Source organism: Trachinotus anak, unplaced genomic scaffold (genome assembly GCF_046630095.1).
Source record: "Trachinotus anak isolate AG129_WGS33_773 ecotype Australia unplaced genomic scaffold, CSIRO_AGI_Tana_v1 ptg000011l, whole genome shotgun sequence".
In the NCBI taxonomy this organism is placed as follows: domain Eukaryota; kingdom Metazoa; phylum Chordata; class Actinopteri; order Carangiformes; family Carangidae; genus Trachinotus; species Trachinotus anak.
This window is the reverse complement of record NW_027273862.1, coordinates 9,990,948-10,062,411: the sequence shown is the minus strand read 5'-3', so window position 1 is coordinate 10,062,411 and position 71,464 is coordinate 9,990,948. Positions and strand designations below refer to the sequence as shown.

The 71,464-nt window shown below is 40.7% G+C and overlaps 4 protein-coding genes across 5 annotated transcripts; 2 read left to right on the top strand and 2 right to left on the bottom strand.

Annotated features, from left to right (window-relative positions):
• Positions 1 to 18,804: 18,804 nt before the first annotated feature.
• Positions 18,805 to 23,069, bottom strand: LOC139628449 (retinol dehydrogenase 13). Its single transcript, XM_071490122.1, has 7 exons — positions 22,781 to 23,069; positions 21,926 to 22,066; positions 21,536 to 21,727; positions 21,020 to 21,181; positions 20,767 to 20,883; positions 20,376 to 20,580; positions 18,805 to 19,955 (listed from the first exon to the last, which is right to left on the bottom strand). Exons 1-7 carry the CDS (start codon positions 22,854 to 22,856, stop codon positions 19,859 to 19,861), a joined length of 990 nt encoding a protein of 329 aa, XP_071346223.1. The 5' UTR covers positions 22,857 to 23,069; the 3' UTR covers positions 18,805 to 19,858.
• Positions 23,070 to 24,037: 968 nt separating this feature from the next.
• tmed3 (transmembrane p24 trafficking protein 3) lies at positions 24,038 to 27,040 on the top strand. Its single transcript, XM_071490123.1, has 3 exons — positions 24,038 to 24,453; positions 24,864 to 25,109; positions 26,032 to 27,040. Exons 1-3 carry the CDS (start codon positions 24,310 to 24,312, stop codon positions 26,263 to 26,265), a joined length of 624 nt encoding a protein of 207 aa, XP_071346224.1. The 5' UTR covers positions 24,038 to 24,309; the 3' UTR covers positions 26,266 to 27,040.
• Positions 27,041 to 28,696: 1,656 nt separating this feature from the next.
• Positions 28,697 to 34,672, top strand: LOC139628448 (isocitrate dehydrogenase [NADP], mitochondrial). The gene is made up of 11 exons (XM_071490121.1): positions 28,697 to 28,900; positions 29,877 to 29,968; positions 30,668 to 30,833; positions 31,055 to 31,215; positions 31,764 to 31,907; positions 32,096 to 32,232; positions 32,458 to 32,609; positions 32,747 to 32,859; positions 33,769 to 33,866; positions 33,965 to 34,057; positions 34,200 to 34,672. Exons 1-11 carry the CDS (start codon positions 28,780 to 28,782, stop codon positions 34,282 to 34,284), a joined length of 1,362 nt encoding a protein of 453 aa, XP_071346222.1. The 5' UTR covers positions 28,697 to 28,779; the 3' UTR covers positions 34,285 to 34,672.
• Positions 34,673 to 39,510: 4,838 nt separating this feature from the next.
• On the bottom strand, positions 39,511 to 65,432 carry znf710b (zinc finger protein 710b). Of its 2 annotated transcripts, none has more exons than XM_071490119.1 (5): positions 65,224 to 65,432; positions 44,884 to 46,455; positions 42,204 to 42,395; positions 41,704 to 41,875; positions 39,511 to 40,626 (listed from the first exon to the last, which is right to left on the bottom strand). In XM_071490119.1, the coding sequence occupies exons 2-5, from the start codon at positions 46,411 to 46,413 to the stop codon at positions 40,445 to 40,447; spliced, it is 2,076 nt and encodes a 691-aa protein (XP_071346220.1). In that variant the 5' UTR covers positions 46,414 to 46,455; positions 65,224 to 65,432; the 3' UTR covers positions 39,511 to 40,444. The 2 variants fall into 2 exon arrangements, with proteins under 2 accessions (XP_071346220.1, XP_071346219.1); XM_071490118.1 differs by lacking the exon at positions 65,224 to 65,432 and adding an exon at positions 48,000 to 48,097.
• Between the last annotated feature and the right edge of the window lie 6,032 nt (positions 65,433 to 71,464).

The following is a 71,464-nucleotide window of genomic DNA, read 5'->3' as shown; positions in this document are numbered from 1 at the left end:
GCCAGGTACTGCATGCAGGGTCACCACCTGGCTGCAGCATCCTCAGGCCGAGAAGCATCAGAACTGCCAGAAGCTCGAGCCTCAGACAGGAACAAACACAAGCACAGATATCACTCAAGTATTACAAACAAACACAAGCCAAACAGGAGGAGTGAAGTGGTAAAATCGTGACCCAGCCCCTAAAAATGCGACATTATGGTAATTTTTGACAGAAATTATGCCATCTTTATTCTTATATGTGATCACTGATGCTTGTGCTGTTTTTGAGTTAAGCAATTTGCTAGATTTTGCAAGAGACAGAAGGGGTTTCTGTTTTTTTGAGCAGTGAGGTTCAAAACTTCTTAAACAGGAGAGAGTTTGATAAGCACTAGATGCTCTTTCTTTATTGCTGCTGTGTTTCTACAATGAGTCGTTACTTCAGATGTCACACCATATGACAATACAGAGAGAAGGCCTCACACCAACTGGACATGAATGTGCAACAAAACAAGACAAAAACTTTTGTAATTTTTAATAGACCATCAGATTGTTCTGGTGCTTTTGTCAGCCATTCCCCATTTTAGTGGAGTTTGGGGAAAACCATGCTTTCTCATCAGCAGGGAGACACCTGAAAGTGCTTTGTAGCACTGCAGCACATGACATAAATGCTATCGGCACAACGCGAAGCTACAGTTAGCTGTCAGTGTGGCGACCTTCTGCAGAATTATGAATCTCTTAGTTTGATTTGGTTGCATTTGCTTGTAAGGTTTCATTTTTTAAATTTAGCTTCAATAATACTATTTACTGACTGAAATATTTAGCAGCTATTGGATGTATAGATGAAATTTTATACAGATATGGTTTCCGGAGGATGAAACCTAATGACTTTTAGATTTTATCCACTGTGCCATTATGTAAGAAAAGTGCACCTAGTTCCTTCATTTGGAAATGTTTTTGGTTATGACTCAAATGTTACAGAAAATAGAGCAAATTACAAAAAAATCAGAGCAAAAATAAAAGTGAAGGTACAGCAAATCATTTTTTATTTGGATGTGAACTCCATGGTAACAAACAGATTTTACTCGTTAACGAGTATCTCCATTTAAGAGAACTGTCTCCACTCCCCATCTCCAACCCTCAACCACCCAAACCTCCACTGTGTGGCTCTGCCAGAGTGGCATCTGCCTCTCTGTCTAACAGGTGTCATTCCCACCAGCTCAACTGCAGCGTCACACGGCTGCTCCGAAGATGAATGCTAATGTCATGCAAATGCCATATAGCAGATCTGGAGGTGACACATATTAATGAAAGGCAAAGCATCATAATCAGCCACAGAAGTGCACTGTCCTTGACAAACAGGACATCTTTAAATGTTACTGAAGGTCAGTGGACAGCACATCAGTGAAGATGCTGCTGAGGCTTTAGGCAACATCTGCTGTGACACGTGGCTGCACAGAGGCATGCATGGGGTCGCGCGTGCTGATCAACATGCACATATTCACACAGTTGCACTTACAGACACTGTCCTTTATCACACATACTCACACACACACACAAAAAAACACACAGTCCTGGCTGTGGTATGGAGGAGGCTGACTCATGAGGGCATGTGTTCATTATTATAATATAGTCAGTGTGGAAGCGTCTTCAGCTGATCATATTTTGGTTCAGACAAAATATGTGACTGAGTGGTAAATCTTTATAGACACTCATTGCTTCTTAATGTAAAGTTTTGCTTGCAAGGTTAATGATTCACCAGTTGACAAAAGACTGGAGTGGAATTTGTGCTTGTTCTATGTAAATGCTCATTGCCCACAGTGTCTGAAACACAAAGTCAGCTCACAGGGTCAACTGCAGGGCAGTATGGCGCATTGCAGCACTACAGCATACGAGGAACCAACGGGAAGAGGGTCTTCACCCAGTTCAACACGTGTCTATCCCAGATGAAATGTCATTATGGCACTAAGCTGCCTTCTGCTGAAGAGGTCATGTAGGGTGATGTATGTATGGAAAAGAAATGTGTATAGCCTACACCAGTGTGAGAGTGTGGCTGAATGGAGAGCTTTAAAGTGTCTATAATCACTATTCTTATAGTAAGATTGCTTTATGTGAAAGGGGTCGCTCATCTTGATGAAGTCACGGTGCATAATCATCTGACGCTGCGATTCTTCTCAGTTCTACAGAGCTTTTTAGTGTCTTTCATCTTATTGTTTTGGTGTTTGATTGTAACTTTACAGTGTTGGTTCACGCGCACTGCTTTCCTAGCATTGTTTTCAGCTGCAGGAAGCAGCTATTCTCAGCTAAGAGGAGCTGTAAAACCTCACTGTAAAGTATCTGTGCCAGACAGACAAAGTTAGCAACTAGCTAGCAAACATGGTGAAGCATTTAGTAGAGCTTTAAGAGTCAGAAATTTCCCTCAGTGGTTGGTGGAAATTTTGCCCAGTTAGATCTGAGTTGGGTCAGACTTTATCATTGATTATGATTTTTCCCATCAAGTTTTTCTCCACGACTTAAAAAAAAACTTTGCACATAACAACAAAATACTGACCTCAGAATCAATATAAAATAGACGAACATTTGCAACATGCATAGGGTGATTCATCTGTTGCAGGAACACAATTTGTATGACAATCAATTAGTAATGGGACTTTCCCAATTAACATTTGTTTTATATTTAAAGATGCAAAGGCCCCCTGTAATGCATTGTTAGTAGATATGAAAATATGAAAATCTACTCCATCTGTCCGCGAGAAATTTTTTTAACTTAACTTTCCATTCACAGAAAAGCTGAGCTGCACCCTTTTTGTGATCCACAACTTCTGGCTCTTGGTGCCTTTTCTCAGGCACAATCCTTTCTATTTTACAAGCAATTTCTTAGACCACTCACACTATTGGTTTGCAAATGCTCTTCAACACTCGTATGTCAAAATGTGAGCAATGCTTTTATCTTATATTAAGTCGGAGCCAGCAAGTCATTTGTTGTCATACTGATACAACAGAGCATCAAAGTTCAACATGTGGGCAAACAACAACATATATCAGAGGCAAACTTGCAAAGGCAGCCTCACAAGCACAGGTGATTGCACTTTTACTGTAGATGCACACACAGGTGCAAGCAGGCACATACCCACACTAACAGACAGCTACAAATACTGAAAACAGGCATATTCCATTAGATAGCGTCATCAAGCGTTCAGCCTCGCCTCTGTCTTGTTCCTTTTTTAGAAGCTGTTTGGTGGAGAGGCCCAAAATTCGATCATGGCTCCTCTCTTGACTGAAGCCCTCCATATTTAGAGAGTCTATTTGTGGCAGTGTCTCTCCACAGTTGCCTTTGCCATGCCCTGAGGATGGAGAGAGAGAGAGAGAGAGAGAGGGAGAGAGAGAGAGAGAATGGGGGGGGGCGGGGGGGACTAATAAACCTCCCAGAGTATGCCTCGCTTAGTTTCAAAACTGCGGCAGAACTGGCACTCACCGCCCGCAGTGCACAACAGAGCATGAACACACTGATAAACTGGAATAGGCACAGTACTGAGGGTCGACATAACCAGAGGAATAGACAGTCTGACCTGTGCAGCTTGATTTAAATCCCTCTGTCTTTCTTTCCTTGTCGTGGCTGGAGGCTGAACTTCATCAGCTCTGTGTTTGTTACCTGAAGAGTTTTAACCTTCAAGAGATATTCAGAGTGTAATGAAGAAATTTACTTCTTGTCAGCCATAGAATTTTATTTGCCATCTTGAGCCCAAGGAAGAGAAATGATCAAATTCTTTATATGGCTTTATTTTTGGTAATCATATCTGTCACTGCCAAATACATTGCAGTAAAGAAAGATAATCTCCTGTTTCCTCTGTATAATTAATAAAATGCTTCAATAGTTGATGGTTTTTTTTTTAACAATGCACGAGGTAACTAATTTAGAGCTGTAATTAGATTACTTCTGAGGACATGCTGAAATTAATCTTTTACCTCACTTTCCTCCTTCAGGCTACTTTTTCCCTCTTGTGAGACTGTATTTAAAATGCTATGTGAAGCACCGGATGTATAATAATCAATTTTTTAAACATTTCAGTATCCACTTGCAGAGAGAATAACCTTTAAACTTCAGCTCCATTCGACAGGACATATTGTCTTAACTGAGATACATCCATGTCAAACTAGTCACAACTTAAATAAAGACAGCTCGCTGCAGACGGTCCACATTTTTACTGAACTTCTACATATGAAGAATCAGCGTCTAGTCTCAGCAGATCAACAGGCAGACATCAAGAAAACTGACCGGTTGTGACACAACACTGTGCATCTGGAAAATATTTCAAAACTTGTGGTGACTGTTGCTCTGTCATCGCCTCTGCAGTTGTGTGGAATAAGTCACAGCCTTTGCTGCTGTGTCCTCAAGCTGTAGTTTAACATGCAGCTGCTTTATCTGTAACTGAGCTGTTGTGTGTTGTAGAGGTCACCTTTCTGCCACTAGAGGTCACTGTCCCTGCGTCCGCTGGACTCACTCTGCACTCTGATGTGCATCAAAGATGTCAGTCTTTGGTTTTAGCAGCATTTACACAAAATATTAAATATTTTTATTTTATTTTATGTTTATCAGTCCAGTTACATTATTCTGATCTCTGGGCATGATGTATTAAAAAGGGCTAAACCTATGAATCTGCTGAGGAGGAGCAACAGAGGAGGGCCGACACACAGCAGATGTCATGTGTACAGAGTGGACAGGATGAGCAGTAGTAGAATTAAAGAACTGAGTAAATGAAAAAATGTAAAGGGTTTCAGGTGAAGAGTGTGGTTGAAAGAGAAGAAGTCAAGCAAGAGCTGGTAGGATGTCAGCCACAAAACCCCCTCTGTACCACAGAGACCTGGAGAGAGCACAGACCACACATACGCACAAGGGGCAGAACTCAAGGACACAATTCACATGAAGACGAGAAGAAACACGAGTTGCTGAGAGAAATACGTGACTCAAGGACAGTTATGAAAAAAAATAGAAGTGAATGAAAATAAATGAATGATCTTTCTAGATACAGTTTCCCTGTTACTCCCTGAATTAACCACAGGACACACTCAGTGGTTTTCATAGGGACTATTTCTTAGGTAGACTGTAGTTGGTGTCAGCTTTTAGAAGAGGTCTGTATTATTATTATTATTATTATTATTATTATTATTATTATTATTATTATTATTATTATTATTGGAGGAATTAATGCTTTGTTTCTGGGATGACACATTCACATTGAAATTTTCCAGTGCTGCAAGCACCATAAACAAAATTCTGTCAACTCATACTGTATCAGGGTGGAGGCAGAGATCTCAAAAATCCCAGTAAAATATCCGGACAAATATTTGCAGGATTTATAGAGACAGCCCCTCGACATGTGTCATCTAGTTTTAATCACATTTCATGAAAAAACATCCTGTGATTCACAGAAAAGCTCCATCATACACATTTAAAGACAGAGCAAGGGTGCGTGTGGGGATACAAACACTGACTGATCTGGGGAAGTCCTGCCCCCTGTGTCGAACAGCCATGTTAGAGCCAGGACGTAGGCTCTGCCTCCAGATGACTGGTCTACATTGTTGTACGGCAGACACAACCACACACAGAATGAGTGATTAGTTGCAGAGATGTCACCTTTCCGGCTGGTCTCAGAAAATTATTTTTTGTTTAGTTTAATAATTACTTGATTGACAATCAGTTACATGCATGGAGAATCTCTGACACACATAGCTTGGAAAATTATAAAGCGCAGTATACATGCAGTTCCAGCCCAACACCAACTGTGATCTGTCTCCTGGGTCTGGTCTAACATTATACACGTCTTTCACTCGCAGGATGTTTTGGTCCTGATTCACTACACCCTGAGTGCTCTTTAATTACCGCTTTAGATTGATGATGATGATGATGATGATGAGTTACCAGTTCCTGCATAATGGTCAACAAAGCAATGGCGTACATGCTACTTTACATACAGCATCACAGTAGTATGAAGTAACTAAGTGACCTCACTGTTTTCCCTTTCCTACATTTTTGGTGCAAAGCTTCCATATTTTGTAAGTATTGGTAAGTTGCATCTGTATTGATACAACATAAAATCCTAATAATATATTTCCCTATTCTCAAGTTATAACCTGGCTGTGGACACGCGCAGCTGATCTGGCTGCACAAAGTTCTGATAATTAGGAGCCATTGAATAATGACTGAAGCCGTCCTAACGCACCCGCAGCTATGGCACTGTTAGAGTGGTTGGGACAGCTGGATTCGAGGTTGGGTTCATCATACAACATCTCCAGGACTGTCGAAAGTTGAGACCAATTCATCCTGGCACAAATTATCCAGGATGTTTTCAGAGTCAGCACTTGGCTGCACAGTCTCTGCAGAGATGTTCTCTTTTGTACTGTATGACATGACTTTGTGGAAGACAATGTGCTGGCCTTGGATCAAGAGAAACTGGGTTAACTTTCTGATATAGTGCAAATGACACAGATTGATGGGAAGCAAGTTAAAAGAAAAAAAGGGATAAAAGCATCAGGTGCAGACGGGCTGGGAGATGCTTTATAGTGAGAGCCAGGTGAAGAGCAGTAGTTGTGCAACTGTGATTGATCAAAACCTTGCTTAACAGGTGAATGGTAACTGAGCCCAGCGAGCCCAGTGAAGAGTGGTGTTCTCAGTTTCCCAGAGAGGAACTAAATAACCAACATTTTGATGGGATTTACATTTTCCCCTCACACAACTCTGTCTTGTGAGCCTGTTACTGGGAAGTATGACATTAAACAAAACTATTGAGACAGCAGTTTCTTGAGCCATGCATAAATAGGTATAACTGTATTTGAGGGTGCAATGGCAGGTGTACAAAAACTGAATTGCAAAAAGGGCACTGTAAAGTATTTGTTTTAGGTACTGCCCCAATAATTTGATAAAAGTTTATTCTGCCTCTACTTTTTTCTGTGACACATCAACCTATGATAAATGTGTTTGATACGTGTGCAACAAGTTTTTTTTGTGTGTATATTATGAGGTGGTATTGTGTTTTCAGAGGGCAGACAGTGTCCACGCCGTCACTGAGACACTGACAGTATCTGAGGGTAGTGCTCGCCCTCTAGTGTTCAGATGCAGACAGTGACAGCACAGACTCGTCAGATCTCAGTTCGCTGGGCTTGCCATTTCAACTGCCAGGTCCTGATGTGTGCTGGCAGCCCTCCATGATCACATTTCACCCTTCAGTGAACAGCAGGGGTGTAACGCAGCACAACAACAGCAGCAGCTCTGGAAGCACCACAGTGTTGCTTCTCATCTGTTCAGGTCCCACCGAGGTTGACAAGCTCGTTCTCAAAGTCTATCAGTTACAGATTATATTCCCCATGATTAAAACTGGAGCTTGTATTGTGCTGTTTCTCTACATTATATAATGCTAATGATTTTATTTATCTGGGCGTTACTTTCTTATATAGATATTAAGGTTATTATTATAGACTCAGAGTTTTTTTTTTTATAGTGCACATACAGTATTTCTCTATGTGTCGCACTGGCTCTGTGCACATATACACATGTGTACACAGCAGCAAACCACTGGTAAACACATACACACACACACACACACATACACACAAACAGAAAGTTGTAGGTTGTCGTCAAGGACACATCTTTCAAACCTCACATGATGTGTGTCCATGGCAACTGAGAGCTGTTTGGCCTGTCGACTAGGCTGAGGACATGATCAAAGAAAAAAAAACAAACTCAAGGATCATATACAGTGAAAACACGTGTGATCAGAGACAGCGTTACATTTTTCAGCTGAGAACATAAATCAAGTGCAACTGGTTCAAGTGCTTGAAAAGTGGCATTGTTTATTTAATGATCTTGCATACACAGAGCTGAGTCACTTGCCAAATTGATGTGACTGTGTTACATCCAAATATGGACTAAGATACCACACTCCCTGTTTCAGGTGATGAAGCGTTAGCTTGTGCACTTTGATCTGTGGGTCTAAGTTTGGATGTTTCTGTGTGTTTTTGTACAAACATAAATAAACATAAATCCTAAACAAATATGCAGAAATCCCTCTCCAAAGTTTACACTTTGTTATGAGATCAAGTATGACAAAAGTTTGAGCAAGCTGATATTCCTTCAGAGCAGAGTTTAACAGTAGAATAACCGTGGCTATTTCAACTCTGATTTATCTGAAGTTAGAAATTGAACTCATCCAATCAAACTCTCATCAGGCAAAGGAATCAAATTAAAGATCAAGCTCTCTGAGAGATACAGTCCCCCATGTGTTTCATTGCACAGATGAAAAAAAAATAGAATTAAAAAAAAGGGTGGAGGAGTACATTTTTGTTTTTTGAGGTTAAGAGATGCCAGGGTCAAATAATAGTGTGTTGTTAATGTGTTCCAGGACTCTCCAAAGTCCAGAGACTGTCCGCAGTCACGTGCCGTTCTCAGCCTGAACAGAACAACCCATCAGCCAAATTACTTGCAGTGTGAAAGCCAGCTTTCAGGCACAGGCACAAAGACGGACCTAGAGAAATTTTCTAGGCTTAAACACTTCAGAGGCCATTATTGACCATTCAGACAGAGTTGGCAAAAAATGTGTTGTGTTTGATTGCTATGGTGATGATGACACACATTTGAAGGCAAAGGTTTTTTTTGCTTGTTTTGTTTTTTCACCATTTTAAAAATTTTTATTTAAAATCCATCTATTATGCTGTGAAGATGCATCAAGTGATGTGATGTCTAAATTTTCTCTCTTTATATCACCAACATTGGTTCAACAACAGCAGTTTGTCTTCCATCCAACACAGACTTATCAAAATATATGTCATGCATGTGATACAGCATATGTCATACTCTTTTTCAGAATATAAACATTGTATTTCATTACAAAACACAGTATAAATTAGCAAAAAGTTGGCCTAGTATGCCACATATCAAGATATATATATATATCAAGATTAATGGTTGACAGAAGTTTAAATTATAACGAAGAATATGATAATCATCCTAATTAAAAATTGGGTCTTACACTGTCGTAGAAATACACACACATTTGGCTCTCAAGACCATCTGAGTTTACTACTAATATATAGTTCAGTCAGACGTCTTTCCTACCTGTTAGTTTGTTGGAAAAGTCTCACAACAGAGGCCACAGTTGAACACTGGATATTTGCCTCCTCTCATAGTCGTTGCCATTGACAGACCAGAAATAATACTACCTGGTTTCATTTGAGAGCTATCTTCTGTACCTCTCTCCTTCCATATGTTTTTAAGAAGCCCAGTTTAGTTCAGAGAGACTGTGGTTGTGATAAGTGACTAGAATTTGAAAAAGAGACCTCTGTATTAAATTCTAAATTTGTATAAAAACTATAAGGTCACTGGTTATGGGAGATCAGCTACCAGATCAGCTGTCCTACCAAACAGCTCTGAATACTTGGGAATTTCTTCTGATGTTTGAGACATCATTTATATTTTGCTTAACTAGGATTTTTTAGTATTTCCTCATGGAGTTTATTTTAAAAACTCTGACTTACGGTGTGCATTCACAGTCGTGTTATGAAAGGATGGTTGGAGTCTGCTCAGTGACCTCAGCTGACCTGGGTGTGACTGATGTGCATTTATTCCTTTGAGTGACAAACTATTTAAACTGCATGAATATTTGAGAGTGTGCATGTTTTTGTATGATTTGTCGGTCTGTGTGTTTTTCCTCCATGTTGGTTCCCACTTTAAATGAGTGCAAAGGTATGGTGAAGTCCAGGATATGTTGAAGGAAAGCATCCTGCCATAACATAGCTGATGTAGACATGGAGCTGCAAAGAGCTAAAATTGGCAATAGATTCTTTTTATTCTTATCAGATTACTGGAATATTTTCTTACATGCAATGTTACATGAAGGATGAGATTGAAGGCCCATGACAATCTAAATTCAAATCTTCAAACAATGTGAAAATTCTGGATAAAGTGAAGTGCTCTCCTCCCCTTCAGCACTTGATGGGGGTAGGCACGACATTTAACCCCCAACAGCTTCAGAAAAGACTGTGATGACTGTCAACAAAAGATCTTAGTGGTAGTTTGAAGTTCAGCTGAATGTGTGCATGTTCTACTTCCCTTAGTTCTCTCTTGCCACAACCACACACCAAAGATTTATTTCATATCATACTGTATTATTTTGGATTGAGTCGTGTTGTATCAAACCGTGTCGTGTCATCTTGTGCTGTGTTATAGTTCATTGTACAATGCTGTATTATATCCAGTTATAATATGTTTGTTATCAAAGCACTGGATGTTAAAACATGAAAAAGGCCTTTTTTCAGGCATTTTGACGTTACAGAAGAAAGTGCATAATTCACTGATACCGTTAATGATGGCTGCAATCCATTTAGCTCGTCCAGTTCAGGGCTCTGCGATTGTTTGCATACTTGCATGGCTTAATTGAAAAGTATGAATTCTGATTCACATCCATTCGACAGGTACAAACACTAAAGAGCAACAACTACACGACAAACAGAATATCAGGATCAATAAGCAGGAGTTGTTCTCAGCCTGGTGGTGGAAGGTGTGTGACAGGAATCCTCCCGAGTGGGAAAACCTTTGGCGGCAGTCTAGGAGGCATGTGGGGACATTCCACTGGAGCCCATCCAGGGAAGGATTCAACACACCAGGGGGTACTTCCCCCCGCTGCCTGGCCAGGGCTAACATTGCGTGTGATGCGTGGATGACATTGTATGGCCTCGTGCAGCCAGAACATTTTTACACTGTTGTTATCAGTACTGCAGGTCTATGATTGAGATTAGTGTATTCTCTTATTTAGAGTATTTCATCACCCAGTATGAGTTTGGTGAACCACACGGTCATGAAATTTGAATGTTGGTCATTCTTGTGTCATTTGTATTGATTGCGGCTGAATATTGTTTCAAAGAACAGAAGCTTTTCTAAAGTATATTGATCTTTTATAGTGATGTATTTTGATATTTTAAACTGAACTTGTGAGTGCAACAAGTAGAACAAGTAATCAGTGTGTTTCATGTAGATGGAAGAATGTGTACTTGCAGAGTTTGACTGTTATGCAAGAGATTTGTAAAGCTTAGTGAGGGATTGTGTGTTTATAGTTTTGAGAAAGTAGTGCTTAAGAAATTTGTGAAGAGGTGCTACAGCTGTTTTGTTACCATATTATTGTTTCTATTTTGATTGGCTGTGACCTATGATAGCCATTCACAATAAATTAAATTGTACTTTAAAATCCCGAGTCATTATTGTGCGTCTGAATGCGCGTGAATGCACACACGTGGTTTTTCAGACACACATGTGAACAGTGCAGTGGTGGGAACCGCAGAGCAGAAGGGTCAGGAATGTGTCCGCTCAAATCCCAGTGAGGGACAGAAGATGCTTTAGCAGATCTCCTTTGGTCCACATGAGTGGCCCTGGTGTCTGATGTTCCCACAAAACCCCCGGAACTGGATAAAGAGAGGCCGAAGCCTGTTTGGTTAGCACCAGACTTTCACACTGACGAGAGGAACTCAACTAAATAATCGACAACAATGCCAGCAGAGATGGCTACAGCCCTTCCTCTCCCAATGATATGTTAAGAGATCACAAAATATCAAGAGCAGAATGTCAAACCATGCAGAAGAGGGCTGTGTGGTACCAAATGGAAGAGTACTATAGGAAAATAGTAAAGATTTAATATTTAAGCCAAACTAATAGATTCAATCAAAATTTCAATTGTACCCTTTTGAACAGCCAAAGCTCAGTCAGTAAATAAAGTGACATTTAATGTGAGATGTGTAATAACCTTACGAGACACACTATTCCTTCACTGCATCTCATTCATTTTAAAGCAAACAAAGCTTTTAAAAGTCACTTTTCAAATTGTGTCAATTTGAAAAGTGTTTCTCTATAGAGGTAAAATTCATTCAAACCAATAGTCCTTATCGAGCAGCCATTACTGAGCTGATGGGAACAGTGTGGTGAAGAGTCAGAGGCAGCGCAGCATGTGCTAATTGAGGTGGACAGCTGACTCAGCACCACCCTGTTGTCTGTGTGTGTTCACTTGACAATGTCTTTATCCCCAGTGACAGAATACAGCCTCAGGCGCTGAACACCCCTCACAACTATCTGAAAATCTTCCTCCCAGCCCAGGCCCAGGAATTCTTATTGACACCCCTGATCCTGATCCTGATCCTCTCTCTCTTTCTCTTCCCACAACAACAACAACAACCAGAATCATGAGAGGAGGACGGAGTTGTTTAATACCACATTATCAGCTCAGAGGGTTTTCACAGTGTTTTCCCGTGGTGTCCATGTTTTGGAATAGTGCCACATCTGTTACGTCCCAGCAGTAACTCTCACTGAAGTTCACTAGTCACTAATCACTCACTAATTACGCCTGTTTGTGGTTAAGTGGCTTTACATCCTCATTGTTTGGGATCCCACAGACCCCACAGCTATATGTGGAAAAAAAAATATTCACAATTTAGAAGACAACAGAAATCACCATAAAGCAACAAATAAGGAAATATTTAATGTTTTACATGTAATATGGGCTATGCATTAACAAATATATTCTCCCATTGTTTGCCAAAATGCTATTCACTGATGAAGAAATCCCACATATGAATGATTGATGTTAGCTACTTTTGTTTTGTTGTGTGTTGGGTCAGTCACACCCCAGAGAGGTCAAACTCCCTGTTAGACTTCTGTTATACACAACATTAACAATCATGGTCTAGCAGAAGTAATGTGACATTTTCTTTAACAGACGTCAGTTTAAAATCATGTTTTACCTACCTCCAGCTATAACAACATAGTTATTCATGGCGGCGCCAATGATGTAAAGATGAAGCAGTCAGAGGTCACAAAAGCTAGCCTTACCAGGACGTTTGAGTTTGCCAGAAAGATGAGTCGCCATTGAATAACTATCTCTGGTCCTTTACCCAGGCGGGGTAGTAATGATGAGGTTTACAGTAGGCTTGTGTCTCTGAACCGCTGGCTGGCCTGTCATTTTAGGGAACAGGGATATCAGCTTGTGAATAATTGGCCTTCTTTCTTGGGCCATCTGGACTCACTGAAAGCAAACGGCTCCCATCCTACTGGAGTTGTTGCGGCCCCCATCCTACATTTGTGGTCCTCTTACTGGACCTCAGTGCAGCTTTGATACCATAGATGACTGTATTGTCCTTGACCAATTGGAAAGCCCATTTGGTGTCTCTGGCCTGGCCCTCACCTGGTTAGGTCAAGCCTTTCTTATCTGACAGGACACACTGTGTCTCCTATAATAACACTATATACACCAGTTTGATCAAGTAATATTAACTCTTGACAACTGATCCTGCTCAACACCTGCTGCTGAATCACTGTCACTGTTATAAACTATAATTTATGTTTATATCAGTCACTGTATTATGGCTCACTTTAACACTATCGTTGCTGCTGTTAGTGCTTATTACTGTTACGACTATTAGTGCATATCTCTCTCTCTCTCTCTCTCTCAAACCCAACCGGTCGAGACAGATGGCCACCTATCCCAGTTCTGCCTGAGATTTCTGTCTCTTAAAGGAAGTTTTTCCTTGCCACTATCACCAAGTGCTTGCTCTCAGTGGGAATTGTTGGGTCTCTTTCGCTCCAATACTTTCTAGAGAAGGTCTTGACCTCCTCCAATTGGAAAGTGCCTTGAGATAACTTCTGTTATATAAATAAAACTTGATTTGATTTGATTTTGAACAGTGTGATTTCTCTGAGTCTCACAGCTAAAAATCTGGGTGTCACATTTCATTCTACCCTCTCCTTTGATCAGCATATTAAAGATATCACTAAGATTGCCTTTTTTCACATATACAACATAGCTAGGATTCTGTCGTTTCTGTCTATGACTGATGCTGAAATCCTAATTCATGCCTTCTTTTCTTAAAGACTTGAATACAGTACTAGTGTTCTGTTTTCTGGCCTGCCATGTGCTCATATTAAAAGTCTTCAAATGGTTAAGAGTGCTGTAGCTAGAATTTTACTAAATCAGGAAATTCGATCAGACAACACGAGTTTTAGCTTCCCTCCATTGACCTCCTGTCCATGTCAGATCAGACTTTAAGGTGTTGCAAGGACTTGCTCCTTATACCTGTCTGATCTTCTTCAACCATATACTACTTCTCACATTCTCCGTTCCCAGAATTTAGGGCTCTTGTCTGTGACTGTCTGTCTCTCTCTGTTCATGCTTCTAATCCAAACTTAAAACTTACTTTGCCTTAACTTTCAGTTAGCTTTATATTTTTTTCACAACCTCAGGTGTTGTACCTGTTATTATCCAACCTCCGATGGGTGGGCCTCAGTCTCAATAAATCAATCATACCCAGTATATACACAGTATAGTCTAGGCTGTCCTGCCGATAAAATTATTGTGAACTTTCTGAAATCACTGCATTATTCTAACTGTTTCTTTTTTCCCTCAAGAACATGAACGCCCAGGCTGTGTGCCCCTCTCCTTCTCCTTCTCCATCTCCTCGTGCCCCCTCCACCCACCCCCATCCACTCCTCTCTCTTTCTTTCCTTCTCTCCTCCTGTTACTCTGCAAGTCTTCCCGCCTCCAGAGCCATACAGTCTGGATCTGCAACTGCAAACCACCTACTTCCTGCATGATCCTGCTCAGCACCTGCTGCTAAATTTATAAAAGTTAATGTTGACATTTTGTACCTTTATTAGCTATAATTAATACTATACTTATATCAGTAGCAGCATTATAATTACCATTAACATTATTGCTGTTGCTGTTACTACTTAGTATTACTATTACTATTACTATTAGTGCATGGATGGTTGGTCTTTCTCTCCTGCAGTATCTTTTGCTCTCTCACTCGCTCCCTCTCTGTCTCTGTCTCTCACAGCTCAACCGGTCAAGGCAGATGGCCATCCACCCTGAGTCCAGTTCTTCCCAAGTTTCTGCCTCTCATAGGAAGTTTTTCCTTGCCACTGTCGCCAAGTGCTTGCTCTTGACGGGAATAGTTGGGTCTCTGTAAAAGGTCTAGACCTCCTCTATTTGGAAAGTGCCTTGAGATAGCTTCTGCTGTGAATTGGCGCTATAGAAATAAATTGACTTTACTTGACAGTCACAAAATTACCAGTCATTAAGTTGAAGCATCCTGTTGTGTTGTAAAAGAGGATCCAGGGTGTCCGACACCCCAAACAGAAATTTAGAGTTGAGAGAAATATAAGGGAAAAGGAAAATCTTACAGTACAATACAGTCCAACATATCTCCATCCTGAGCTAGGACCTTGAAAATTACATGGCTCTGATACAGTCTCAACTAAAACTGCATATTTTAAGTTAAATTAATTATTTATTGCAACGTCACTAAAGTGGGTTGCATTACATTACAGAGTAGGTCTATGTTACCTTGTCTAGTTAAAATATGTACCACAGGTTTGATAAAGATTAAAACACGAGTACATTTCTTCAGTTAATTCAAGCACATTTCACTGTGTGATCGCTTCTAATTTTCTCAGTACCAAAATCTCCTACTGAAAATGTGCAGTGTCATTTCACTATGCTGCACCTTTAATGGCTGCTGGTCATTTCTTTTCACTGCACTGCAAACAAAGTCAGAGCACTGATCTCAGATACAGAGATAGTGCCACACGACTACCACAGACAATGATTTACGTGCAGCAGCATCTTTTACAAGATTATGATGCTACCCTGTCTACCCTAAAGCACCGTTTTCTGACACGAAGAAGTTTAGAAGTGCATCATTTACACTAGTGAAACAGCCAGCGAGGTTTGATGAGAGCGTCAGCTGCGGTACGTGAGTGACTGGTGACACAGAGAAGCTTAATCACTGTGGCTGCTCTGATTCAGCTCAGCACATGCACAGACTCGTCCGAAGGTAAGCACGGCATGGTCTATGCTCTGCTTAAGGCCCGTGAAAGCTGAAAACCTGCATTCCCACACCTGCCCGAGGCGCACACCGTTCACTTCTGTTCTCTGACGGAGAGAGAGAGAGAAACCAAGAGACAGGGACAGAGGAATCCACTGCAAGAGGAAGAGACACAAAGGAGGTGGGAGAGAGCGAGAGATAAAGACAGAGAAAGACCAACAGAAAATGGCTTGAATGGAGAGAGAGAGAGAGAGAGAGAGAGAGAGAGAGAGAGGGAGAGAGAGAGAGAGAGGCCTTCATTCCAGAGGGGCAGACAGCACAAATCTCCACTTCACACACATTCTCGTTGAGGCTTTATGATCTCCGCTGGGAGAAAACAGGCGCAGATGATCTGATGTATTTTGCTGGAGGGGGGAAGCACATGCCACTGCCTGCACCTGTACGTTAACCGACTCCCCATAACCGGCTGTATGATGAGATACAACACTGGCAGTCTGTGATTCCTGGAATACTCTGCAATTTGTAAAAACTTAATGCTGCCTTTAATCACTACATTGTGCTCACATAGTTTCACAATTTAAAAGCTGCTTGTGAAACGTTGCTTATAGTAACTCTACTGTGTTTATACCCCAAACAGCCTTTGAGGCACAAAGCAAGCCTTTTCTGTCCTATACACTGACTTTATCATAGGTGACATTCATGTTTTCTTGTGTCTGAATTCATGTTTCATTGTCCCTGACTGTTGTCATCCAAAGGTTTTGCTCATATCATAAAATTAAAGGAAGTGGTGTGCTTTGAGAAAGAATTGAAGATACACACAGCATGGGTAGAAAATTGCTTATTTGTGCACTGAAACAGGAGCTATTTCCTTCTCCCTCTGCATGGGCCCCCAGAGGAGGAAAGGGGAGAGTTAGTGGTCAACAGAGGTCTCACTTTCTAGGAGCAGCTGAATACCAGAGGAGCTGACAGGTATGTACATATTGGAATGTGCTTCTCAGCCACACCTGGTGGGAACACACCCGCAAAGCCTGGCCTCTCTCATCCCACTGGCTGATCTCCCTGTGACTGACAGCTGGAGGAACTATTTGGCTCCAGTCCACAGGAGCCAGGGGGCAGGTATGGTGAGTTCCGAATATGAACCAATGGCAGCTGTGAAATCCCTCAGAGCCAGGCGGGGCTGCAGTGAAATAAAACTCATCAATGGGGTGTGTCTCAAAAGTCTGTCAGCAGTCAAACAGTGAAGGGCTACTGCTGCAGGAACCCACTTTGACTAGTGAAAGCTTAACTAGTTCCTCGCTGTGTAAGGATCCGGACAGTTTCAGCCAGCAGAGATGGTAGAAAAAGGCAGAGAGGGACTTTTTTCCATGACAGATTCACCTCTTCTCTGACTGATTGATGGAAATGAAACAACAGATCTCATCTGCTTTGACCTCGGGAACTCCGCTCTCAGGGCCAGGACTTTGAGGAACAGGATGGTAGCTTCATGCAGCCCTTGGTTGGGGACCTTTTAACACTCCCACCATTCATTTTTGTCCCGAAACAGGTCCCGAAACAGGTCCTTCATCAGTGTAGGACAGAGATTAAAAAGATGCTGTAGTACTGTGGTCGCTCACATCTCCTTATCACTTTTCCAGCCCAGCTATAGATTCTGTATCCGTTGGACGGAGAACTGATAAGGGCATGTGCATGACATTACCTACAGACACTGGAGAGACAACATCTGAGTCAGACAGCCTTTGGGGTAATTCAGTCATTCATATGACCATGTTGAAGGCTGTTATTCATTTCTGTACTGTAAGCTGTTTTTGTTTATTTGTTTGTTTTTTAGCTAATAATTGTTTTTTTTTTAGAGGGGTGACAAGAACTGTTATTCATTGCTTTTTAAACATGCCAGAGTTGTTAGGAAAATAACAGCTTGTTGTCAAAAGTTTAAAATGTGAACTTTTTTTGTAGCGAATAGAAAGTTATGTACAAGGTTCATGCAAATTCATTTGCTCTAACATTTAGGTTGCATTGTAATCTAGCTCTGTTAAATTTTTTTAAAATGATTTATACATTGGTTTTTGTATTTCTGTCACGCAATATGATTGACAGCGGAATATTAATTAAAACACAAACTCCCTTCAGGCTGCTTAGAGCGCACCTGTTTTAAAAGTCATATATCTCAGAAAAAACTGTTTTTTTTTTGTCAGGTGTGACTTCAGGCAAGATGATACATCTCACCAAAAAGGGCACAATCTGGTTTGGCAATTTAGAAAAGCAGCGAGGTAAAAGTGAACCAAGACAGCCTGACATGATACAGCATGACTAACATAATCCATTAACTAAATACTGAGGATGATACAACTGGTGAACTGGAATACAAAAATTAGGTGAGTAATCTCAATATAATGCACACCAACACGCTGATGTGATTTTTCACACCTACAAACACGCAGTGTTGGTATTTCTACACTTTAATTATGGCTCAGAAATTGGATAGTTTCAAGGGGGAGAAAATATATCTCTTACTTAACATACTATTCATGAATACGCATGTTGATACAAAAAGAAAGATCAGAAACATCATAGGGAAAAACCTCATGGCATTATTTAAACAAGTGGTACATATAACAGCTGTGGGGCACTGTTCTTTCAAAAGCCTGAGCTAATTCAGCTAATTCCCATTTACATTTTCATCCGGCTTCATTTAAAAGAGCTCTAGGAAAACTCTTTTAAATGACAGAGCTTCCGATAAGGAGCCCTGGCACTGCTCACAAAGCAACCTTCAACCTTTTCAACACATCATTTTATATTGTGCTGATAGCCTGGTCACAAAAGCCTGGATCCTCTATTTGTTTCTGCAAGTAATGAAATTACTCTTAACAACAATTGACTGATATTTTTCCTCATGTGCAACCGTTCATCTTCCACAAACATACTGTGTATCTAAGAATAATAATAATAATAATGAAGAGAAAAGAAACAGAATCACTTTTAATCAGACATTTATTGCCAAAAGTGTTACATTGTTTTTGCCTCCTTTTCCCACACTTTGTCAACACAGGCACATAATTTAATTCTCACCCAAAAAGTAACAAAACACCAGAACTACCTCATCAAACTACAACAAGCAGCATCCACCGTGTATAAAAACACACGCACACACACGCACACAAAGGAGAGCACTCAGTAACATGACAAGTCTACTGGATCTACTGGGTGTTTCCTAACTGCTCTCTGGCCCCGAGGCATCCACTCCCTCTCTACTGCTGGCGGAGGATCTTCTCCTCTTAAGTGTAACAATCTTCTCACCACACTAAAGGTCACTTACTGGCCTTTACCTAACACCTCAGGACAACTTCAGCAAAGTCTTCTTCAACCTGGACGACACACATAGGCTCTCGTCCTCCTTGTAGATTTAAGGAAACTATAGTATTGCTTTACATGTTTTTATGACTGTGTTTCTGCAGTGAGGTTAATACAGAAACTGTACTGTTGGTAATAAATACAGCTGTTTGAAGCCTTTACAAGTCTCTTGGAATTTGCAGCACCAATCATATGATGGAAAAAGTGAGAACCTGTTTGGCCCACAAGCAGTTTAGCTATTCCAAATCAAAACATGTTAGAAGCTAAATGTGTAACAAAAATAGCTTATTAAAATAATAATAAAATAACAATCATCCAAGATGATAGATTATTTATAAGCAAGTATAACCTTGTTTTGCTTAGGATATATAGCATACTGTAGATACACAATAAAGCACAAATTAGTGTGTATGCATAATATACATACTGTAATATAAAGATAAATCAATGCACATACTTTTGTTACTCAATCAACTGACTATGATTAAATAATGCAAACTTTTGTACTCATCATCAAATCTTTCAGCTGTAAAAGATTTGAACAGGTACAAAAATAATATCTTGATTATTCTCTTATGAATATGAAATTAATTTCTGTAACTTATCCACCCATGTAAACATGGCCACTGACTCCAGCAGGATTAATAGCAGGTGAAAGTAGGGTGGGCTAATGTGTTTAAGCCAGACCAACCATGGAGGCACTGAGGTCCCACAGCTTCCTGGCTGCGGCATCATCCAGGGCCTGCGGTGCCGGTGTTTTGGGGGCACAGTCACTGTACGGTGGAAGAAATAAAAGAGGAGGACAAGATCACCAAAAGTGTGATACAGTGTGGTCATAATCTCATCTGTTGCAGAGTAATTACTAATAGATCAGCAAAGCTTGTGTAAAAAAAACATTACTTAGCCATAAAACATTTTTTCATTGTACACTGGAGACAAAAGAGTGGATACGTGACATTCATTAGATTCTTGTTTATCTCAGGCTTAATTATGTTTATTTGTTTAATAAATTGTTGTGGTGAGAGAATGGTGCAGTAATGTAAAATGATATCAAAGTTTAATTTAAAGGTTTTTTTTTTGAACGAGTAGAATGGAGTAGTTGTCATTAAAATGTAGATATACCTTTACATGGAAAGCCCAACTAATTCAATTTATCTGTACAGTAAGGGGAGTTTTATTGCAGAAGTACTTGCCTGTAGTAGAGGCCGCTGACATTTGCCAGGCTCTCATCCACAGCGCAGTAGATGGTGGTCTGGGCTCCTTCCCAGGGACTTTTGATCAGCATCATAAATGGCATGGCTATGATCCTTTTCCACAAAGATAAAGAAGGGAACAAGTGGCGGCCTAACTCTGTGCGGATGACCCCAGGGTGAAGGCTGTACACTGTCACACCAGTACCTAATGAGAGGGATCCATCAGATCAAGCAGGAGATACAATACACGAAACTTTAAAGTCAGACAATGTGGAGTGTTATTCCTCCCTTACCCGTGTAGTATATTTGCTTTATATTGACATAACATTATATATCTTTCTTCCTTTCTTTTTTTAACCTATGCTGGGAGGCAGTATGCATTATACACTACCTTCCAGTCTTGCAGCCAGCTCTCTGCAGAAGAGCACATTGGCCAGCTTGCTTTGGCGGTAGCTCTTCTCACGTTTGTAGTCTTTATCCAGGTTGATGTCATCAAAGTGAATATGACCTGGAAGAAACAATCCATTTTAGGGATTACATTTCGAATCCCAGAAACAATCATGTAAGTGTTATCTGTCACAGAATCACAGGTGTGTTGACTGAAATTGCTTTGATGCACTTAAATGACAGAGCACTGACTTTACCTTTCTCATGTGCCAGGCTGGAGACGATGACAATGCGGCTTGGAGCTGACTTCTTCAGCAGGTCGAGGAGACAGTTGGTGAGAAGAAAATGTCCCAGGTGGTTGACACCAAACTGCATTTCAAAGCCATCATCGGTCTTCCACTTAGGACACATCATAATACCTACAAAAAAATACACAAAAACACTTACATGGAACAAAATAAACTAATGACTAACCCCTAGCTCCACCATCAGTTCAAAATGTATTGATTTTTGGCCCAATAAATGTTGGGAAAAGATGAGGCCAATAAATACAGCCAGATTAAAGTCGGCCACATAAGTTTGCCGACATTTTAACTGTGTCCCAAACACATTTTCTTCCATTAAGAGCTGATCGTCACCATATGGAGCATGTGAGCGGCCTTTTTATTCAACTGAATATTGATTATACTCACATACACTGCCCTCCCTATGGATCTCTGTATGTTGTTTATAATTACATAGATGTTGTTCCTGCAGGGACAAGTGAAAAATACCTGCATTGTTGATGAGGATGTCCAAGCGTTCCTCATTCTGCTCGACGTCTTTGGCTAGGTCTCGAACTGACTGCAGCGAGGAGAGGTCTAGTTTCTTCACCACCACGTTGCCGTTCCCACTCTTCTGTCTGATTTCATCAGCTGCAATGCGGGCTCTGGTCATGTCCCTGCAGGCTAGGATCACTCTGGCCCCTTGACAGAAATAAAAACAGTATCAATGTATTTAGGATTTAAACAGTAACAGTGGAAGAAGTGCTGAAGCAGTACCCATGATAGCAGTCAATTAAGGTAAATTCAGTGGTGCTCTATAGTTAATAATAGTTAATGCTGCACAAAAACAACATCAAACAGCACTCACAGGAAGTGAATAAACAGTGATGAGGGTCTCACCTCGCTGGGCCATATCCAGGGCCGTCTCTTTCCCAATGCCAGTGTTGGCTCCTGTGATCAGAACTGTTTTCCCATCCAGCCTGACCTTGCTCCAGCACACTCCACCAGCCATCCACCTACGAAAAGCCAGCAAGCCTGCACCTAAAAGAAAACAAATAACATTTTAAGTATCATTACTTTAAGAGCATTTTGTTGCTTATACCTCTGTACTTCTATTTAACATTATGAATACTTCTTCCACCACTGAAAAAAATATTTGACACATAAATGGACTTTTGAGTTTAGTCGATTTATGTGTTTTGTTTTGCTTTATTTTGACTTGCTTGACTCCATTTCTGACCAACCCTGAAATATTGTGCATTTATTTGGGAAAGCAAACTGCAGGACCGTTGGTGCTTGGGGGCTGACATTGTGTAAAATTAGGGTGTAGATATGGTGTAGATCCATCACAGTAACATGTCACTGCGTAGGTTTAACTGGTTTGACTGGTTTGTGTGAATACTGTTAAAAATATATTATATTATCATTAGCACTGCCTCGCTGTGAATATCTGCTCTTTCCCTCTGCAGTTTTCTTCAGGCGCTTCTATCATTACTATACCTATTTACCTAACGACTCCGGATTTACATAGCCTAGCTCTTCCACTTCCACACATTCACAAACATAAGCAACAACAAAAATGAATGTCTTTGGAGCAGATTTTACACTTCTCTGACACAGTTTCTGTCTGGATGGTGGGTTGCTTATCTCTACATTCTCAGTCACAAGAATGAATTTCTCTTGCACTGTCATCGACAAAGACGTGTAAAATAAACGAAACACTTCACACAATATTCTGTTAAAGAATCGACTTACCTGCAGCAAAGGCAAACGTGAGAGCGGTGGCATGCGTCTCTACATAGCCCTTGATTGCCTCTGCGTAGTTTTGCATGTTTCAGGCTGGTTATTATTATTATTATTGGCAAACTTCAATTAGCCAACTTCAATTAGCACAAGCCTGACTGTGCAAAGGTCGAGTTTAAGAGATCGGTTTACCCTGTCAATGCGTGCTTCACTGGATAACAGCTAAATAATGTCAAAATCTGCACCAAAGAGGTGTATTTCCTTGATATTTTGTGTGACAACTCCCTGAGCGGAAGTGGGGGCGTGGTACGCACCAAGTGGGAATTTCATAATAAAACTCCCGTTAAATGTTTTACCTTTTGTTGTCATAGCAACTAAATCGTACATTATCTGCTCTACTGATGTTTAATTCCTTCTTTTTTTTTTTTTTTTTTTTTTTTTTTTTACAATGAAAATATAATTTGGTGTCCTGAGTCAATGTCAGACTCTCTCACACAGGTCTGATAATCTATTACAGGTCCGAGGAGAGCAGAGCAGTCTGCACCCATCAATGCAGCTCATCTCATCTCAGCTCATCTGTGTCAATTTAATGTTGCAGATCAGAGTCTCAATTTTGGCATAATGCCCTCCAGCCAAATCAGCAGAAATAACATATAACAAACCACTTACGCCCCCGGTCGTGTATCCAAAATAAAACCAAAACAAACAAAAAAAAATCTGTTTGTTTAATAATCATATTATTTATTTATTTAATTTTTGAGTGGGCCCAACACACACTGCATCTTCAGTGGATTAAGGATGTCTTTTATTTCTCAAACCCAAATCAGGGAATAATATTATAATTATTCTTCTGATTTTGTTATACAAGGAAACTGAATGTGCAAAAACAGTAGTGGAAAATTACTCTTTTTACTTTTTACTTAACTTTCGTATTCCCACGTTATACGGGATCAGTGCATCAATAACAAATGCCCAATAATATAATAATATAACGCTGACTTACTGCACAGTAAGTATTTTTGATGCTTAAAGCCCATTTTGTCGCTGACACTTCTGTATTTTTACTTAAATATATGAATACAGGACATTTGTGATTATGTGGCCACTTTAAATTATCTGAATACTTCTTCCACTTCTTCTGCAAATGACTTTTGGATTCAGACAAATCATTTTTATGTTTTATTTTAACTTGTTTTATGTCTGAGAAACTTTTATACTTTTCACATTGTGCATTTACTTTGAAAAGCAAATCGCAGGTCTGTTGGTGCTGCCATATTATGTGTGGTTTAGATGCATCGCAGGGATATATCGCTTGGGTTTAACTTGTTTAGTTGGTTTGTCTTACGTTAAGATGTCAAACTGGGTCTTGTCTGACAAATTTCTACGTTGAATAACAGCGGGCTAATATTTTACCTAAAAGTAAACAAACCTGCACCGGAAGTGTTTTGTGCTCATGCCACGTCAGAACTACACAGCCGCTGTCATCAGTGGTGCAGGGGAGAGGATCTTGCATCTTTCTGTACTTTCTTTTCCTTTTCACCATGCTGTACCTGGGGCTGGGCTCTTTGCTGCTGTATGTGTCTGTAGTGTTTGGGACTGAGCTCACATTTGAGCTCCCTGACAACGACAAACAATGTTTCTACGAGGAACTAGAGAAAGATGTGAAGTTCGACATAGACTTCCAAGTAAGTCCCTCACTGTGTCTGCAGGACGCGCCGAGAAGGTTTTTGTTTGGATATTAATTTGTCATTGCAGTGGTTCATATTCCTTGTTCTTAGAAAGGAAAAACATGCACAGTTGTAGTTCATTACATACTTAAAAATGTATCTCTTTTCAATTAGGTCCCTATTTAACTATCCAAATTACATTAGTTCCTTTACCTCAAGTTTAATGCCACGATTAAATTGGAAAAATATGTTTTTTTTAACACGTTTTCTTTCCCAGTGTTACCTGGTTTCTATGTCTGTTGCACAGCCAGTTTCAGTCAGTGCGGCAGTGCACAGTCCAATATGTTACTACAAAACATATGTCACAGCCATCTTGGTATGCATATGTCCAGTCATCTACGTGTGCTTTGTGTTCTCTCTTCTTTTAGGTTATTGCAGGAGGCAACTATGATGTGGACTGCTTTGTCACCGATCCTCAGAACAACGTCCTGTATAATGAGAAGAAGAAGCAGTATGACAGCTTCTCTCACACCACAGCGATGAAGGGAGTCTACCAGGTCTGCTTCAGCAATGAATTCTCGTCTTTTACCCACAAAACGGTCTATCTGGAGTTCCGCCATGGAGACGAGGAACCTCTGATGGCAAGCATGACGAGGAGCACAGCACTGACCCAGGTGAGCCCAAAGAACCTGGTTTACAGTTACTTTTAAGGAACAAGGTGTTAAAACCGTGTCTGCTTCAGTGGAAACCGTCAAGGGAAAAGATCAAATGTGCTCACTTTATTTGTTAAGAAAAATGCAAATGTTTGCCTTCATGTTTGGGATTTGTTGTCATTTTGTCTCATTTTTAAACACTAGCAAATACAACATTGTGGGCAGGTAAATAAAACATAAAATAAGACCACCACAATATATATTTTCAAATTCAAGACACAATAAAAAAAACAATATTTGCTTATAGTGTTGGGTTTATTAAATTAGGCAAACTAATCAAATGCTGAGGTGATAAAGTGCAGCAAAACTGTTGCTGTTTCAGTTTCAGAGGTGGGACAGTTATAAAGTATATAAAGTCCACTAGGTGGAGCCAGAATTGCTTTGAAACAAGTTTCACCATGGCGTGGGAATGCTAAGAAAGGCTGAATCTTTTTTGCAAGTCTTTAAATATGCTCTCCTTACCATACTATGCCTGAAACAGTTGGATGTGTGAACACATATGTGCTTTTGGAGGGTCAGTCCATTTCAATTTAATATAAAGTCGAGTAAGAAATGTCAGTAATTTCCATAAATACTGCAGTTTTAACATTTGTAGATCTTATAACAACAGAGTAAAACATCAGATTCAGCCCACATTCACAGTTTCCAAGTTTATGATAGCGTGCTATACTGTATACAAGATAGTATAGTTTTAAGTTAAATTTTGGCCACTTAAAGTCCCTCGACTCAGGAAAAGCATAGGAAGTTGAACTGGATCTGTTCAGGAGCGGTTTGGAGAATTTAAGTCAGTGTTTGCATACGTGTAACCCAACATCAGCTGTGTGCTTTGCCCCAGGTCATTTTTGTGCTCTTGATTGATCTGTGTTGATCTTGCGGCTTTCAGCTGGAGTCATCTTGCGTCGCCATTCATGAGATCCTGAAGGTGGTGGTTGACTCACAGACGTGGTACAGGCTGAGAGAGGCACATGACCGAGCGAAAGCAGAGCACCTCCTCGAGCGCGTCACCTACTGGTCCATTGGAGAAGCCGTCCTGCTGTTTGTCATCGGCATCGGTCAAGTCATGTTGCTTAAGAGCTTCTTCTCTGAGAAGAAAGGCTCTGTAACAGCCACCACTTAGAACCTGTGGTCTCAGGAACTCTTTAGCGTGAATGTGCATCTGGAAACTACCACACATCTTGTTATATTTTCAGCAAACCCCTTTTTTTAAAGGGCTTGTTCAAGGAATTTTCCTATTTTTGACTGCTTACCCAGCGTCTGAGAAACTGGTGAATGTCTGTTGTTTTGTTGTTAACAGGCTGTATTTGAAAAGAAACACCACTCATACTTATTTTATTATACTACTATACTATATATAGTTTTATTGAAGTACAACATAAAATAGGTATGGTTAGATCTATCTGTTAAGGACCAGGATTACCTGTCGTGGATTTCCATCTTGATATCCAACAATTACAGTGAAGGTTGTGGCACACTGATAGAGGCCAAAGATATGTTGTTTGTTTCTGAGTGTTAGTTTTATTTGTTTTACACTGTGTTTGTTTATTATTACCATAATTTATGTGCATTGTGCATTTACGTGCAATTATTTATGTTGTTACAGATTATAAGAGCTCTGTCTGCTCATGTCCTAGTGTGTCTCATACAAAGTGCCTTAAGAAATCGTCTCCTACCTAGTTGAAAGTTTACTGTTTTAATTTGTTGCTGTGCCATCCTGTTGTTACTTATTGATTAGATTCTGAATGAAGTTTTACATTAATAGATACTGGAAGGTGACCAATTATTACAGCTTTTCTTTCACCAAAAAGTTATGTTTTCAGTCCTCATTTGTTTACTTGTCTGTTACCTGTAAGACCCATCACCAGATTTCAATAAAATTTGGTGGAAAGTCATAAGTTTTGACCTTTGTGAAGAATTTCTTAACATTGCCAGATTATGATTTGCATTTTCAGCATTTCTGGCATTTCCTGGCAATATGTGTATTGTGATCTAGGCTCACATAACTATTTAAACACAAAAACAGGTTGTATAATTAAGATTTAAAAAACTTTTTGGGCAAAAAGATTGGGCAGCTTTGGCTGATATCAGCTCTCCTTGTGTTTTCTAATTGCAGATCACCAACACATTACATCACAGACCCCTATTAGTAGCACCTTTTTCCATTTCATATAAAGAACAAAATGTCACATATAGGGATGTCAAATAGAAAAGTATTGTGAGTAAAAGCTCAACAGCATTTATTTTTATGTTTTTCAATAGTCAGTTAAAAAAATCTAAATTTAAATCAGTTTCAAAGACCCCTCCACTCAAAATTATTTTATTTTTTCTGATTATTACTCTGCTTGGATGTTTGACCTTCACTGTGCAGAATGATGTACAGTATACTACAAGTTTGAGGCTATAAGTGTTCATGTTCATATGCTGAAGAGAGAAAAGTTCTCTGTGATCCCCTCAAAAATCAATTTAACACATGTAGGTGCAAGTATGATCTGGAAACCAGTCATGGACCAAAACAAGTGTGAAGTCGAAATTTGAAAGCTCCAGTGCACATACACTGAGAATAGACTTTTCAGTGAGGAATAGGAGCTATCCGCATGTGGTCGTGGAGATGAGGGTGTTGTTGAAACTCCTCTCCATCGTGGACAGCGTCTCCCACCCTCCACACCGTGCTGTGCTTAGCCAGAGGCACATGTTCAGTCTCAGAATGATGAAGTGTTCAGGTGAACACCACAGGAGGTCCTTCCTTGCTGTGGTTATCCACTTATGCAATTCTTCCTCTTTATGCACATCTCCATCAGTACTCTGATCTTTACCATACTGATAAATTGAATGTACTGTTGACCCACAAGATACCTTTCATTCTGTTCACCTTTTCACATTAAAGTGAATTTGCTGTTAAATTAATGTGAATTTACTTTGCACGTTCCCATTGTTGCCCTTTTGCCTATATTGTGAATCTACCTCTCACATCATATTTGCATTTGTACATTTTTACAATCGCTTATTGTGTATTTATTATTACTATTTTTTAGTAGTTTTTACTGTCTTTCGTTGAGCAATTATAACAATTGCAATTTCCTTGTGGGAATCATTAAAGTTTGTCTTACTCCGATCTTGTGTCTTGCAGTCTTTTAAAGTGAAAAATATTCGTCTGTTTATGGATCCTGCATTTACGGGGAGTAATTAAGTTTCTCTAGTTATATTTGTCTTTATCGAATTCAACTTTTTTTGGAGAAAATTTAACCATATCAGACACAAGTTATTCAAGGCAGATAATTTAATGCGTGTAGGGGAATCCTCAACATGCAGAGGAATGTTTAGAAACTATATCTGAGAGGGTTACAGTGGGCTGCACAGCTCACAGTGCTAGCGACGGGAAAAAGCGAAGAAGACGGAGGGTTGAAGTGAACCTGAACTCACCGTGGGCCCGCAGGCTGCTGGACGAGCACGCTTCGTTCCGATTGGTTCGCGGTCGACTTCGCTGGCCAATCAGAGCGAAGCCTGCTGGGCTTCGAAGCTGACGTGGGCGGGGTTCAATAGCGCCTAAGTGCGGCGTCATCACTTCACTCGTCCATTCATAAGAGGATACAGTCCCGGTGACCCAGTCAGTGACCGACATCGACCCCTAGTAAACATGGCGAGTTACCTGAAGGCTCTGGCGACCGTGTCGAGAAGTGCAGCTGCTGCGCTGTCGCAAACCCCCGCAGCGCTCTCACCGGCCGCCGTCTGCCACCACAGACTGCAGCAGAGGACCTGTAAGTCAGCCGTCGACTAAAAACCACAGCAGCATGACTCAAAATGTACCGCTCCGCGCACTTTCAGCGATGTCCGCATCGTTAATGTGGTCGCCCGCTTTTGTAATGAACAGTTTGGACTTAGACTTGGAGTGAGTGGGCGGGTTTGTGCTCACTCATGTGTATGTGACAGCGGAAACCGGCTGGACGTCGATGTTTCTAACTGGAGACCAGCCATCGCTGAATCCCGCTTAAACTGGGATATACACACACATACATCCTGGAAATAGTAACAGAACAGAAAACCTAAAACAATTTAAAAAAAAAAAAAAAAAGAAAGGATTCAATAAAACATGTGAAACTAAAGAACAAGTTGTATAAACCTGACAGGTGAAAGTGAAAGCATTGATGTATGCAGCCTACAGCAGATAGGAGTAAAATATTGTATGTTGTACAAACATAAAGTGATCTTGTAAAGTCTGTAACAATAACTGGTGCCAGCTTGTCCTGGCATCTGAGTCCACATGTTGTATAAAAGAGGGCTTGATAGATAATGACTGCTATCAGAGCTGTCATATAATCCCAAGGTCAGAAAGTGAACCCTGCCCATCTAAACAGTTAAAGGGACACAAGACAAACTGCAGTATTGTGTGTCAACAGCTTGTTCTTGTGTGATTTTAGACATACTCTTCAGTTGTTGATGCTTTTTCCAGGCCATGAGTCACAGGGATGTGTTTAGATACTCCTGGCCAAATTGCAGGGCCAGTCGCACACAGTAATCAGACAAAATGAATTCAGAAAATTATAACGCAAGGCAGTGAATTCAGTCTAAAGCCATGAAAACATGAATATGACTGAAACTTAGCATCCAGCTAAATGAATTTATAAGCTGCAGAACAGCAGCCTCGACTTCTCCCACACATTTCCAGTGTCATGAACCTCGTGCCACTGTAAACACTGTCAAGTATGAAAGTTAATGGAACTGTGCATTTTTCAGATGCAACAAAGCGCATCAAGGTGGACCAGCCGGTGGTGGAGATGGACGGAGATGAGATGACTCGCATCATATGGGAGTTCATCAAAGAGAAGGTAGATTATTCAGGCCAGTTGATGATTTACATGAATTGTCCATAGTGGTAATTGGTAGCCTTTAATTATGAGCAATTTGAAGATGCTTCTTGGATCCGGAGTCAAAATTGGTTACAGCTGAAAGAGTTAGTCGATTAATTAATTAGCTGATTGACAGAAAACTAATCAGCAGCAATTACGATAATCAATCAATCGTTAATGTCATTTTTTAAAACAAAAATGCCAAAAATTTGTTGGTTTCAGTTTAAAAAACGTGAGTATTTTTGGTTTTCCCGGTCTTATAAAACACTAATCTGATAGGACAAAACTAGGCAATTTGATGATGTTCCCCTGGACACTTTTGGGCTTTTTTTAATGATATTTTATAGCCAAAACTAGTAATTGATGAATCAAGAAAATAATGAGAAGATTATTAGATCATGAAAATAATCATTAGTTGTAGTCGTAAAATTGGTTATGATCCACAAATCGATTAAGTTGATACAATGCGCTAAATTTCATGAGTCCCGGTTCAGAAACTTTTTTAGCATCAGCTTTGTAAAGAATTTTGATTCTCATGAGGAAATTGCAGAACAGAATAATTTCTTCGAATCTGTGATTGTGTAGTGTTAAAACATTACATGTGTGGCTGTGCCTTTGTGGTCACCATGCAGTGTTGTCCATAGACAAATAACACGTCAGCATCTCGTTCTTCTACAGCTCATCCTGCCCAATGTTGATGTTGAGCTGAAGTACTTTGACCTGGGTCTGCCCTACCGAGACCAGACTGATGACCAGGTCACCATTGACTCTGCTCTGGCAACTCAGAAATACAATGTGGCTGTCAAGTGTGCCACCATCACCCCTGATGAGGCCAGGGTTGAGGGTAAGTTTGACTTGTTCTCAGTTATATGCTAACTTTCTGTGTACAGCAAATCAGCCCGTTTCTAACCTTGTAAAAAGTTTGGCAGCATTGCAGCACATTTCATTTTCAATCAGTAGCAATGTTAGTTAGTATGTAAGTGATAACAACACATGTACATCTCTAATAACAACACATGTACATCTACAATGGGCAAAAGCTTATAATATCTTTTTTTTTTTCAGAGTTTAAGCTAAAGAAGATGTGGAAGAGTCCTAATGGAACCATCAGGAACATCTTGGGCGGCACAGTTTTCCGTGAGCCAATCCTTTGTAAAAACATTCCCCGTCTTGTTCCTGGTTGGACACAACCTATAACGATCGGCAGACATGCTTTTGGCGATCAGGTAAAAAAAAAAAAAAAAAAAAAAAAAACCACAACAAAATATAATGAAGGTTCTTAGCAACAGCCGTAGGAAAATTGGGAATGCAGCCTTTGTCAATTATGGCCCAAAACTATGGAACACACGACCTGTAGATATCAGAGAAGCCAGCTCACTGAGTGTTTTTAAAAGAAAGCTGGAAACTTATCTCTTCACCTTAGCTAGTTCTGATATTTTCCACTCTGACATTTTGCACTTTGGTCCCATTTCTGCACCTCTCAGCATAAAAGCTCCTCTTTCAAATGTATTGATGTCTTACTTATTTTATGCATTCTATGCAACGCATTTTAACTTAGTTTAATTCTTTATTCATTTCATTTTTTTCTGTCATCATTTTAGTATTATTCCATATTTTTATGTTCATTTTATGTCTTTTCATGTGATGCAGTTGGTGATTGTAATTTATTTGTTGTGAGGCACTTTGCATTGCATGTCTTGTATGAAAGGTGCTACAAAGTTTATTATTCTTATTATTAATCTCACATACTGGGTTTGATTTTTGAATTTCACAGTACAGGGCCACAGACTTTGTCATTGACCAGCCTGGCAAGTTCAAGATTGTGTTTTCCCCAGCTGATGGAAGCAAGCACAAGGAGTGGGAGGTGTATGACTTTCCCGCTGGGGGCTGTGGGATGGGAATGTACAACACTGATGAGGTAAGAATGAGTTTGTTTATATATTTATTTACCTGAGATGATACAAAAAAAATGACGGCAATATTTATAGACAGCTAAAGATAGTTTGCTAAAAATAGATGTATAGGGGGGTCTTTTTCTGGTTTTTAACTTGAATGAATATTTTCCGAAGTGTTTTCTTTTTGGGCTTTCATATTTTCTTTTCACAGTCCATCAGTGGATTTGCTCACAGCTGCTTCCAGTATGCCATCCAGAAGAAGTGGCCTCTGTACATGAGCACCAAAAACACCATCCTCAAGGCGTACGATGGGCGCTTCAAAGACATCTTCGAGGAAATCTATGAGAAGTAAGACGCTCAACAAACAAGCATTTAGATCTGATGCGCTTTATTGCTTTATCACATGGCTTCCGAACACCTGTCTTCAGCAGGCTTGTCACAGTTTTGTGTGGCAAAGCCAGACAAACAAACCGTGTACTGTCCCCAGTTTTGGTACATTTGGCTAATAATCAGCCACCAGGCCACTGACTGTAAATACCCCTATAAAGTGTTTCTCTATTCTGTCTCCTTCAGGAAGTACAAGCCGGAGTTTGACAAGCTGAAGATCTGGTATGAGCACCGTCTCATTGATGACATGGTGGCCCAGGTTCTGAAGTCCTCTGGGGGATTTGTTTGGGCCTGCAAGAATTACGATGGAGATGTGCAGTCGGACATTCTGGCTCAGGGTACGTGCACTTTAACTTGATGATGGGTAGGCGTGAATGTCTGGGCTACATCTCACGCTTTGTATGTTTAGGATTGTTTTGATGGGTGGATTTCCCTCTTGTTTTCCCGCATGTTTGTTGTGTGTGTGTTGTATCAGGCTTTGGGTCTCTGGGCCTCATGACATCGGTTCTGGTGTGTCCTGACGGTAAGACTATCGAGGCCGAGGCTGCCCACGGCACCGTCACCAGGCACTACCGTGAGCACCAGAGGGTAAGAGTCATCAGGTCACACTGCCTGGAGTGTTTTTAATTTAGGATTAAAGAATACTGTGTGTGTGCATTCCTGTGCTACTACCTTTGTTGGAACTGATTTGGTTTCTAGACCTTGGGAGTGAGGAAATGCTTGCAAAGTGATGCATGTTTTGGCTGGAGGCAGTTTTCCAGTAGATTCATTCAGGGCTACCACTTGATGTCAGTTTTAGAAGTTAGAATTAGTCTGAAGACAAGGGCTTTAGTTGAAGTTGTTACACTGGGTGCAGTTGGAAAAAAGTTAAACAAAAGTATTAGTCTCATCTGTATTTAATCACAAGTGTAATGAAATAATTACACCAGTGTGAGTTACTGCACAGTTCCTACTGCACAGCTCAGAAAAATAGGTTTAAAAGCAGAAAAAGAGATAAAAAAGTAAAAACAAGCAGGATGGAGTGTTTAATTATGTATTTTGTTTGTTTCATGTTTTCTAAACTATCCTTACCACTGGAGGATAAACTCAGCCAGATATAGTCTCTCAATGAGTAAAACTATGTTAAGGTTTTGACAACATGACCATTGTTCACAACCAAATTATACAAAATTGCAGTTTACAAGTGGTTCAAAGTAGAAATTCTTGTACTACTGTATTTAACATTATGTTATTTTGTTGTTATTTTGTGATATTTTCAGTAGAGCTATAATGGAGTTTGAAAGCAGAACCTTTGTCCCAGTGTTTCATGTCATCAACAGTGAATGTCAGGTTATGCTGCAAGTGTCTTAGACACACCACACGCCTGTTTCACACAGAAAACTCAGTCCATGGCAGAGGAGGCAGAGACACTAATGTCTCCATCTATCTGAATACAAAGCAACCACAACACATATTGAATTCTCAGTTACTGACATTATCTGTGTCTTTGCTTTATAGGGAAAACCAACCAGTACCAACCCCATTGCCAGTATCTTTGCTTGGACCAGGGGACTGGAGCACAGAGGCAAACTGGATGGAAATCCTGATTTGATGAAGTGTGTTATCTGATTAATCAGTATCATTTGACGTGACAAACTATAGCTGCGTAATATTACAGCAAACTGATTTGTTGTTCTGCATCGTCACTCTCCAGGTTCTCCCAGACGTTAGAAAAAGTCTGCGTGGAAACTGTGGAGAATGGTGTGATGACCAAGGACCTTGCAGGCTGCATCCATGGCTTGGCCAAGTGAGTTTACATGTTCAGATCCCTCACTCTTGCAAAGTGTGTGTTGTATGTGTTTGGGTTTTGGGAAACTGATTATGATGTTCTGGCATAAAGCACATTTATATTTATCACAAATATAACCTTCTGCTCTGTGGTCTTTCAGCTGCAAGCTGAATGAACATTATGTCAACACATCAGACTTCCTGGATGCTATCAAGACCAACCTGGACAAAGCTCTGGGCAAATGAAGAACAATCAGTTGCCAATGAAGAAAGAAAGATTGTGCCTGTTGATTTCTAGCTCATTTTTACCTGTCGTTTGTATGAACCTTTGTATCCAATTTTGAAAAGAAGAAATTTCTGTGTCTTTTATTGTATTTATACACATTACTGCTCCTCTGCCTTACCTATTGCCAACAGCCAATTTTTGTATTGCACAAATTGAATGATTCTATTGTATGAATTAATATTGTATGAATTAATATTAATGTTAACTTATAATGGCCACTTCAGTCTTCACATTTAATTAGAAGGCATATTCAGGAAACTGTGTACAAATTGGAACAATAATGACATGTTTTGCACTATCAACATAAATTCAAACAAGAAGTGGTGATTGCTCATCACTCAGTAACAAGCAGTGTGCATGGAGTTGTCATTTTGTCTTTGTCTTATCTGAACATTGGGGAAGAAAACACTTATCAGCACAGACATTATGGAATAATTTGGGTTGTGGTTAGATTCAAAACTTCCTTCACTATGATACTCACCAATTCTATTTGTAAGGCAGATGGTGGGGTTTCTATTTAACAAAATCTGGCAACAGGAATGTATTTACTGAGAGTGTGAGATGTCAGAATAGCACTGTGAAATATTCGTCTGATCAGTGTTGAGTGGGTGTATTTACCACTTTGCCTTCTGGAGGAGCTTCAACAATGATTCAATGAGACATTGTTTTAGGAATGGAAAGAGTTAAATCCACAACTCCTCCAGACTGCAGAGCTTGTAGAGGTTACCTCACAGAGGCTTCAGCCAAATGGCAAACCCTGATGAAGTCACAAATGCTAATAGTAAAAATGATCCATATGCAGCTTCCTTTTACATTTCAATATCATGCAGAGCCTCTGTCCGGCAATGCATTAATGCAGCGCTCTATGCTCATTTGTTTAGCGTCCTATGTGCCCTCCAGTGCATGACAGAGTGGTGCTTGCACCAGCAGGGGGCCGCACCTGACGGAGGATTTGGCAAAGCTTTTTGCTGTGGAGGCAACTAAAGTGGACAACCAGCAGATGCCGACACGGTCACAGTCAGCCAGCTATGTGTGATGTTCCCTCGGTACCACTCTAAAAGATGCATTGGTTTTAACCTTACACTGTTCTTGTAAGAAATTGATCCTGTACCTGCTCATCACTGTTAGTGGTTGCTCCAATCTGCTTGTAATGCAGAAGAACAGAGGTTCTAGATAAACAGTGTTTGTGTTCATCTAGATCACCTGGTTGTCAATAAGTTATCCCATATAACAACATATAAGTACTTAAAGTAGACCACAAAAAGATGCCTTCATATGTTATAGGCTATATGTGAATAGGATCCCACGAGGACTAGTTTGTGATCCAATTGAAGTCAGCCTGAGTGAGTATGAAGACATACAAACACTGACAAGACAATAGTTAATTTGATATCTTGTTATTCTTGCAGTTTTCAGGCTTCAGTCAGGCAAAGCAGTTGGTACTCAAAAGTCTTGACAGACATTAACTTCATAGCCAGAGAATATAATACACTGATCAGAGAATATACCAGCCTCCTCTCTCTCCTCAGTCATTAAAAAGTAAAAGAATATGACCAAGTTACTTCTATTAAAAAATTACTAATTAGCATTTAAAGTACCACTTAAAAAAAAACAATTCCTCTTGAAAGAACATTTTCCCGCAAATGCCAAGAGCAAAAAAAGCTCCCACTCAATATGATCTGCAGCTGTAGAAGAGTCATATCTCTGAGCAATATGATCAATCATGTCTTGGGAGAGCATTTCTGTGTACAATGCAATGCATCCATAGAACAGTACACTTTACAGGAGGATGGTTTGCACTGGAGTTGACTGAGGATTCAGAAAGACCCCAAAGTCACAATTCAGTTTCCACAAAAGGAAATGCGTCCTCAGAGAAGACATTAACCTCCCAGCAGCTGACTGCATAGAATAAATAAAAAAGAACATGATGGGATTGCAAATGAACAATCAAGGAAGCTGCCCCCTTTACAATTTACAGAAATGTACACACAGAGCAGTAAATAAGTCAGATTACATATCTGACTTTCCTGCTCAGTGTGCACATACATCTTTCACATTTAACAAAAGATCCTCCTCCCTTTGGCCTTTAATAAATACCTCATGAGTGTCTTTTTTTTTTATTCTTTCTTCATTTAAGCCATTGAATATGTATCTCTTCAAACATTGAAAGACAATATTAGTGACCCATGATAAATTTTGACAAGGTCTGCATTGAAGGTTCCCACGAGCACAGTGGCTTCCATATTTTCTTTAACAGAAAACATTTGTAACAACCAGGAATCTTCCTAGAAATGGGCACTTAGCCAAACTGAGCAATCGGGAGAAGGGCTTCGGTAAAAGAGGTGACCATGAATCCAGTGGTCACTTTGGCCGAGCTCCAGAGATCCTGTGTGAAGATGGGTGAGACTATAGCAGAGTGGCCAAAAAGTGAAAACAAAAAAACAGTAACTGGACTGTTTGTCATCAATCCTCAAAGCATCATGTCTTGAGGAAACCAGGCACCTCTCATGGCCTGTCCAATACTGTCCCAATGGTGAAGCATAGTGGTGGCAGCATCATGGAGAACCGGTCAGGATTGAGGGAAAGCTGAATGGAGCAAAATAGAGATGTCCTTAATAATAACCTGATCCACATCACTCAGGTCCTCAGACTGCACTGAAGGTTTACCTTCCAACAGATCAATGACCCTGAGCACACAGCCAAGACAATGCAGAAGTGGCTTAGGGACAACTCTGTGAATGCCTCTAAATATCCCAGCCAGAGCCCTGACTTGAACCCAATTAAATATCTCAGACGAGACCTGAAAGTGGCTGTACACCGCGTTCCTCATCCGACCTGACAGAGTTTTGCTTCTGTCATTAGCCAAGGGGTTCATATACTTTTTACAACCTACACTGCTGTGATTCCAGTGTGTCCTTGAATGTCACTACTTTTCCATCATAAACCAAAGTACTGAACAAACAGAAATTTTAAGTTGACGGCGGTAGATGATTACAGTTTATCCCAAGGGAAACATGAATGTCTGCTCCAAATGTCATTGCACTCCATTCAGTAGTTGTCAAGGTATGTCACTAAAAAGATTTCTTAGTTTTTTCAAATTTATTAGATATCAAAAACTAAAATCTCTAATTAGCATAAGCATAAGTATGCAGACCCTACATTCAGTACTTTTCAGTACTTTGTAAAAGCCAGTTACCTCTCTGTTTGGCTTTATTCACACTTACCTCAATTCTGAACAGTCTCCCCATCCCAGCTGCTGAGCAGCCTCCCACCACCCATAGCATGATGCTATCACCACAGCGCTTCACTGTAGGGATGGCATTAGCCCCGTGATGAGCAGTGTCTTGTGTTTGCCTGGCAGAGTTCTGCCCAAAGGGTTAAATTTTTGTCTCATCAGACCAGACAATCTTTTTGCTCATGCTCTCAGAGCCCTTTAAACACCACTTGGCAAACTCCAGTCACACTGTCTTCTGTCTTAAAGTGCCTTCTGTCTAGCCACTCTACCATAAAGGCCTGATTGATTGAGTGCGACTGAGAAGTTGTCCTTCCAGCAGGTTCTCCCATCTCTGCAGAGGACTTCAGAACCTGTAAGACTGGCTGTTGGGTTCACGGTCACCTCTCTTTGACTATGGCCCTTCTTGCCTGGTAACTCAGTTTGGCTGGACGAATACCACAGCAAAGGGTCTGAATACTCTTGTAAATTGAGATTTCAGTTTTTGATTTTTTATAAATTTGAAAAAAAATCTAAGAGCATGTATTCACTTATTATGGGCGTAGACTGTTGGGCCACTGTAGCTGGAAAGCAGCAGGAATACCCCACCCACATCCACCCCCCAAAACACAGTGAAAGATCACAACTCCAGTCTCCATCAATTAAACTAGAGAACCTTTATTAAATAATTCATGGTCAATTTCCATGAGGTCTCAGTTTGATATTCCTCATCTGAAAAAAAGAACTAGTAGACCATTCCTCTGGTTTAGTGTGCATATCAAGGCTGACCTGCATGGCAGGACAGGGGGAGCTGACTGTCATCCCCAAAACAGAATTATGAATAGAAGGACTAGAGTCAGTCCACTTTCAATTCAACCATTACAAAATTTAACCAGGAACTCCAAATATAACCTTGCTTTTTTTTTTTTTTTTTTTTTTACATCTGCATGATGGATTTAACATCCATTCATTGTTGTTTCCCTTTAAATGGATAGTTTGGTTTGTTTGACATGATGTTGAGGTACTTATACACAGTCAGTGTATCACCTGCAGTAGATTCGGTCCCGGTTAGTAGAGACAGGTACTGCCACAGATGGAGCAATGTACTACTATGGATGGAGTTAAAAAATAAGTTTTAGTCCCTTAAAAAAACAACCACAGAAAAAAGCTTATATCTGTTGAAATTGATGCTTTATTTTGAATATTTTCACCAGTTTAACTTACCATCAAACAGCCCTTTCCTTTGGAACTACATTTTCTCAACCATTTAACTACCACACAAGCTTAAGTGTGCTCAGTAATACAGTCATTCAACGATTGAGATAATGTAGCTCCAAAAGAATTTGCTGTTTGACACCAGTTTGAAGTTAGATAAGATTAAATATTCATGATGAAACGCCCATTTCGACTGATATTAGCTGTTTTTTCTGTGGCCATTTTTAAGTGGCGTTAACAAGTTTTTTTCTGCTGACTCCTTCCACAGCAGGAAATCACTTCTGTGCAGCTACCTGTAGCAACTTCTCCAAACTGCCAGCGCACAGATCCGAACCTACTGCAGGTAATACACCGACTACAGATAAGTAGCCACCTGACAGAACCCCACATGAGATAACCCAAACCATCATTTCAAGGGGGAACATATATTTCTTAAATAATTGAATTGAAAGTAAAGTGCAAACAGCCCTGGATTTAAGAGTGCTGAAACTACAACCCAGAAACAAAAAACCCAAACTGCTGATTCTCCATTCAAACTGCTCATTCTTCGGTTCACATTTGAACTGACCACTGTGGAATACCCATATCAAGGAAACTGCACTTTACAAAAACCTACTGAGAAAGCATATCTGTTTGTTTTTAATAATATTGCCGTTGTGGGGTTTAGAAGATTCTACGATCTTATTTCCCCAAGCTCTTCTCCTTGAGGCAAATGAGTTCACTCCCACTGAAGATGGGCTTCACAGAAAAATGACAGGTCTCAATGAAAAAGTGCTTTGTATTGTTCACTCAGTAATTCAAAAACTAGAGCTGTATATTCACTACACGGGATTGATTATTAATGTAAAGCTAAACCATGTGAAACAAAAACAGGGTAAACACACTGCATGATGCAGAATCATTTGTACAGTGAGAGGGCTTGACATGCCGGCAACGTGGTTTTCTGGCATCAGCCAAAATTTGACAGTAGCAACTTTGGTAGTAGGTGCCCTGGTAAGAAGAAGACTACGATGTCCTGTGCAAAAAGCACAAACGCACTGAAAGACCAGCCTGTTTAAATTTCAAACTGAGGACTGGGCAGGAACAGGTATCGACAATTAGGAACTGTTTAGTAAGAGCATTCAAACCTATGAGTATGTTGTGACTATGTATCAAAAGTTCGATATACAGTGAGTAAATAGCTGACACGGTGGAAGCTTAGTTGCAAATGTATCTAGCTGGCACTTTCAGTCAAAAATATAAGGGCATACATTGGTTGTGAATGACAAAAATGGCAAAATGGTAAACAGTTTTCTATCACATCAAATGTAACTGATGGCTCTGCAACTGCAACATTTTTTCTTTTTTTTTTTTCTTTTCAAATAACTGATACATACACACAACATACAGATGTCACTGTCTGCCAGACAAGAGTCTTGGAGTTGGATCGCGTAGTAATCCCAAAAAAGGAGCTCCAGACCATGTCAACAGTTTCAGCGTCTCTGCTCTAAGCAACAGAGCTGAAACGTGTCCTGTGAAGTGTGTCTCCTTCCTGGCCTCCCATCAGAGTCCGGCAGTTCTGGCTCTTCTGGAAGGAGGCCATAACTAAAAGAAAACCCCTTCCCCAGAGTCTCCCAAAGCCTTGACAACAACTCTGTAATTTCCTTCTGCTTTGAGAAAAAAAAAACAAATCGTGTTTTCTGGTCCATCACCACTCAAGGTGTAGTGTAGCTGCTTGTATCCTTGCCAAAGTTGTAATACTCCTCCATGTCCTCCATGTTTGCTGTAGTGAGTTTAGTGAGGTTTTGGGAGCCACCGTTGTCCATATTGTCTGGTGATGTAAAGCTGAAGTTCTGTCCTTCATACTCCCCCTGGCTTTCCATTTCTGGAAGAACTTCTGAAAAATACAAAAAAAAAGTAGTATAAGGTACATTTCCAAAGCTAACACTCAGTACAATCTTTGCTGCCATGCTGAAGAAACTCCCAGGCCAATATTGCCATTAGGGTTGCCCATCATGTTTAACATTGCTTTCTTGCTTAAATGTGAACAGATATGAGGAGTTCTTGCCTTTAATTAATAGAATTAAAGTTAAAATCAATTCCATGTGACTGTGCTACAAAACCTCTTACTTTCACAGATATAGCTTTTTTTCAGTTTAAAAAAATATTATGATTCAGTAAAGCAAAAATCATAGTTGAAGTCTAGAAAAATACCCTTAGGTCATTTTGATTAAGAGTTTAGCACTCAAAAACAATTATCTGCTTAAACAGAAGTGTGTGTGCCATGTAAAAGATCAGATTTAATCAATAAGCAGGCAACCCCACAACTGTCACTGAACTCTGATTCTAATGCTGCTGAATTCTGGAAATGCACGACATCATGTTTCGATGTTGGTAATCAACAGTGAATGTCTTAGTCCAACAGTAAAACAATTATAAAGAACGTAACACACGAAGAGCAAGGAGCTTCAACAGAAAAGACGAGAAGTCAACAAAGCTGAGCTAAACAACACACATTATGAAACAGGCTTTGGTTGAGGTCAGCAGCTCAGGCTGAGTCCAGGGATACTGACGTATTCCGGCTGGGTTCAAGCCTACTTCAAGCCTATTTATTTTTGTGTGCACAATGACAATCAGAAACAATTATATATATTACTTCAAAACTAAAATTACAATTAAGCACTCACATATGATCTGTGTGCATGTGTGTATGAAAGACTGTGTTTCAGAGGTTTTTTGATGCTGGCTTCAAAGCCATCTGACCAGGACCAGGGCTGTAGCAGGTTCATTATCAGCGGGTACCTGATGGAAACTGTGCGATACCCCTTACGAATGGACAGGGGTGTAAAACCAAGCTGTTTGGATGTGAGGTTAGACATTGCTGATGAAAAGCTTGCTCATCTGATAAACTTTTGCTGAATAAAATCTAAGAATCAAAGAAAAATAAAGTGACAGTATGCACAGCCGTCCTCACCTTGTCCCTCTGGTGAAACGTCCATTCCATGTTTGACCTTCATGTGCCTGCTGAGGTTCCCCTTCAGGTTGAACTTACTGGTGCAGTAAGGACACTTGAAAGGCTTACTGCCAGCATGGAGGTGCATGTGGCCCAGCAGGTTGTACATTCTGTTGAAAGACTTGCCACATACCTGAAAAGAAAAATGACCAAAAATAATTTACAATAGTGACATTTATGAGCACTGACATAAACATGTCAAAGTAGTTACTGGCAGCTGGAAGTTAATGATAAAATCATTCTGCCTGACAACAGCTGGCTCCAACCTCTGGGATTTTTTCTCACTGTAAGAATGCGAATTTGACTTTACCAAAACCACTGACTCTCCTCTTCATATAGTACTGCTAACTTAAAACACATCTTATTTCACACCAAAAGTAATTACAAACTCTTACATTTGCGACTATCGCTGAGGATATAATCTTATTTTTTATTATAATTAATCAAGTTCCAATACTTGCCTTGCATTTGAATGGCTTGACAGGCAGGTGGACAATCATGTGGGTCTTGAGGGTCTGTTTCTGGATGAAGCTTTTGAAGCAGACGTGACACTGGAAAGGTCTAACGCTGTTGTGGATGAGCATATGCCTCTTCAGGTTGGCAGACAGGGTGAACTCTCGGGAACACACATCACACTTGTGGCCCTTCATCCCCTGCAGAGTCCACACAGAAGGACAGGGTTAATCATGCCAATATAGCAACGTGTACTGCAGTTTTTCCCCTTGTCATGTCTCTAACAAGTGTCTTGCAAGTGTGACAGAAGTGGATTAACCGCTTAATTGACAGGTTTTCAAACTGTGAAGGGGAGGTGTGAGAGACCTGAAGTAGGGTCGCAGAGGGAAAGACTAAGGCAAAACACTGAGGGAGGTGCCTGCTTGTGGTCTGAAAACAACTGGAGGTTAGTTATTGTAGACTGGTTTTCTGATTTGGCCTGTTTGTCAACATGGCCAGCAGCAACAGCAACAGTAGTGACTGTGACACACACTGTGACACACACAGGCTCACTGAAGCCTCCATTAGCACCTGATTACAAAAAACACTCTGTGAGTCATAACTCAGTCAAATCTGAACACACAGACATGATAGTCTGACGTCCATTTCTATTAAATGTCCAAAAATCTGTTTAGAAATCAGAAAAAAAAACTCTTCTTACAACTTACTAACAATAGTTATCTGTACAGCCATTGGTGTGTTGCAAACAGAAACTATTGATAGTTAATTAATGTTGCCAGTTTGCAACATAAATGGGGGGGGGGGGGGGGGGGGGGGGGGGGGGGGGGCACGGCATTCCTGTTGTACATGCAGCCCAAAGAGGAGGTTTCAATGTTACTCTAAGAGACAGTACGGCTTTTCAGTTTTCCTCATGCCATGTACATACAGTGTCAGGACAATGTAAAAAAAAAAAAAAAAAAAAAAAAACATTTTTCTGGGATGTCAGCAGTCGGTTCTGCTAAACATTTTAACCTAATGATATTCACATGCTGTCCGTGAGATGTTAATCTCTTTGACCATATAAAAATCTATGGCAGCCATTTTAGGTGTACCAAGAGGTTCCTCCAGTACAACAGCAGAAGCACTTTTTACCTGTCTTTACACTGCCGGTGTAATATTCTCAACCACATTCCACAGGAAATGCATAAACTTTGAGAAGCAGGTCACCAGAGCAGGTCACAAGAGCAGCTAAGGCCTTTGAAGGCTTGTCTACACGAGTGTGCTGCTGCACCATACACTCCACTCTGCAGTCAGTGTCAGCAGACAAAAAAGCGCCACTGAATGAGTGGATGATGGGTTAATGAGAAGAACAAATATGTATTACAGGTCACTAGTTGGTCGAGAGACAGTGTTTGCATAAGCAGACAAATCTGGCAGACTGTCAGTCCACCCACTGTCTGCACAACAAATGGGCTGTGTTGCCGTTGTCCACCAGGGGGAGCAGTGAGCAGACAGCGGGCTCAAATACAAGCCGCAAAGGGGAACATTTTCTCCACTGGGAATACAGACCACTCTCTCATTTCGATGATGATTGAGGCTTAGGAGTTTTGTTGTCCTGAAAGTCTTGGAATTTGGCTAAATCCTTAGAAATTCTGCGTTTTCATTTGTCACTGTGTGTGATTTCCCTTTCTCTCTCTTCCTCACCTGTGTGTGTGTGTGTGTGTGTGTGTGTGTGTGTGTGTGTGTGTGTGTGTGTGGGGTGTGTGTGTGTGTGAGAGTAATTGCATGCATGTGTGCAGAACAGGCAGGGGGCACTGAGCAATTACAGACAGTTCACTCAGACAAGGATTATAATGAGGAGTACATGAGGACGCCTGGTATTGTGTATGTACAGAATCAAACCCTTCCTTTACTGTTTGACTGTTTTTTCACAGGAAATGAAAAGAGATTTTTATGCAAAAGACTTTTTTTACAGCTAACAGAAGAAACGAGAATCTTGCAACAGATCAGTCCTGGTTTGTTAACATGAACAAAACTCAAATTTGTTGATGATGTCCACAAGAGTCACATCCTGGATCTTACTTTACTGAACAGTGAATGGGTGATAACCTATACTCAGGGTGACTGCACAAAAATTGACCACATTTCCTGATCTAGAACTACAATGATAAAAGCCTTAAAAAAAACTTTCACTGTCGTACGTCTTATGAAATGACTTCCTTATCTCTTCATTTTACTTTGATCAAACATTTACGGTTGGGTGCTGACGAGTCTATGTTACAATGGGACATTTTGAGGTTTTGTCTATTCTGACCTCAGAAAATCTCAAGATAAGTTTTTAGTCACAACAAAAATCCGACATAAAGACACAAAAGGATTCTGGACGCAGGATGGATGCCTGCCAGTGCTCTTACCTGTCTACTTCACCCAGATGTCAGTGAGTAAAGGACAGGAGATCGACTGCAGTGTGGCGTTTAGACAACAGAGGTGTGGTAGCCTCCCTTTGGTGATCCGACAGCACCTCCTTTTTTTCTTTTTTTTTTTTTGTATCTGTTCACTTTTGCTCTCCGCTATAATTTTTCTTACATGACAAGAAAAAAAACCTTAGCAGTCTCATGATCTGTATGTGTAACATTTACAGTGTGTCTGTAACTAGAGCAGTCGAGATGTCTGGGTGGGAGCAGAAGTGGCCGGCGGCGGTGTCAATACCTTATGAGTGAGTGAGTGCTGACGTAGGTGGTGGAGCTGCACAAACTCCAGGCCGCACTGGGAGCAGGTGTAAGGCCTTGGGCTCTGGTGCTTCAGGAGGTGGTTCTGGAGCTGGCTACGGTAGGCGAACGACTTGTTGCACTCGGTACACTGGAAGGTGTGGGGACCCTGGTGGCTGGTCTGGTGGCGTTTGAGGTGGGCGTAGGTAGGGAACTCCATGCCGCACTGCGAGCACACATGGCAGCGACCCCGCTCGTGCTTCACCTCGTGCGCTCGCAGTTCGCTGGGATAGGCGAAGCCGCGGCGGCAGAAGCGGCAGCTGTACGGCTTAACGTCAGTGTGTTGGAGCATGTGTCGCTTCAGGTGGCTGGTTTGGGTGAAGCCCTTCTTGCAGACGGTGCACTTGTGGGGCCGTGTACCTTGGTGGGTTAGCAGGTGGGTTTGAAGGTGACTGGGCTGCTTGAACAGCTTCCCGCAATGTGGACAGGCGTGTGGTTTGATGCCATTGTGGCCCAGGATGTGCGTGACCAGGTTGTATTTGGAGGTGTAAGACTTATCGCACATGCGGCACTTCCAGCGCTTCAGACCGTCTCCCACATCTACGCAGTAAGATTCGTCGATCTGGATGTTGATATCTAGCCGGTCTACTCTGCGACCTCCGTGCCGACGTGGAGGCTGGGGGTGCGGAGGCGGCTGGTGCTGCCCTCCTGCGCTCCCGTCTGTCCACATCATGCTCTGGCTGCCATCTTCGTACTCGCCCCCAATGGCCATTTCCCCCGAGTCATAGCTGCCCACTTCACTGGTCTGGAAGTAGCTGCTGATAGCTTCATCCTGCTGTGTGGGCTTCATCATGTTGTTCCCCTGGTGTTCTACCTCTTCTTCATCCTCTCGACCACCTCGACCATGGCCTGGCATAGGGCGCTGGCCCTGCAGTCCTCTGTGGCCCTGCTCCCCTCCCCTGTGGCCCACCTGAGCGGGAGGAGGGTGGCCGTGTGCGTTGGCTTGCTGCTGGTTAGTTACTTCCCGTTCACACTCTGCACAGTTCTTGTTGGCGCTTCTCAGGGTTGCTGGATCGACTTGTACTAAACCTCCTCTAGGAGCCATGTTGTTAAGCATGTGGACGCAGGAGGACATTCCAGAGTTCACCCCTTCCCCTTTTACATGGGATGAGGACACGTCACCACCTTGAAGGCTGTGGCGATCGGGGCCAACCATTTTCCCGTCCGGATGTTGCGGCGGCCCCTGCTGCCACCTCCTCTGACTGCAGCTGGGTTGCATCTGTCCGTCTTCTCCCAAGTTGTCTCCTAAGTAATCTCCGTTGGCTCCGATAAGCTGGTCTGCGTACTCGTAGTCGACTCCGTCTACTGGGGGTGCAGGGGACTCTTTTGGTTCACCGGTGTAGAAGCCGTTAGGTGCAATAGTAGCTCCAAACACTTCATTCTGGGAGATGAGACCTAGCACGGCGGCCTGGGCCAAGGACAGCACAACCACTGGATCTGTCTGTGTGCCTATGTCCACCAGCCTGGCCATTACCTTGGGCTCACATCTACCCAGGCGCCGGCTCGCCTCCTCCTGGAACAGAAAGAGACACACATGCAGATGGTCAAGACATCAGCACAGCAAGGAAGCGATTTATCTGACTCCAGACATATAGATGTCAAACTGAATTTGTTATAACTCATTTTATTTTGGGGGAAAATTTAAGTAGGATTTTTTTTCTCTGTCATCATAAGTTCTGCTGTGTCAGCCGATTTCTATGGTCCATCTCATGAACAAAAATGGTCAGGACAAGCTAAGCAAACAATCAGGAACACTACATTGTTTGCTTTTGAGAACTTATGAAAACAGCCCAAATTTGTCAACACAGGACACTTGGGTTATAATGAAGCTGTGTACAATCTCTATCAGAGTGTTTTGTTGGTTTTTTCTTTTAGCTGGTTGTGAAGAGAGAGAGAGAGAGAGAGGGTTGGAGAAAAAAAATGAGTGGGATTTTAAAGAGCCCTTTATGGCATCACTAGGAAGTGTACACATTTCCTCCTACAGAGACGAAGCTATTCCCCAAACACTTGTTCTGGAGCAGTCAACCTGAAACAAGACTGTCTAAAAGCAAACTTTTAGATCCAGTGACTGACACACAGCAACTATGAAAGACGCCATCCTGATTCAGCGTGCTAACCATGTATGGTGTGTGTGTGTGTGTGTGTGTGTGTGTGTGTGCGCGTGTGTGTGTGTTGTGGGGGATTAGATGGCCTACTGATCTACACACAACACACACACGTTCAAGTGCAAGAGAGGGAAAAAAAAAGAAAGAAAAAACTGAACAAGATTAGAGAAGAAACAAAAACAGAAGAGAGCAGAGAGAGAACAGAGGGGGGAAAGAGGAAAAAGCAGATACAGAGAGAAGGAGGGAGGGGGAGCTTAGAGCAGGCAAGAGTCTAATGGAGGGGAGGGGGGGAGAGGGAAAAAAAGAAAAAAGAGAAAATGAAAGGTAAAGGGAGAATGAAGGAGAGATAAGGAGAAGGGGGGGAGGGGAGGGGAGGGGAGACAGGAGGGAAGGAGGAAGGCTGTGAGAGAGAGAGAGAGAGAGAGAGAGAGAGAGAGAGACTGTAGAGAGGGAGGGAGGGAGGGAAGAGCTGAGTGAAAGAGTGAGAGGGTGAGTGTGAGGCAGCAGGCAAAAGAGAGCAAGAGGAAGAAAGAGAAAGAAAGATATGGAGAGACAGAGGGAGGGAGGGAGAGGCAGTGAGCAACCAGGAGACAGAGGGAGAAAGAAAATGACAAAATGAAAGCCAGACAGAATGAAAGATAAAAATTGTGAGGAGAAACAGATGAGGGAGAGGGAAAAAAAAAGAGGACTGAAGAAGAGTTGACAGAATCTCAAAAGAGGACAAATGGACAAGATGCTATTGAGTTAATACCAGAGACAATTCTTAATTAGTGAGAAATAAGAAATCCACAAATTGTAACTTTAAAAACAAAGAAAACCTGAAGAGAATCAAAGCATCTCTGGCAGCAGTTCTCTACCTGTCTTTCAGCCTCAGTGAGATCAAACCCGTGTTGCCCACCACCTCAGTGAACTACCACTTCAACATGCTACGAGTGAGAGCCAATAAACTCACCACGCTCCTCCTGCTGTGAGGTTTCAGGTGCTTTAAGGATCTCATTCTTCAGTGTGAGTGTTGAGTGAGAATAGGCTCTGTTCGTCTCCTATTTATACGTGGGGAGTGAGGGGAGGCGGAGCTAACACTGCCCGCCTCCAACCCCCCCACCCCTTCTTTTTCAACACAGTTTCGGTAGTGACTCTGATCACACCGGCACAAACAAACACGCAGCACAAACAAACAAACAAACAAACAAACAAACAAACATTCTCCCAACAACTGAGCATGTGTCCAGAAGGTTTATAAAGAAACACACAGCTCATACATCACTGACACACAAGGCTCCTTGATAGTCTGGTGATGAATGGGCTAAGTCACCTCAAAGTCACAAGACACACCAACAACAAAAATAAAACCAACATCATATCAGTCTGAAATTATGGATCCACCAGGCTGCCTCCCCCTCGCTCACCGGCATTTCCTCCATCTTCGTCCATCATTCTTTGTCTTTGTTTCTGCCTATCCCTGTCTGTCTGTCTCTCTTTCTTTATCTGTTTATTCCAGTGGCTCCATCTATTGCCGAGTCCTTTTCTGTGTTTCATCTATGTATCTCTCTTTCTCTCTCTCTCTCTCTCTGCCTCTGAATCTTTCACTCTCTCATTTATCAAGTAAGGTTTCTGAGTAGGGAAAAGTGTTGGAGGATTGTTTCATGCACAGACTGACGGATGCAAGTATGTGATAGGAGAGGAGAAGAAGAGAGGGGAGAGAAAGAGATGGAAGGTGACTGACAAGGAGATGAGCGAATGGAGGAGAGAGAGAGAGAGAGGGGAGGAGGGAGTGGAAGGAAAGAATACTGAAGGAAAAGAGAGGGGAGGGGGTGGAGGGGAGAGACAGAAAAAGAGAGAGAGTAAGAGACCGAGGGGGATGGGGAGAGTGGAGCAGAATGCGGTAAAAGAATAAGAAGAAATGGAAGATGGATGAAGGGAAGAAATAGACAAAATGAGAGTAAAGGGACAGAATAAAGGTATTTGTACCACTCGTAATGATGCATCAAGCAGCCCCACGAATCCCTCCCCTGTCCTCAACCACACACACAAACTGGGCTGCTGACTGACACCTCAGGAAACATCAAGGTTCAAGTGTGAAGAACTTTCATCTCTTTTCACAGCATCTCGCGACCGGCGTACCACCACGGAAATTAGGGACGCATAGAGAGATGAGATAGCCGTGGAGCTGTGAGATGGTGCCAATGGTGGCCTGGGAGGCCACAAAGGTCATGCATATCCTGCCAATAATGAAACTGAGACAACACAAAAGCGGCAAATTACCAAGTTGCAAACCATGGAGGGCAATCAGAAAATTGGCATCAAATTACTGACTGACACCCCAAAGAAATAAATAATAATAAAAAATATATTAATTAATAATTATACATTACACTATACGTACGAAATTCAACATGTTGTCTTGAATGTATTTAGCAGGAAACATGTGTGGATTGATGTCTGGGTGGAACTAGGGCTGCAACTAACCTTATGGATTAATCTTCCCATTATTTTCGTGATCTTGATCAATTAGTTGTCTGGTCTATAAAATGTCATAAAACAGTGAACATTGTCCCAGAGCCCAAGGCACCGTCTTCTGTGTGTCTTATGTGATCATCAGTACAAAAGAAGAAAAGAAACAGCAAATATTCACATCTTCACAGCTGGAACCAGTGAATTAAAAATGACTATATGTTAACAATAAACCCATTATCATAATTATTTCCCGCTTAATTCTCTATCAGCCAACTAATTAATTATCTGACTAATCGTTTCAGCACTAGAATAAACAAACCAAAGAGGAATTTATGTTGTTGTGATTTCCTAAGATGATGTGTCTTGTGAATGGACAGCTGATGTAATCGTAGACTGCGGTGTGCATTATTAATGAGTGTGTGACCCAATGCATGGTATGTTGAAGGTGTGTTCCCTCTACACTACGTTGTAAGGCCACAATATTAATTTCCATGAAGTTACCATCCTCCTTTTAGATCAGTCACACATCTTGTCATGTCACAGAACACAGCTGCAGTGATATCAGCCTGAGTTCAACTCCATCTTTAACACAGATGTAAAGACACTGGGTAGACGCCACATACTGCACATGATTACACTGTAAAACGCAATTCAAAAGGTTTTGCCCAATTAGAATTACAGCTAATATCATTGACTGATTGATAGAACATTGATCTGCAACACTTTTAATCATCAATTCATTGTTGAACTGATTTTATTGTACAAAAATGACAAAAATTCAGGTGTTTCTGCTTCTCAAACAGTAAATGTAACATGTTTTGGTTCTAGAGGAAAATATTATTTTGGCCACAAGGAAACTGATGGAAAATATTTTTATATTTTTGTTTCTCCCTTTGATTAGGTTGACTGTGCTGTTATATAAGAATACAAAGATAGCGTCATATATACAAAGTATATTCTAAAATTTGGGGTAATTTTTCTAATTTGTGGCTGTTTTGCACCAGTAGTGTTGGTGGGTAATATGTCGATTTCATTCTGAGTCTGTCTAATAGAAACTGCTACTTTTTGAGCCCAGATCTCTGCATATTTTAATTATCTCTTCTGCCATTAAAACGTGTTCCTCCTCATCTGCTTAGTGTGTTCCCCAATGTTTCATGTGAAAACACACATTCAGAAGTGCTGCAAGAGATGTAACAAGTGGTGCTATCTTTCCTCTACTTTCAGCTTCACTGATTTCCATGTTTTCAACTACAAAATAAAACTTTACACAAATAGCTAATGTTCTCTGTACACTACAACCCATCTCCTGCCAATCATAACCCAGTCAAGCAACAAAGGTTAATTACTTTTACTTTTTGTTTATAGTTGTAAAAAGCTCTTATTTTCTTCTATTTGACATTTGCCCATGATCGCAGACATACATTTTTCCACTACCAGGAAACTAATTGGATGATTTTCCAATGCACCTACACAACATGCCCGAGGGTGTGACTTACATCTCTCACCTAGTAGAGCTCCCACTCTCTTGGGTCTCAGTTTTTTGTCTTAGGTGATCAGACCACAGGCAGAAAGTTTAAGATATAAATAAAAACTTTACCCAAAATTAAAAGAGGACATATTGCATTGTCGTTGCACAATCCAACACAACGAATTTCCCAAACACATGTAGATTTGCACGTCACAAAAATTTAGTCTGCATCTGATGCATGATGCACAATAACCACTGCAAACCTGTAAAAGTGTATGATGAACAACAAGCTTTCACTTCTGTCACACTCAGTTTCCCCGAGATAACATCAGATGGGAGCGGGAAGTGAAATCTGACCAATTGTGGCCTATGAGAAACATCCTGATGCCAGGTATAAACTGTCCTCTGTCTCAGCTGGATGAAGACTCGCCCTGGAGATATATGGATCAAAGACACTGAGGAGGGACAGACAGACCTGGCTGCCTTTGACCTATGAACTCTATCAGAGAACCAGTGACAGACAGAATGGCCATGGCCGTCTTCGCTGGCAGCCATGTTAGCTCCACTGTGGGTCAGTCAACAGAAAACAAATAATCAACAGTTGTGCAAGTCTGATAACTGCTTATCAAGCAAAAAACATTTACTGGTTCCAGCTTTTTAAATGTGAGATACGATGGTTTTCTCTGCTTTAGATCAGTGAAAATTCTAAGTTTTTCGGGCTCATCAACTGGTCGATTATTTCTGGATTAATCAAAAGAATTAGAACTAATACCACTGACTGATTAATTGATGGATAGAACATTGATCTGCAACACTTTTAATCAGTCATTGTTGAACTGTCAAAATGACAAAAATTCAGGTGTTCCTGCTTCTCAAACTGTAGTAACATGTTTTGGTTCTAGACAAAATGTAATTATGGCCACCAGGAAACTGATGGAAATTGCCCATATTTTTGTTTTTCTTAGCCTTTGATTAGGTGAACTGTGATGTTAGAATGCAAAGATATCATCATATATACATAAGTACACTCTAAAATTTGGGGTAATTTTTCTAATTTGTGGCTGTTTTGCACCAGTAGTGACAAAATATCCCAGCACATTTGAAGACATTGCCTTGGGCTTTTTAAATTTTTTTGTAATGTTTAGGACTAAATGATTATTTCTGGATTAATCAACTATTTGATAACAACATTTGCTTAGATTTGTACTCACAGTTCTCTCACATTATTTTGTTCATTTGAGACCGTTTCTTTTTTTTTTTTCATTTTGCCTTTGGGCAAAGATCCTCTACAGCTACTCGTGTTTAAACAACATTTAGTATTGGAGAACCTTGGCTTCTTTGATAAATGGAAAAAGGGTTTGGTAGAAAAACATGTTTATATTTCCCATAGTAGGGTACCATAAAAGTATAATTTTGGTAACTGTAAGGAAATTCAGTTCCCAAAGTGTTTTCTCCATTCTGTATTCCCTTTTCAATTTTTTAAACAATATCTTCAATCTTATTTCATATTGAAACACAGGACTCCCCAGACAAGGTAACAATCTTATAGGTTCATGTTATGACAACCAGTTTTAATTGTAACAACTTCATTTCTGAGAAATCAGAGACACACAGGTGTTAATTCTATGTACTGATGATTTAACCAGGAGATTTTTATGCCAATCCAAGTTGTAGAAGTGCTTCAGCTGTGAGCCATGTTACATTTTCTATAGAGAAAATGAATGGGACTATTACATCCAGGACCATGGGCACCCAGAACAGCTCCTCCCACTTTGCAACTGTATAGCACTGAATCATTTTTAAGCCTTACCAGGCCAAGCAGCAACACTTCAGCTGCGCAGAAGGAACAGCTCAGTTTGCAGGAGCTGCCTGTGAAGTACGAACCCGAGAGGTGAGGCAGTCACCTGGTCCGTCTAGTTTACATTCCCCCGAGGATGACAACTGTCATTTGTAGTTGTTTTGTGGGCCAGCAAGTTAGCCACTTGTTGAATATGAGCAAACAGAGGCAACCATCATGTTGGGGTAAACAGCTAGCTTGGGGGTAGATTGTTACAGGAGGGCACATAATTAGAATTTGGGTTAACGATAATAACAAAGGCCGGTAAATGGCACCATAGATGGACGGGGTAAAATAAGAAACAAATATGAAGTGATAGTCAGGGAAGCTTTTTGTTCCAAGTGCAGCTTTTATTCCAGAAATATAACAGTTTCTACCCCAACCATGTTTGTTTTTCTGTGATAGAAAACAATTTTTAAAATAAAGTTTGTATCATAAATGGCATGGGGGAGTGTAGTAAACAACAGGATAGAGAGAACAGAGAACATGGAGGAAAGGGGAGAGGGAAAGGGAGAGAGAGAGAGAGAGAGAGAGAGAGAGAGAGGGAAACGGCAGAGGACAAAATGGGGCGTAATAGAGGAAGCAGAGAGAGAGAGAACAGATGATTGCATGGAATGAAAGAGGGATTGAAGGGGGAGGGAGGGGAGGAGATAAAGAGAACGGAGATGGGAGGGGGAGTGAGTGAGCAAGTGAGTGAGTGAGTGAGTGAGTGAGTGAGCGAGTGAAATGGAGAGAGGAGAGAGAGAAAATGAGAGGCAGCAGTGGGGGAGGGGACGATGTAGAGGGAGAGCAAGAGAAGCAAGAGAAAGAGGGAGAGACTGAGAGCGAGACAGAAAAAAGAGAAAAAAGGGAGAGAGAGAGAGAGAGATGGGGCAGGGAGCAACGTGAGAGCTAGAAAGAGAGAGGGAGGGAGGGGCAGTGTGCAACGTGAGAGAGGAAGAGAGAAAGAAAGAGAGGGAGGCAAAGAGAGAGAGGAGAGGGAGGGGTAGAGCGTGATGGAAACCGAGAGCAAGACAGGAAAAAAAAAAGGGGAGAGAGCGAGAGAGAGGGAGGGAGAGAGGGAGGGAGACAGGGAGGGAGGGAGGGAGAATGAAAGGGGGAGAGAGGAGGAAAGAGGAACAGAGAGAGGGGGAGGGGAAAAAGAGCTAGAGCGAGAAAAACAGAAAGAGGTAGAAAAAAATAGGGAGCGAGTGAGGGAGAAACAGCACAAAACCTATCTCGCTCTATTTTGAGGTTTCACAAACATGGCTGCAGCAAAAGGAGAAGAAGAAGAAGAATGGTATTGTTGGTTTTTACAAGTCCTCTCTCTTGGACACACACACACAGACACAGACACAATATATCAGCATCAGCTGTAATCATCCATGTTAATCACTGTAGGTTGAAAGCAGCTCTATTCAGGTATGATGCGATGTGTCCACAGTCCTGCTAAAAGGCCCCAGTCTCTCACTCTTCACAACCACGACAGCACTCAGCACTACAGTCGAGCTGATAGATGAGCTGCTGTTATCTTATCACAGGTAGATTGATACCAGTGTACTGCAGGGGTGAGACAACCGTGCCCCTGCATCGCTCTCCTCATCTCTTCCTTGTTCCCATGGATTTAGTGAGTTACAATGTGGGCTACATGGTGAGTCCTGTTTTTTTAACCTAAATTTGTTTAAATTTTGACAAATTGGCAGCAGTAAAAAGTATGTCAAGTCAGCCATCAGCAGTTCCTGTTTGTAGTGTAGGCAAGGATGCACAGACAACTATTACCAGATTATTGTGACACTGGATAAAGTAAAAAATGTGATAAAGCTCAGGCATGTTTTCGAGTTATAAATAGCAACTTTTTGCTACAAATTCTAATGATTTCTTATGGACATTTATTTGCAGTGGACATCAGAGATAATGATATCCTCGGAAAGTGTATGTCACAGTTAAAATATGTACCATTTCTCTGTGTTCAGGTTTGACTGAGTTGTGGCTCAAAGGAGGAGTGCGACTTTCAATGCAAATTGTGACAAACATTTCATATTTTGTCCACTGGACACTGGTGCAGTATAATGATGCACTGATTCCATACACAGGCCCGATATCAGCCATGCTACTGAGCTTTTAAGTGGATCGTGTATTTGCCGACTGCTCCACACCAAATGTAGTTTCTTTTTAAATGTAATTCTTTCTTTTTAACCATTTCTTACATTCGTTCAGCCTTTGCCGGTCACCAGCTCTAACTTAGAACCACAGAAGTCCCTGATGTAATGTTACTTTACATAAAACAGGTGAGTTCAAAAAAGTGAGGTATATAGATTTTAAAATTTGGGGAAAAGAGAGCACTGGTATAGCACCAGTACTCAGTATCATCAGATAACCCAAGTTGAGGTATCTGAATGAGTAGAGAAAAAGTTTCATCAATTCTTTAATAACTAAATTTTAGTTATCAGTATCAAAAATATTTATGATTCTGCTGCATGAGTGAAAAAGATGTGCACTGGAAGCATTGAATGATCAGGTACAATATGTGCCCACATTTTAGATTGAAGTGATATTGATAGTCTTAGAGGGCAGACAGATGGCAGAGTTGGAATATATGACACATTGTCATTTTATGCCTTCATAGGGCACATGATAGAGTATACTGAATACAGAAGAATAATACACAATAAGAGAATACACAAGAGGAGTGGACTTCACCCAGGAACATTTTTGTAATATAAGAGTCTGGATTATTAGTTTGGATGCTAGAGCACAAAGAAGGAATGGAGTGGACCTTTTTGGCTGTATTTTAGAGCAAACTTCCCAACATAACCATTATGATATTGTGTCAGACTCAGCACTGCTATATTTCTAGCTGAAACCCTGATAGTGTGGATCTAGAGAATTTAAGAACCTTTCACCGCTGTCATTTGTTTCAGTCAGAAAGTGACCCCAGCAGCAACAGAGGTTCACCCACCATCTCAAGTGACCACTCTGAAAGGTGAAAGTGTCCTGACACACTGAGCTGACCCCAAAGAACTAGGGCCAACACACACGGACTGACCAAACATCCTGCAACAGAGGACAGCAGCAAATACTATGGCTGGCAGCCTGTTTGAAGAGATAACAATTAACAACAATTACTAATCAGGACTAAATAGTCAGTTAACCATGCTGAGCCTCTCAATCTGCCACTCAGTGAGGCTGCTCAATGTTTAGGCTGCAATTCTAAAAAAGAAACTATTTTTGTTTTTGTTTTTTTGGGAAGGAAGAGTAGATGCTGCTTCCTGAAGGTGACAGTCACTGAAGTGCAGTTTCTACAGCGGTGGTTCAGGTGCGCATTAAGTGTGAGTGAGGGCAGTGCTCCAAGTGGCTCTGCCAGTTCTCTTCTCCTTATTCCTACTCAGTGGCCCATGTGTTGTGTTGAGTGTCACCATAAACAGGACAAAGTTTGTGCACACTCACTAAGCTTTTTACAGCTTCCATTAGGTTTGTATGGACCCTTGTTACACACAAACTTTTTCTGGCTGAATATACATAGATGCCTTTTAACTACAAACACTAGAATAATGTTCTGTATATAAATATTTCCATAGCTTCTCATATTACAGACCCGCTTTTAAATGTTCTGTTCAGGGACATTTTGTTCGAGCATCTACTACTAGAACAGTAAATTAGCCACCACACACTTCATGTTTTGTCTTATTCGGGGAACATAGTCTGAACTTGTCCTCTTCTCCTCGAGGTTAAACATGTGAAAGGTCACATGAAGTTCACTTTCACATACACACACTAACATTCAGTGGCAAGAAGAAGTAAGTTTGGAATTACCTGCTTTTTTGTTTTTAAATGGTCATAAAATGTGATCTGATCTTCATCTAAGTCACAGGTATAGACAAACAAAGTGCTACTTTGGCCACGAAACATTCACAGTGCTGGTGAAAAAAAAAAAAAGAAGTGAACCCGTGGATTTAATAACTGAGCACCTCCTTTGGCAACAATAAGGTCAAACGAGCTCTTCCAGTAGCTGCTGATCAGACCTGTTCAATGCTCAGGAGGAAGTGGACTGCTTCAGCTCAGCCATATTCTCAGCATGTATGGTGTGTCTTCAGGTCATGCCAGGGCATCTCTATAGATCAAGGTCTGGGCTCCGATTGGTCCACTCCAACAGGTGGATTTCCTTAGTTTGAAGTCATTCTGTAGTAGATTTACTTTGACGCTTTGGGTTCAACTTTTACTGAGCTTCAGCAGGTGGACAGACACGCTGACATGATAGATAAGATAATGTCAGCGTAGATAACTTGATAAACTTGGGAATTCATTTTCCTCTCGATGATGGCGAGCTGTCCAGATCCTGAGGCAGCAAAGCAGGATCAAATCAAGATGCTCCCTCATCTGTACTTCACTGTTGGGACGATGTTTTCATGTTGGTATGCAGCACCCTTTTTACACCCTACATAGTGCTGCGTGTTCTTGCCAAACAATTCAACCTTAGTTTCATCACTCCATAAAACATTTTCCCAGTAGTGTTGTGTGGTGCCAAGATGCTCTTTGCAAGCTTTGGACACGCAGTGATGTTTTTGGAGAGCAGCAGGTTGCTCTGTGGTTACTCTGTGCAACCATGCACCATGAGCGTATGGTAGACTTGTGAACAGAGATGTTAACCAGCTGAAATGATTCCTTTAAGCCTTAAGCCGTTATTCTGGGCTTCATTTTTACCTAACTGATCATTCTGCCTTTGGAGTCATCTTAGCTCGACGCCCACCTCTACAGAGAGTAGCCACAAAACTATCTCGTCTCCATTTATAGACAGCTGGTCTCACTGTGGGTTGATCAGTATCTAAACTCTCTGAGATGACTTTGTAACCCTTTCAGCTTTATGCAAACCATCAGTTCTTGATTGTGAGTCTTCTGAGATCTCTTTTTTGCGGTGGTTCACATCAGCAGATGTTTCTTGTGAATAGCAAACTCAAACTCCAACCTGGTTTCACAGATTGGACTCCAGGTTTGATAACTCCCGACTCTGGTTAGGTTTTGTTCATGTCATTAGCCGAGGGGTTCAATACTTTTTCATGCCTACACTGTAAATGTTTGAAAGATATTTTCAATAAGGACAAGAACAATACAATTGTATGTGTTTGTTCATTATTGTAACTTAGACCATGTTTTAAGACAAAATTATAAATAAATGCAGATCATTCCAAAAGGTTCACATACTTTTTCTCGCTCTTATGAGAACACATAAAAATAAACTCTACTTAAATAAGTATGGCGTTGTTTATAGTCATAGTATTACTGTATAGTGGAGGAGGTTTGAGGTGTAGCTAAAGTATATTGGCCACCATTTGTAGTGACAGTAAATACCTGTAAATATTTCATTATACTACAGCATGAGAAAATTGAAAGATCCACACTTTCTTTCTACATATTGTAAAAAATTAAGAAAAACCCTGAATAAACGTGGCCCTTAACAAATGTAAATGCTTCCATACAGGGCACAGAGGGCGTGCACAAAAATGATGTGAACCTTGTGCTCTGGCCATCACAGTCACCAGATCTTAAAGCGATCAGGTTTCCTTCAATACTACATTTTTCCCAACCACTGAACTACCGTATTCCTACACAACGGTGCACCTACACACTGTTTCTGAGTGAACAAGAAAGTGCTAAACTTTCGGTGGGCGCCTTTTAAAAGTGTCTAAAACATGTTTCTTCCTGTTGGCCCCATCCACAGCAGCACATCGCTCTGCTAGTGTGCCGTGTTTCTTGCTGCCTCTCCAAACTTGTGGCGTACTGATCCGAGTCTACTCCGGGTAATACACTGACTGTGTATAAGTACTTCACACAACCCCATGTCAAACAAGCCGAACTATCACTTTAACCTTGTATACATTTTGGTGCCCTGAGAACATTAACAGGGCAAAGAGAGTTATGTAAAATGCACGTCACGCAGGCTCCACAGGCTAAACTGAATCACGGCCAACATCTCAGATTTTGTGAACATTTATTTTAAAAAGTGCACTGTGAAGGGAGGAAGCCCTCTCCTTACACACACGAAGCCCAAATCAACAACAGCTCTGGCACATTAATTGCTAAACTAACTCTATTTCAAATGGTTGAATCAAAGCTATGAGTACTGAGGTCGAGCACCACTGGCCGAGGAGTCTCCCCGTATTGACCTGTACTTGAGTGACCCATAAACGTCTCACGTTTTACTTTAAATTCCCCAGAATTAAGGAAAATTGAAGTCAAAAGAATCAGGGCAGTGCTCACTTCCTTGTGTTATAGTTCTTTTTCCTGTTATGGGCACCAATAATAGAAAAAAACAAAGTAATATGGGAAAAAATTTGATTTTGATCTGAAACCACTAGCATCTATGATATATGCCATCACAGGATACAGCAGGTGAAACTGGCAGATTTAAGGTATCACATTTGCAACGCTTCAGGCAGGTTTACAGTATGATATATTTATGACGAGGTGTCCTTTGGGAATAAAGTCCCAAATTCCCTAAACTGTGGTATGTAAGCTGTTCTTCTATCCCATATCTATCCTCTCTTTAAATGTGAGAGAAAATGGTTTCATGTCACTGTCCTTATGTTCAATTTCTCATTCATTCATACAGATATGAAAGAACAGACATAAGCCTGGCTTTACTCAGTGTTTAAGAGGTCATCAATCCAAACCAACCTAACAGCATTAAAACATCGGTCCCAGGTTCAGTTTTATTCCTACCATGTTTCACCCTCATGTCACAAATTCACCTGCAATAGCACGGTAAAATATCAAGGTACGAAGCTATCGAACAGAATCACTTTGAGAGGAATTATGAGAAAAAATTTAAAGTCTCAATAAACGTCAGCTCTGCTGCTCAGCTAAATGCTGCTGTGGGCCTACCATTTTGTTCCAATGCTTTGTAACTATCAGTTTCAAACTACATCACTCCTTTCTCCTCCTCTCTCCCATCACTCGTTCCTCACGTTTCCATGGAAACACCCCCTCCCCTATTCTCTATCCCCCCCCCCCTTTTCATCACTTCCTTCTTATCTTTTCTCTGCCAGTATCATCCCTATCACTCCTTCACTGATCTGTTGTTCCCTGTCCAGCCAAGTTCTCTCTAACATGTTTTTATGCACACGTGGCACAGTGATCTGGATCAGCATATGAAATAGAAAATGTCACAGACAGGACATAACCTTTAGCACCGCTGCATGCAAAGTATTTAGTGAGTTATGGTGCCTTTGCCAAGTCTTGAAGATGATAAGCTTATCTGTACTTTCTACTAAAAAAATCACAATCTCAAGCTGCTAAAAAGATTCTCATTGCACAGTGTTAAATTGATTAGGTTTATTGACATGAAATTAAACAGTAACTATTTTGATCAATCTTTTCTTAAGTTAAAAGAAAACAAATGTTCATGTTCATGTTTCTGAATTGTGATCATTTTCCTTTGTCTTAACATTATACTTAATTAAATATTTATATGTTTTAGACAAATCAAGACATTTCACGACATCACCTTTGCAAACTGTGATGGGCATTTTTTTCTCATGTTGTACAAACCAAACAACAAATTGTTTAATGATTAATCAATGAAATCATCGGCAGATTATGCGATTATGAAAATAAACACTATCACAGCCATAAAATGTACTGACCCTCAACACAAAAAGTCAGTTGTAAATTTTAGCCTATTTCTATAGAATGCTGGCTTATAATAATTTAATAGCCTGGTCGGATTTATTGACTGTCATTTCTAGCACTTGCAGCATTAAATATCTGTTTAATGCGAACTGATTTACATGGCATTCTGGCTCTATGAGTTTCTGTATCACAGCTAATTCTCAGCATCTTGCACACACACACTGAGACTGAGCCAGTCTGACAGCGCTGTCTGAGGACTGCATCCACTGAGGCAAGTTGTGATGATAGTAATGAGGTGTATGTTTTGTTTAAAAAAATTAAAAAAAAAACAACTTTGGGATTTGGTGGTTTAAAAAAGAAACCAAAAGAGATTCAACTCGCAACTTTCTGATCCAATTCTCTTGTACAACTACTTTTCACCCATTCGTGGCCTCAGTGTAAACTCGATATCAGCAATAACAGCTGAGGAACACCAGGTGTCCATCAAACTAACAATGTTAAATGGCTGAACTGTCTCTGACTTCGTCAAGCATAACACCATCCATCCACAGAGGTGCAGCTAAACATACACCACTAACTGTAAAACTACTCATAACTAGCTCAGCATCGCTGGCCCGAGTACGGCACAACAACAGCCACAGACACAGAGACACTGTGAAAGGACAGAGAGGGAACGAGAGAACGGGAGACAGAGACAGTGAGAGAAAGAGACAAAACAGATAAGAGTGGACATACAAATACACACAATGCATGCACACACATACACACACAGCTAAAATTACATTTAAGAGGGCATGAACTAGGCCACTGCTCTGCATTATGCTGGAAAGTGGTAGTTAGCTAAGTGAACAGGGGCTTGCAGAGACCTGAAGGCTAAAGGCTAACACTGGTTGCATACTGTATACTCAACACTATATCATGTGAGCCCAGATGATTATGGTCCAACCATGTCTCTATACAGGGACTAATAATCTAGATACAATAATAATAAAGGAGGGGGGAAAAGGAGAAAAAGATAAGCAGTCATCTGAATATTCAAAAAATAATTTCAGCCATAAAATAATTTGCAGATTGTACAACACCATGTTCTGTTAAACTGCAGCAAAACAACTTCAACACTGCTAATCTTTTTCACGCAGAGAACTTGGCAGGACTTAGGAGGACTGACATGTACAAACCGACTCACCAGACAACTAGTAACAACTTCACACAGCAAAAGCTGGCACGGACATCATTTAGCCAGACCAGCAATGAGACCAAAAGTGACAGGCATGACTCGCACCTAATAAGAATTACATACTGGAGTTGTCTGTTCAATGCTCCTTCTGTATACACTCCATGAAGCAGACTTAAAATTCATAAAAGGTATTTTGCATCAAAATGATCAATGACGGTTATATTTAGTCTAAACTTATCCACGGCAGTCCATCCATTAGTTGTTGTGATATTTCACTTAGAACTGAAAATGCAAACCTCCTGGTGGTGCAAGAGGAAAAGTCAGGTGATCATCAAAGTCACAGTGGTTCATCGTCTGGGGATCATAAATGGCATGAAAAATCCATGACAATCCAACAGCTGTCACTATTGTTTTTTTAAATAACAAAAATATCAGCCTTATGTTGGTGCTATGGGACAATTCAGAGGATCACCAAAGTCACCGTGATTCATCCCCAGGAAACTGAACATGAACATCAAATTTCATGACAAATCATCCAACAGTTGTTGAGATATTTCAGTCTAGACAGAAGCGGCGAACCGATAGACCAACACTGCCATCCCTAGAGACATGCTGCAAGTATGACTTCAAAATGTTGCTGACAGTTGCTAGATATCATGTAAAATAAAGGCTGTTTAGGAAAAATGTTCCATCAATCTTATTAAATCATCAATAACAGACACAAGGTGGGTTCCCATTCACCTGTTTTATTGTTTTTGTGTTGGATCAGAATCAGGTTTACTCACATGCTTCTTAAAAGTCAGATAATAATAAGTTGTATTTGTCATTGATGAATATAGACCAAACTGTCAGCTTGCTTCAATATAAGTTAAATTTGGAGATGATTTTAACAATTCATCATCACAGGCCATTTTTACAAAAGGCCTAAGCACTGTGGCATTTAAACAGGCCTACACACTACACTCACACAGCACATACAAACAAACTGCCATTACACTCTAGAGGTCGTTCAGCATGGCTGTAACCAACAGGCCCTACACTACACATTAGGCCTTTGTGCTTCGAGAAACATCAGCCTCTTTTTTTTTTTAACCCTGCCTGCAGCAAAGCCAAGCGCTGCAATGTGCTGACACCATCATCAGCTATTCTAAACCTTTAACCACAGCTATATTCCCACATCCAGATAAAGAAAGGATGGAGTAAAAAAGAGAAGAGAGAAGAGATGTGTCTAATTTTCAGTGTCTGCAAGGATGACTTTTTTTTTTTTAAATTAAGTTTAATACTGAGAATGTCCTGACATGCTTTCTGTTTGGCCCTACTGGACCTCATTCAACACGGTCACCCTGCCACTGATGATCCATGGATGAATGGCTTATGATCCCTCGTGTAGCATACAGATTGTGTCGTAGCAGTGGCAGCGTAATAACACATTATCGATCCAAACTTGGAGAAATTCATTCATCACTGTATGACTGAAGCCAAGAAGTAAAAAAAAAACCCTGCACATTTATACTTGGAGGCATAAATTGTGCAGACAAAGTATGAGTCTGAATTGTTGAGAACTTGCCAGTGCTTTTTGTTGATCTTGACAAATTTTCAGGGCACCATTATCAAATTGGGTTATGGGATCTTCATGCATAATGTCTAATAGTATTCTATCACAATCAAGCAATGGTTCAACACCATAAACAAAGGAATCTGGTCCATATACCAATAAACAATGCCTGTATCAGTAACCACAATGCATGAAAATCACAAGGCAGAACAAATTCACTAAGATGGTTCATTAACACAAGGTTAACACAGAGGACAACAAATATAGCAGCAAGCTGAGAGACAGCAAGTTTGCAAAGCAAATTAAAAATTGCAGAGATGCCTTCAAGCAAAAACAGACTGAAGAAGTTATCATCAAAGAGTTGAAGTCAAAGAGCCTCAAAACTGTATTCAGGCAGGCAGGGCACAATTCAGAAAAACAGTACAGTAAAAGACAAGAGATACACTATTTAGAAGACAGAGGTGAAGGTGGACTCTACATAGAGGAAATACCAGGTCAACATCACCTGACAGACACCCATGAGCCAGAAATGAGGACCAAAAATGGCTGGACATGCTCAACTTAAGAGCTGCAATGAAATAGGATCCCCTGACAAAAGGCTACAGTAACACTAGAAAAGGGTGAGTTGGACAGCAGTGGTTGACGCCCTACACTCCTTGGGCACTGAGATGATTAAGTCAGTTAAAAGTGCCATTTCAGGACGCTAGTCTGCTCAAACAGCCATCAGAAATGGATCAAACAACGCAAACAGTAAGATCTGCAGCATGAATTACAATCTGCATGGCAGTGATACCTTGGTTAAGGATGCTGAGTCATCTGAATATTTCCATCTAAATGACCATCAATCAGATGACCCACAGACCACAAGGGGAGGATGTCTTTTTAATTACTGCCAGCCACTGAAGTGCACTGACACTGAACTGCATCAGAGCACATCTATAGGCCCCGGGCTGCCAACTGGTATGCACAGCATGCAGCTGCCTCGCTGCATGCAGTGCCCCGTCCACATTATATGATTAGACACTGCATGGCAGGTATGCATGGGTAGGCAGCAGTGTTATTACTCGCTCCGTCTTTGCATTTCATTACATTAAAATGCCACTACAGCACTCCACGATGAGGGGTACATATGCAGACCCAGACGGCCATACAGGACCATCACATACTTCCCATGGCAGCTAGTGCTGAGATGCACTGCCCTCATTAGTGCAGTGGAGGATACCTGTGGCCTATCAATGATCTCTGACAGAGTCCGAGTGAGGAGTCAGCCGACTGGTGATAGCCTGCCTCCCCCAAAGGAGCGGGCAGCCCGGGCTACAGGTTATCTGCTGCAGTGCATCTCCCCGGTGCGGCGCCGTGTCAAAATATCCCCTCTGTGCAGAGTTGTGACCAGAAATGTGGCCTCGACCGCGCGTTTCGCGCACCAGAGCGGACGGAGACGAGCGTTATCTTTGCACCGGGATTGTGGACACTTTTGTCAGCTCAAAATAAACCATTATCCCCTCCCACCCCCGAAAAAACCCTGCGCTGTTTCTTTAAAAAGAAACACCCGACAACTTAACGCCGAAAACTTTGTTCAAGACGGGCCTAAGAGACATCTGGGCCTCCGCTGTCTCGGCGTGAGGAGGTGGGCTGTGTGTATGTCCGGGCTGTAGACTGGTGATGGGCAGACCCGGGCCTGGTATAGCCCCTGCTCCTTTATGCGCCTCTCTCCCCACTCTCTCCATCCCCCTCTCGACGCCATCTGTTTGTGGCATGAGAGAATGTGGAAGTAAAAAAAGAAAAGACGACATTTTGACTGTAGTTGCTGACCTACATCGACCATTTGTTTTCGGCACGGCGTGGAAACCCGCACCCAAAGACGCCCGTCCAAAACGCAGAGGCGGTAAATAATCGCCACACATTAGTCGCATACATTTTCATACTCCTGGTCAGGAGGAATTTAATAAGTTACGGCTGAAACACTCCTCCTCCTCCTCCTCCTCCTCCGCCTCGCCGGGCCGGACAAGTCCCCGCTCCGGCGGCACATATATCCTCTCTATTACCGCCAAAGCAAGAGAAACAGAAAACCTGAACTCACCTGGTTCCAAAATCGGTTTATGGTGGCGACGTGACTGAGGTTAATTTTAATATGGGAAAAACTGTTACAACGGCGGGTCCCCGTTGTGTGTAGCAGGAAGGAGGGAAGGGAAGAGGGGCTGACGTGAATGAATAAACAACTGAGCTCCTCCTCAGCGCCGCAAGTAAAAGGCGGACTGTGGCTGACTTAGTGCAATTCACCACCAGCCGCATAACATCATCTTTATGCGAGAGTTTACTGGTTGATATTGATGAATGTCTTTTCTTTCTTTCTTTTTTCTTTTCTTTTTTTTTTTTGACCGGCCTCAAAAGCTATGGTATCGGCTGTTAAATCCAGCCTGGAGGCTTTGATTTGCTGTTTTAAAGAAATACTTGGTCTTTGGATAATTCTCTAGTTTTATATTCGTGTCATTTTTATTTTAATATCAGGCAACAAACCCGTTTTTGTTTTTGTTTTTTTTACTGTAAAACACATCATTTACACGACAATAACTAAAACCACCAGGTGGCACTGTGTCCGCACCTGGACAACAGGACTGGAGGTTAGCATGATGGTTTTAGGTATAGATGGGTCCCCTGCAGACCAGTCTTCAGACATATAAAAATACTTTGGTTTGAAGAAGAATAATTTGTCTGACATTATTCACCAAAAAAGTTTAATCAACTTACTTACAATTTCTCCCCGCCTCACCGAAAAACTCACAATCTGTGAATATGCAACTAAAAAGTCAATTCTCAGCGTAGGTTATGTGAACTGAATGAAGTTTCTACATCACACCTGTGAAAGTTTCATACTGGACCATGATTGGCTTTAAAATTAGTTGTGATTTCACAAAATGATGCATATTAGATTTAAGGTGAGCAGAGAGAAACCGTCCTGCTTCATCAGATGAATGTGCAAACAGCCTAACTTTAAACATACATCACTCTGCAAGATGAAGGTTATGAGATGGGGGAGGGACACTTCAGAAATTTAAGCCTTAACCCCAAAATGCAGTGGTTCACTGGTGGGGACCAGATGTTTGTCCCCAAAATAGGATGTCTGTCTCCATAATGAGACTGCACGAGCAATATAAGTAATACAAACACAGAGACAAAAATAAAAAAACAAAACAAAAAAAAAAACATTGTGACAAGCAATATATGGTCTCCTATGTATTTTTTGACTTTTTACTGTGACAAGATTACACTCTGAGTAACAGAACTCCACACAAATTATACTTTGATTCATTCCATTAAACGTTGTCTCTTATATCCTCGTGTGAGCTGATTCTGAAACAGGTCCAGACACTATGAATTATGAGTGAAAGTTCTGAAATGTGCTGCAATTAAAAATGTCTTAAGAGAAATTTACAACCCTGACACTAGAAGGCACAGGCACTCTGCTGAACTTTTCTGAGCGATCATTAAACATGTCTTTGTCAGTGTCTGAGGGATTAATGTCTCATATATCAATATGTCAGAAAGTTCAGAGTTGTGGAGCAAACCAGTAGACCTGGGTCTATTATTACACGTGATTGTTTGTCCTCCATGTGCATCCCATGGTTCAACAACAGAATTGTGAACTATTTATGATACAAGAATTAAATCTTTGGTGTTGGTACCAGGCAACATGAAATAACAGATAATAAAAACATTTGTAATATCTTATCGTTTACAGCCTTAAACCCTGCCGCTAACCACTTTCCTAAGATTCAGTGACAGATTTAATAATGTGATTCGTGAGGCTATGACATTGTCATTGAGACCTAATGTTTCTTTTTAAATGTTTCTGTAGTAATTCCTGTGTAGAAAGATCCACATATGTGTCGACTAGTTTGTGTTTTTACAGCTCTGAGTTAAATGCTATATTACTGTATGTCCAGGTGCAGACATAATGGGATTGCAGTGTGTTACATGTTGTTGGACTGGTTGAATGTGACTTAAAGATTTTTTTGTTTTGTTTTGAAATCCCTGTCACAGGAGTTATTTTATATTGCTAAATATAGGTGCACAGGTCCTTGCTTAACTAAACGTAGCAGTAGAAATGTAAAAATACTCAGTATCTAAAAATAGTATTATAAGATAGCAAATGTTTCATATAAATGAGTGAGTAAGTAGTGTTTCACTGTTGTAGCTGGTTGAGCAAGTTTTACCTACTTTAGATTGAGTCTAATCTACTACAGTGCTTCCCAGTTTAGGGCTCACACCCCTCCAGAGATTAATCTAAGTGGTCATGAGATAATTAATGAGAATGAAAAGAAAAAAACAAGTTCTGCTACACAAATCTGTTTTCAGTTTTTTTAAATGTTTTCTTTAATCTTTGCTCATTTTTGTAAAATATTGGGTAATGTAACCTGTCATTTAAATGAAACTATTTGAGATTAAGGATAAATATCTGTTTGGCGGAGATGCTGACAACGCATAGGCATCTGAAATGTGAGAAAAAGGCCCCAGCTAGGTCCTACTTTATTGCAAAGAGTTACAAGCCAAAAAAGATTTAAAAAAAAAAAAAAAATTAACCTGAAAAATATCTGTCTCAAATACATGTACTGTACTACAGAAATATTGTGGAGCACAAGTAGAAAGCAACAAGAAATGGAAAGCAAAGTACAAGTGCTTCAACATTGTACTTAAGTTCAATAACAAAGAAAATGTATTTAATTACTTTTCACCCCTGCCAATAACTGTATTGTATTTTTGGTATAAAATGTCAGGGCTGATAACATAATATCAGACATTAGGTCATGCCTCAGCAGGAGAAGCACAGGAGTAAGTAAAGACTGCATTAAATTCAGGCGCACCAGTTTCAGGGGTATTGTACACGCTGACACACTGAACACTTCACTTCAAAGCAACGGAGCCATGACTAGTGTCATTATTTGCACCTGTGCGTCTCCTGCTGTGACAAGTCAAAATGTCTGCTGTGAAAAAAAGCCTGGTAAAGTACATCCACAAATCACTGGTGTCAGAAAGTGTGTTCTAGGTTTTGTAGATTTAGGCAGTTGGAATCAATAAAGTAAGAGTCTGGTGTAACAGTAATTGAAGCTCACATATATGTGTGTCTCACTGTGATTTCAGGATCTATTCCAGGCCTCTTCATGGCGGTGGGGACACAGGTCAGGAGAGTGAAGGGCAGAGCCACGAGGTCCAACATCCTGTGAGAGATCACACGTTGGCAAAAGTTACAGAACCTAAAGTCTAACACACACACTTCATTTAAAATAGCTATATCATAAATATAGTTGAACATAAGAGGGAAACCAAGAGAATTAAAGACATTGATTAAAAAAAAAAAAAAACATTTTCCAATCTCTCATCTTGGGTTCTTGACTTAATTGTTAAGTTGTCTCCTGGCACATGTCAAATATGTGTCAAAAATGTATTTATAATATAATAATTGTGTTTTCAAATCAAAATCCCTCTCCTGTAAAACCTTGAAATATTTCTGGTGATTCATCTTGAACTGAGGAGTCTGTGTATGGGGAGAATTTCTCCATCAAGTTCCACAGTCCTATCAGCCAAAGTATGAAAGTATCATAGAAAATCGCTAAGGATGATGTGGCTTACAATTATTCATTATTCTATCACATTTTCAGGACTTCCCATCTGTGTATAACAATAATTCTGAAAAAGCAAGTGTAAAACACAACGCATTCACTGCTGGTAGATGTGACAACTTCAGTCTGTCTGATCTGCAGCCTGTCAGATCCTGTGATGTCAGAGGATTATTAGATAAATTATGTGTGACATGAAAGTGTTGACCGCGTGGTGACAGGAAGGTGTTAATTATTATCTATGAAGTCAACTTTGTATCTTGTCATACATCAATTTTTTAAAAAGTAGAATCCTAAGCATACGTATAGATATGGTTAAGTCACCTTTATTAGCCTAACATCATCATGTCATGATCATCAATGTAAACTTTCAAGCGTCAGCAGCAAAAAAAGAGCGACTGCATGAGAATCATAAAGCCAGTGTGTTCACTTTTAAATGCTTTGAATGCGTCGCTTCAGGTTATTATCACCTTTGGTTTAACAAATTTTGGAAGTGAAACGTGAAGCTCAGGTGTTGATGCAGTTTAAACACTATATGTGTTTTAGAAAGGTGGATAAATATTTTCACGTTGTGCAACTTGTGTGGGAAATTAAACATAAATCACTATGATGGTAAAAACTAAACTATGGTAAAAGCTAACAAATGTACTTTGTTGGGCAACTGCAAGTAGTGTCAATGAAATGTTATTTATACTGTATTTTATTATGGATCTCAAGGAGACAACTGCAGTTCGTCTCCACAGCAGAAAAATATTACTCATAAAATTGTAATATAACCATTTCTAGGACTTAATGATGAATGCAATAAGACTCATTAAACAAAGTTAATGAGACATGTACAAGGGGGCTGCATAGCAAAATTGTATATTCATACAATTATATATTATTATATATATATCTATACAATTGCATATACACCTTTCATCCATTCAATTCACAAATTGTAACAAGTTCTACATCAGTCAATTGACAATAATTAAGATTTAAAAGATCTGAAGGTTTCATTTTTTATGCTGTTGCCATTTCAGTCATTCATCCAGCTATGATAATGAGGTGTTCTGTGTGCTACTCTTAATTTTGTTCTGTGCATTTACTCGGTATCTCTCTTTGCTCTGTTCTCTCTCTCTTTTTTTCAAAACCTTGCTCAGTGTCTGAACAACTCATTTCCACTTTACTTTCTCACCTTTGTGCTCAAGGCCCAGTTTGCGCTGGTGAAAGATTTTCTTTAGTTTCCAAATATGATTTTGCATTAAATTCTTTTATGCTGCTTTATTTCAAATATCCCAGTCTGTGTCCTTAAGGTAACAAGAACAGAAAATCTAAAGACACAGTCCGGTTTATTGCCACTCAAGATCTCCCCAAAGCTGCAGGCCTGAGAGGCTGCACAGTGCTCACTTATTATCGGATCCTTCTTCAAACAGCTGCAGAGTATGAGCTGGGATCGACTGACCCCAGCAAAACCTCCAGACCCCAGAAACAATCCTGCTGCTGAACCTTCATCAATCTGCAGCCAGCAGCTTCAATAATGCCACACTTTTTGCCTCAGGTTTTCTTGCTGTTGAAAACACCCCCATCCTGAGCACTTGGTTCAGTCCCACCCAGTCTGGCCACCTAAGGGATTTACCACTCAGCTGTAAGGTGAAGGGGTCACCAGACAACCCAGACAACTCACCAAAACACTTTTGTCCAGCTCTTTGGCTTGTGAGGATTTGCCTTTCTCTGAGAGTCTTACAGAGATTCTGTGTGAGGAAAAAGATTCTGACATTGTAAGTGAAACAGAGCCACGTCTATTTGTGCAAAATCAGAATGAAACAGAAAGAAACAACCTAGAAATCAGATCACAAGACAACGACCTGTCAATTGAATGAAATTCTGTTTGTGAAAGTAACACACAGATAACAGAGAGCCACTCACAGCTGTTACTGGATATCACTAATACACCTACACTGACCAATTGAGGTGACAGACAAGGTTTATCTTACCAGGTATGCAAGAACTCTGTCAATGTGTAAACAAGAGTTAAGACAGCAGCATTTGTTCCCATCAGTGTAATCAGGAGGATGGAGAAACTAGTTCTCTGTCTTTTGAAAACAAAGAAGAATAGCAGCTTGAAGGGGGCACCTACGATTGTTCAGCAGACCAATTCAGTAGCTCAGTCATGATCAATATGAACACAATAATGCACAAACAGCTTCCTCACTGCTTTCCAGTCCAGACAAACAGCGCATTAAAAGTAATAAATGCATTTATAGATGAAGACCTTTTATTTCCACCAAGTTGCTCCTGCTCCAACTCTGTGCTGGGGGATCAAGAGGACATAAACCAAACACTAAAATCACTCAGATCTACTGTATTATAATTCCAGTTCCCAAAAAGTCTTGCGCTTAGGAAAATAATGATTAAAGGCCAGTGACTTTAATTTCCAATGTCATCATCCTTAGAGAGGATCATGTAACAGGAACTACATACCACTACCAATCTGCTTACATAAGAAATTGCTGCACAAATTATGCAATTTCTACAATCCTGCACCTTATTTTGAAGCACTTAGAAAGTTCTCTTGCTTATGCCAGATCACTATTATTGAGTTTTAGTTGTGCTCCCAGGTGTTTTTTGTTTCTGCATGAATATTATGCTCATTTTTATAGAGTTAAGACACTTGTTCTTAAACTTCTCTGGTTTCTTCTGAATCACCTCCCTTAACAA

Bases quoted from the DNA above. Each gene is read 5' to 3' on its own strand.
- LOC139628449 (XM_071490122.1), bottom strand. From the start codon at position 22,856: ATGCAAAACTACGCAGAGGCAATCAAGGGCTATGTAGAGACGCATGCC. The intron at 20,884-21,019 runs GTAAAGTCAGTG...TGTTTCTTCCAG, and splicing joins CAGCCTGGCACATGAGAAAG to GTCATATTCACTTTGATGAC. The intron at 20,581-20,766 runs GTAGTGTATAAT...CCCTCTCATTAG, and splicing joins GCTGGCTGCAAGACTGGAAG to GTACTGGTGTGACAGTGTAC.
- tmed3 (XM_071490123.1), top strand. From the start codon at position 24,310: ATGCTGTACCTGGGGCTGGGCTCTTTGCTGCTGTATGTGTCTGTAGTG. The intron at 24,454-24,863 runs GTAAGTCCCTCA...CTCTTCTTTTAG, and splicing joins AGTTCGACATAGACTTCCAA to GTTATTGCAGGAGGCAACTA. The intron at 25,110-26,031 runs GTGAGCCCAAAG...TGCGGCTTTCAG, and splicing joins GGAGCACAGCACTGACCCAG to CTGGAGTCATCTTGCGTCGC.
- LOC139628448 (XM_071490121.1), top strand. From the start codon at position 28,780: ATGGCGAGTTACCTGAAGGCTCTGGCGACCGTGTCGAGAAGTGCAGCT. The intron at 32,233-32,457 runs GTAAGACGCTCA...TGTCTCCTTCAG, and splicing joins TTCGAGGAAATCTATGAGAA to GAAGTACAAGCCGGAGTTTG. The intron at 32,860-33,768 runs GTAAGAGTCATC...TTTGCTTTATAG, and splicing joins ACTACCGTGAGCACCAGAGG to GGAAAACCAACCAGTACCAA.
- znf710b (XM_071490118.1), bottom strand. From the start codon at position 48,044: ATGAGATCCTTAAAGCACCTGAAACCTCACAGCAGGAGGAGCGTG. The intron at 46,456-47,999 runs GTGAGTTTATTG...TTTCTGTTCCAG, and splicing joins CTCACAGCAGGAGGAGCGTG to GAGGAGGCGAGCCGGCGCCT. The intron at 41,876-42,203 runs GCAAGTATTGGA...TTTTCTTTTCAG, and splicing joins TCAAGCCATTCAAATGCAAG to GTATGTGGCAAGTCTTTCAA.